Raw genomic sequence first — 72,089 nt, 5'->3', positions numbered from 1 at the left:
GGCATGCTGAGGCTAGATGCTACTTGTTTGGGGTTTGTGAACCTTCAAGAGATTTTAAGAAAGTCCAAAGCATGAGTCAAAACAGGTCATTTATATGGAAAATCCACTAGAAGTGGCTTGGGTGGGTCTGCAATTTGGATGGAGTAGTGTGAAGTAACCAGTGTTAGCCAGGTTGATGAAGACTCAGATATGGCAGCTGTCTGTGTCTGCACACCGGAGGAGGGAGAGCTCAACAAAGAAACATTGGTTTCTGCCAGCACTTCTGTCTGGGAGAAAGTTGCCCCTCCAGCCCTTGCTCAGAAGCCAGACAACTGAATTTTCTGTATTTCACCAAATTCTCTACTAGTGAGATGACTTATGGAATAAAGCATCAAAGTCCTTGCATTATATTTTAAGACAGACTTCCACAATCAGAATATGATCAGAGGAAGGCACATGGAATTCTGAAAATCATATCTTTCGAGGAAAGTCTGAAAGAATGGGTACTGCTTTCTTGTTAGAGAAAAGATTAAGGAGATATTTGCAGAATGCTTTTTTCTACATGACAAATTTTCATGTTGAAGAAGACAGAGAAGATTTGATTATATATATAACTAGAAGGTTAATCTATAATATTAGTTTGAATTTAGAGAGAGAAAAATTTTGATCTAATATGAAGAGTAAAAATAAAATTATCTAAAATATGGCTAACATGTAAGGGAGGGAATGCTTTTGACTGGAATCATTTAATCCGAAAACTTCATCCCAGAATAGAGATTTTGGATCAGATGGTATACCAGTTATCTATTATTGCATAACAAATTATTCAAAAACTCAGAGGGTTAACTCAATAATTTTATTTTGCTTATCCTTTTGTGAGTCAGGAATTCAAGGTCTTGCTTGCCTGAGCTGTTCTCACTTGGGGTTTCTCATGGATTGCATTATATACCAACTGCATCCATGAGGTTATGTACTGACTGCAGCCCTTTACTGGGTTGGATGTCCAAGATGGCTCCCTCCCTGGTTGGCAGGTTTTGTTGGCAGTTGGCTGAGAGCTCAGCTGGGGCTGCCAATTGGAATACGTATTTGTAAACTCTTTATGTGTTCTTGACTTCCTCACACATGGTGGTTACTTTAGGGTAAGGGAGCTTCTTTCATGTTGTCTCAAAAGGTATAGTAGCACATGTCCCAGAGCTTAAGGCAGAAGTTGCATTCTCCCTTATGATACAAACTTAGAAGTCAAAGAACATCACTTTTCCTGCATTGTGTTTGCAAGTGAGACAGAAACCTGTATAGATGTATAAGGAGGAGTGTACACAATTTGTGAACATTTAAAAAGAACTACCACAGATGACCTCTTAAGTAACTTTCAAGCCTCTGATTTATAAACCTTATTGGCTAAATGGTAAGATTTTATGGTAAATAGGGTATTTTGATATTTTGATATCCTTATGAAAATTTGGAGTTGATAGCTGGAATCTCTTGAAATTATTCATTTGTATTTCATATAAAAGATTTTTAGTTTGACTACACACACATACATAGTGGATGTTATGAGAAATACACAACTAAAATTATGAGTTTTCCCAAGTAATTTATTGGAAAATATGAATATAAAACTATAAATAAGGCTTTAAACCAGTATGATAAAATACAAAATTTTAGCTAATTTAGGCCAGTAGAGAGGCCATGATAAGACAGGCATGTAATCGATAAGCTCAGATAATTCGAAACTTCTACATTCCTGTTTCATTAAGTAGAACCTCTACTGAAAATACAAAAATTTTGAATTTAATTTAATTTTTAATTGTTTTAGTGACAGATATACTTGGAGTGTCTTATCTTACAGGTACATAGAGTTATGTTCATCAGGATCGAGACCTAACATTTATTTAGCATTTATGTACTAGTTGTTGTTACTCATGTTCTCATTAACTCCAAAGGCCTTGACCCAGAGCTAACTATTGCTCTCATTTGCCCATAGGAGTTTGGTGCGCTTTCTGAGGTCTGACCCTGGACACGCCCTTGCTTTACTGCTGCAGCAATAACTAGATTTTTAGCAATCTGTCTACTTCTTAACAGCATCTGACCCCTGATCCCAAACTGGCTTTCTGTTAGTGTTTTCATTGGGTGCTGACAATACTTTCCTCGTCACATTGCTGAGATCCACCTATTGTAAATCACCCTCCTTTTAGCAAAGGGACTTTTCTTCTCATACTCTTTTGTTTGTTTTTCTCTCTAGAAGAAGAACATCTATGTTTTCACAGAGTAACTTCTAAGTATTGTAAGTATTTGATAGAGCTAATCATACTTTAATCTTTTCTTGATGTTTCCCTTATTCTTTTTCTTTTTTCTTATGATGAAAGAAAATAGAAACAGAAATTGAAGACTTGACTTTTACAGCTACTATTTTACCCATTTGTTCAAACCTTCGTTATCTTCTTTCATATTGATCAGTGCTTTTTTTGGAAATATTTGTGAAATAGCTGGCTGCTGCTTTACTCTTGCAAAATAAGTAAAGATTCATTTTGTAGCCACCTCGAAAAGATTCGGACAGTATTTTCAAAGATCTTATTTTTTTAAAAAAAGTGTAATCTACCACTCTAACAAATACTCTTTGTATTTTGACCTTAATTTTATTTCAAATCCAACTTCCATTCACTAAACCAAAATAGGAAATCTCTGTGAGAAGAAGCACCAGCTATAGCTTCCCATTAAAAAAAAAAAAAAATTCAAATTATTTTCCATCACAAACTGCCTCTTGGTATCCAAAATGCTGTGAAGAGTGATGAGAGCCAAAATGGCAGATGTCAATGGTCCTATGGATAGGAATTCATAAGTGGTCATTTGGATAAATAAAATCCTGAGTTTCAGATATTGTAATGAGACTCTTATCTCATTGTTTAACTTTATTTCCCTTTAAGAATAAAAACATACTCATTTACAACAAAGCAACAAAAGAATTCCTCTAAGTAGTGTAAATTTACTCCTTTACCAACATACTTCCCAGTGGACCGTTTCCAACCTAGGCTGATTTCAAACTTTTTCAGGCCTTTCATGTAAGGCCCAGTTTGTGGTAACCCAATTGTGTCAGATATATCAACCTATCCAGGTATAAGCTCAGAGTTTGGGCCAACATTTGGCTAATGTCTGCAAAGTCTGGTCAAATAAATTATTTATTTTTTTGGAAGCTAAAGAAGAGATGAAATATGGTTTAAATTTTTATGCCAAATGTTTTTTTTGAAAAAAAAAATCAGAGAATTTATTACTATAAAATGTCCAGTGATGGAGTCAGAACATAAAATAATGCAGCTTGTTCTTCAGCATTATATATGTTCTTATTATGGCATCGGATACATCTGCTGTGTTATTCTTGATCCGTTACTGGCAATATGACCATTCTAACACCACAGCAAAAGAATGTCAAAAAAGTGAGTGCAGAGCAGGTTCTCATGATGTCATTATTGCTCAATAAGCTGAGGGTGCTTCACTGGACTCCAGAATTGCTACCTGAAGAATACTTGGTTACTTTGAACAGGATAACAGTTTGCCATTTCACTGCACCAGGGCAGCTGGTTATGTACCCAGATCCTGAGTTGTGGGGCTGCTCACAGCAAGAGGTAACTGTAAAAATGAAAAGAAATGTTAGACCTTCTCTAACTAGAAAGGATGTTTGAACTAGTGGTAAGGTAAACACAGTTTTCAGAATATTCAGATGAATTAAAACAACAAAAACAACATGTTAACTTTTACATACTTTACAGATTAAGAGCAAGTGTAGTTATATTTACCAATGGAAAAAAGAAAAGGTATTTATTTTTGAATAGTGGTAAATAAGGTCATGACTAGTTAAAAAACAATTCTGCTACCTGGCTCCATAGTGTAGTGGTTAGCATGTCTGTTCTACATGCAGAAGGTCCTGGGTTCCCGCCCCAGGTGGGGCCACAGGCCAGGCTCAGGATGCCCACCCCCCTGCTACCCCCCTACTGTGTACCACACCTAGGTGCACGAGGTGCCAAGCACCACCAGGCGCCTGGTGCCTGCAGCGAGAGCATGTGGGAGGAGACGCCCCTCCCCCGCCTTTCAGGGATCCAGTTCTTAAGGGGAAACGGCAACATCCGCAGTTCAGGGGTGGAAGTGAAGGCGGGGGTAATTAAAGAGGGGGAAAAAAACAATTCTGCTGAAAAAGAATACATGGTCTTTGCAGAAAATTAGCACGTGAATAAAGCACACATAGTAAGAAAGAAAACCACAGTAAAAGTAAAAAGCAAGCAAACCATGATCCTAGATTAAATGAGAACTGATTACAGTGGACAGTTAAACAACACGTGTGTGAACCTGCTCGTGTCCACCTATACGCAATTTTTTTTTTTTTCAATAAATAGGGTTGGCCTTCCTATCCCCAGCTTTTGCATTCACATATCCAACCAACCTCGGAATTTTCAGCTCACAGTTGGGGTCCACGGATGTGGAGGACCAACTGTATTCATTGTTTTATGCCATTTTATGTAAGGGACTTGAGCATCTGCAGATTTGGGTATCTGTGCGACTGTAGGGTAGGGGCGGGGCTTCTGTAGGTAAGTTTTAATTTTCATTTCTTAGAAAAGGAAAAAATATTTTCATTGGTTCATTAGTCATTTATATTTCTGGTGGCCTATTCATATTCTTGGCTCAATTTGAGTTGGGTTTCTATCACTTACAATTGAAAGAGTCCTGAATAATGTAAAACAGTGGGTAAATTCAATTTTGTTCTACCCTGTCGACGTCGAATGCTCTCTTTAGCTCTGGATCTATGTCCCACTCTTCTTTCTCTGCAGCAGTCTAGAAGTGTCAAGATCACTGAACTTGAGAATATTAAAGCTTTTGAACAGTGATAAACTAATATTTTTATTTTTACCTCACTAATTTTCTTTCTGTAGGGTGTCCTCAGAAATCCCTCAAGGAGATCCACATGACTGACTGACAGGACACTATTTGGACATTCTAGAGTCTACAGCTGTGAAACCATCAAGTCACCAATTCTTTAGAATCTTGATACAACACATTTTTATCTAACTATGGATTTTACTTGTGAAACCAGGTAAACCCAATTATGTATGTACAACCTGAAGCCATTGAAATAATAGCCTGATTGTTGCTATAATACTGATAGCATTGCATTCCAAGAATTAATTTTAACCTAATTGTTTTCTATTCTCTGACAAAGTGTGAATGAAAATTCATTTAAAATAAATAAAGTTATCCATGCTCTCTGGTTCTCACGCCTTGGCAAATTGCACCCTTTCTTTCTATAAGAGTGCCCTCTATAAAGTTTACAAAAAGATCCATTTTCTATTAAGTTTTTATATCTCCAACTTTGTGATATAAATCCTATTCTCTTGGATTTGTAGCCAAAGTTAATTTCATATGCATTCTATTTCCTAGTGAAAATGCTAATTGTTTTTCCCTTGGTAACAAAATGTATAACATTTCTCCCTAATCTGACCCTAACACCTTCCTGAAAATCTCAGTGGCACAGCCTTTGCAATACTAATTTTCACTGTAGTCTTGCTATCCAGAAAAAAGGAAACATTTTCTTTTGTCTGACACTTGAGATTTTTTTTTTCCTCTAGAATTTAGTTTTGTTCAATTAATTGCTCTGTTTCAGTAAAGTTAAACTGCATTTCCAGATTTAGACTGCACAGTCTGTTATAGAGATACATCGAAGGAATTAATAAATATCTCCTATTTAGTGTACATTGTTTCAAAGTGTCCCTCAGATTTTTATTTAGCTTTCTTGATGTGCGAGTGAGTTCGTCTGTCATGTCACCATCACAATATCCTCTGTTTTGTGTTAGGCTAGTTCGCAATATATTATTTTCTATTTACCTCACACATGTGCCACAGATGGTCACTTTTAATTTCAGAGCTCAAGTGTAATAAATTCAACACATTAATATTTGGCTAAGATTAAGTGCTGGAGGTTACCACAGAAAACCATCAATCAAGTTCATCTCTAACCATCAAGTTGTGATTCCATTGCTACAAAATAAACCTTTGTTGTGCCTTCTCTTCAGACTCACAAACCTTTCTCTTTCTTTGTCAGCGAAATGTAAATCTAATCCACATGCTAACATTTGCTTACTAGCTGTGCTAAGAACTCAGAGTTTTAGTATTTGATTAAAACAGACCTTTCAGGGAGACAGTCTACTAGTGGTATAAGTCATACTGGGTCCTGAGTTTCTTTTTGCCCTCTGTTAGGACTCTGCCTTTATTTTACTTATTTATTTTAATTTTTATTGGATTCAGTAGAAGGCAGTAAAATTGTCATCAGCAACTCCAGTGGAATCTCTGTGTTGGTGGCGTGCTATGAGAGGCTTGGGGAAAATCTGATTTCTGTACTTAGGCCAAGAAAGAAGACAACATCCTCAGGTGGAGGAGGGATAAGAAAATACCAAGTAAAGTTGGACAAAACTATCATAGAAATCCCCATCCATCCTTCCTTTCAAAATATTCATTTTTTTCTTTATGTTTCTCTATTTACAGCTTATATTCCAAAGTCTGACATTTTAATAATGTCCTTGCTAATAGCTTACTTACTTGCTCTTGTTTTGCCCATAATTACGTAGTAATATCTCAATCTTTATTGACCCCAGGTATTTATCTTTTCTGTGTGTGCCCTTGAACAGAAAAATATCACAGATAGGTTTTGCTATTTCCTGACTTACACATTCCTGGTTACAAATCTCAATAGTTCTTCCATATGCTCAGCCATGTTGTTACAGTCTATGGTCAGCTCACTCTCTCACTCTCCATGGTGGCCATTTCAAACCTTTTTCACTCTTCTCTATTGTCCAACTTCTCAGAAGACATCACCTGCTGTTTAGGTCATACCTTCCACCCAGTTTTTGTATTCCATCTTTTCCAGCTATCTCATTAACTTTAACTATTTAATCTTTTCTCTCTTGAATATATATAACCACTTGCTCTTACCTGGATCCTTTCCATTGTCCTTTAAACAGATGTGTAGACTTATGGACTCTCTGATCTGTTCCATTGATCTATTTGTTTATTTTTGCACCAATACCACACTATCTTAGTTTCAGTATCTTTATAAGAAGACTTACTATCCAGTACTGCAAGTTCCCTAGCATTCTCCTTCTTCAAGATTTTCTTTGCTATATTGCATTTTCTTATAAATTTTAGAATAAGCTTGTCAACTCAAACACATACACACACCTATGCACTACCCTCATATACATGCAAACACTATTCTGTTGAGATTTTGATTGAGATTTTATCAACCTATAGATCAGCTTGGGGATGGTTGACGCCTTTACAATATTGACCCTTCTAATTCATGAGTATAATACAACTCTCATTATTATGCAGATCTTCTGTAAAGCCTCTGAATGTAAATTTTATCATTTTTTCTCTAGAAATATTGCATATCTTGCATTTATTTATGTTTTAGTATTTTTAATTGAAATCATTCTTTTAATTTCCTTTTCTGTTTGTTGTTTGCAAACAATATAATTTCCATTTGCATTCAGTAATGTTCCTAAATTCTCTCATTTATTTGAACAATTTATAGGTAGAGTCTTTGGCTTTTCTACATACAATCATATTATCATCTATTAATAATATCACTTTTTCTTTTTTTTTTCCTAATCCTGGGCTTCCTTCTTTCCTTTTTCCTTCCTTCCTTCCTTCCTTCCTTCCTTCCTTCCTTCCTTCCTTCCTTCCTTCCTTCCTTCCTTCCCTCCTTCTTTCCTTTTTCCTTCCTTCTTTCCTTCCTTCCCTCCCTCCTTTCTTCCTCTTTCCTTCCTTCTTTCTTTCCTTTTTCCTTCCTTCTTTCCTTCCTACCTTCTGTCTCTCCTGCCTGCCCTCTTTCCTTCTCTCTCTCCCTCCTTTCCTCTCTCCTCTCTCCCATTCATCACTGGATATTACAGTATAATATTGAATAGAAACAGTTAAAGAGGTCTCATTTTTTCCCCTGATATAATATTTAATATTGCATCATTAAGTATAATGGATATAATATTTAATATTGCATCATTAAGTATAATGTTTGCTTTATTTTTTATAGCCTTTTTTAAATAGAGAAAGTTTCCTTCTAGTTCAAATCATAACTGCTTGTTTTAAATATATATAAATGTAAATTTGTCTTATGTTTGCTCCACATTTGTTAAAAATAGTCATATGATTTTCCTTACTGATCTATTAATGTGATGAATTATTAATTAATTTCCAAATGTTAAACTATCCCTGCTTTCCTGGAATAAGTTTAATATGGCCATAATGTGTTATTCTTTTTACACATTACTAGATTTGCTTCTCTAATATTTTATTTGGGATTGTCTTTTGCATCTATTTATTTGTAATTTATTTGATATTCAATAAATTTACTTATACATTTTATTTAGGTTATTATTATTATTTTAAAAATGTTTTCCTTATCTGCTGGTCTGTATTTTTCTTTCTTATACTGTTTTTGTTAGACTTTGATATCTTAGACCCTTTTCAAGAACTTGAGAAGGAGCCTAGAAAATTTGTATTCAGATTTTTTCTCTACTTAGAGAGGTGTCCTCAAAACTAAATAAGTTTAAGAAAGTACAAACACTTGTTTCACTTCTGAATTTAATGGCTATAATGGAAGAATAAGCACAATTTTATATGTTTACTTTTCAATGGTTAGGGAATTAACAATAGGTATGGATAAAACAAATATGGCAAAATGTCAACAACTGATGATTTTCTTGGTGGATATTAGTGTTTATTGTATTATTTTTTCTACCATTTACAGTTGATTAGTTGTCCTATTAAAAGACAAAGACTGACAGATTGGGAAAAAAATATGTATGATGTTTATAAAAGACCTACCTAAAACAAATATGTGGAAAGCTGGAAATTAAAAAATGGGGGGAAAAAGATTATGCAAATACCAACCAAAAGAAAATGATTTAGTACAAAGGTATCAAACATAATAGACTTTAAAGAGGGTCAATCTCAGGAAGGTAACATAATTCTAAGTGTATAAAGTGGAATTAATATGTTCATTTTTTTCATTAGATATCATTTTCACAGTAAGAAAATTGTCTATTAGATAGATTTCAAAGTGGTAGGCAGGGTCTTAGCTTTCATTTTATAATTATAAATGTTATTAATTGCACATGAATTTTTTCACATTTAAAGTATTTGATTTATAGGCAGGATTATTTCTAATGCTTAAATCATCTCAAATTTTACCAGTATGGGCCTTGTTAAATGTTTGATCTTTTACACAAGGAGTTCAAATCAGTTATCACTTTTTTTGCTTGGTATTTATTTTCCAAGCTTAAAATATTTTTTTTCTGCCTTCTTTTGTGCCTTCTTTTGAACTGATTTTTATTTTTCCAGGAAGCTCACCCAAGCCATGAGTCTAGGGTTTTATTGTGGGTCATCTATGTAGGAATGCAGTACCCATGTGACTGACCTCAGCTACTTGGACTCTAGCCCCCTAGAGGTCAAACTGACATGGCATGGCTCAAGGCCTCAGGCATACAAAAACACTCTTATCACACAGGATATTCTAAAGGTTCTGAAATTATCACTCAGGATCCTGTCAGGGCCATTTCTGAAGATAGGCCTTTCTTTGGAATGTGAGGAGTTGAGGAGCCTAGGCCTGACAAGTTAACCCTTTCTTGCATGCAGGCTGTGGAAAATAAATAAAAGTTCAGCAATAATTTTCACCATGTTCTGCCTCATGAATATTAACATAATACCTTATCCCAGAATTGTTCATTAAAATATTTCTAAAATTCATCTTTCGCTAAAATACACCTGTAAGGGAAAATGCTGCTTCTCAGCTTTCCTTATCAAGAATCTTCTCCAGGATTGATCTTCTAGCTGTTTGTTTTACACATTTCAGTAATAACACAATTGTTACCAGCCTATAAATATAAATATTGAAATTGTTATTATTAGTAAATAAAACAAATGTTAGTGTTCTTGACCTCATCAATTTAGGCTGCACCTCCGCCTCTTCCCCACCTCAATTCCCATCAAAATCTCTTCCTGCTGAGTCTAGGAAGATAACTAACCTTTGAAATGTTGGAGTGGGTTATGCTCTGGACAAACTTCAGTGAGTACCATTATTATCTGTGGTTCCATGCACAGATGGAGAGAGAATGTTACTATATAGTTTATGTCACGTATGATTCAAGTGAGCTCCGAAGCATCTCTACTTAATGCCTAACCTCTCACAGTCCTGGATGCAACTGGGCTTTCGTATTCTTTCTGTAGCTCTAATAGAACTTACATATCTTTTATTTTCCCAAGAAAGAACGTCATAAAGTTCAAGAAAGTATGTTACAAAATATAGCTATCATCTTCTATTAATTCATTCATCACTACTTATAGAACACAAGTAACTGCACAAAAGAGTGAACAGAGCATACTTTAGGAATATAATAAGTTATTTAAATAAAATAAAATTCTTAAAAAATGTATTTCATTTTATCTCAGGATGGTGAAAACTTGGCCATGGACCTGTGTAAAAACCAGCACATGACTGCCTTCTCAGAGGCAATAATTGTTTTGGTAACTCATGTCTTTCAAGGGCCTAACTCAGTGTCTCATTTAGTAAGCACTCAATCATTGGACAAAATAAATGTAAGGGCGAAGGAAGCAATGTATGGGTGAAATAATAAGCAATGGATTGCTGTTATTTTACCAATTATTTTTAATTCTCGAACTCACAATAATAGTGAGTTGAACTGTGACCCCCAAAGGAAATGTCTACCCAGAACCTCAGGATATGACCTTAATTGGAATAAGGGTGTTTGTTTATGTGATTAAGATAAGAATCTCTAGATAAGATCATCCTGGATTAGGATGCATCCTAAATCCAATTAGGAGTATCAGACAAAAAGGAGAAGACATGTGATGGGAAAGGCATGTGATGATGGAGGTAGAGATTGCAGTGCTGTGTTTGTAATCCAAGGAACTCCAAGGATTGGAGGTAACCACCAGAAGCTAGGGGAGAGGTACGTGTAAAAATTCTTCTGGAAAGAACCAACCCAATTGACAACTGTGATTATGAACTTCTGCTTCTGGAACTATGAGGCAATACATTTCTGTTGTTTTAAACCACCGAATTTTTGGCAATTTGTTACAGCTGCCCTAGAATTGAATACAGTATCTACATGTAAACCTGCAGTTACCTTTATGTATTCAAAAAATTCCAAGATATGCAGTGGCCAGAAATGACATAAAAGATCAGTCTAGAAGCCCCAGTATAGTGCAAGTCTTATTAATGACTCATTTATAAAATTTCAAATATCTGAGAGGCATGAGGAGATGCATTTAAATTTCTGCATCGCAGAAGAAATTGAATGCAAATAATTATTCAAATATATCCATTTTATAGTAAATAATTAAAAAATTGTTTTAAGTTTTCAATTATCATTGTACAAATAGCTAAATATATTTCAAACTGAAAAATCTAGATTAGAATTTCTGGAAATCCTGAGATAAAAGCCCATGATTTCTGTGTAGTTGCTTACAGTTTGGTAGGAGAAAGAGGCAAGAAAACAGGCAGTTAAGATGCTGGGGCCTCTGAGTACCAGGCAAAGGGTATTGTCAAATACAAAGAGGCAACCCTAGCCAAGTATATGGCTAGATAGGGAGCCTCAAAGCAAAGGCAGCAAGGAATTGAACATTTGGGAACAACAAGTTCATTAATATGATTATGTGGTTTCGTACTCTGGCAAAGAAAAGTCAGCTTCTCCTCTTTTGATTTTTTAACTGTTTTATTGAGAGTTAATTCACATAAAATAAAATTCTATTCGAAGTGTACAATTCAGTGTTTTTATAGTCAGAGTTGTGCAACCATCACTATTCTCTAATTTTAGAACATTTCATCATCCCACAAAAGAACTTCTGTACCCTTTAACAGACCCTACTCATTCTTCCCCATGCCTACGATTCCCAATGGTAGGCAAACACTAATCTACGTCATGTTTCTATAATTTGCCCATTCAAGACTTTTCATATTAGTGGAATCATATATGTTCTTTGCATTCTTTTGTGCGTGGCTTCTTTCACTTTGCATGTTTTCAATATTCATCCATGTATAGATATATCAGTACTCCATTACTTTTTATTACTAAATAATATGCTTTTGTATGGCTATAACAGATTTTATTAATCTGTTCATCAATTGAAAGACATTTGGGTTGTTTCTCCTTTCAGCTATTATGAATCGTATTTGCTATGATTCATAGCAAAACTTATTCATAAATATGCTTTTATGAATTTTTTTTGTGAACATATGTTTTCATTTTCTCTTGGGTATATTCCTAGGAATGAGAATGCTAGATTCTATGGTAACTTTATGTTTAATCTTTTGAGAAACTGTCAGATTATATTCAGATAACATCGGCTGCATCATTTACAGTCTAGCAATGTATGAGTGTTCCAATTTCTTCACCTTTTTGCCAACAGTTATTACGGTAAGTCCCTTTGGTTGTAGCAATTCTTGTGTCTGTGAAGTGCTATCTCATTGAGTTTTGATGTGCATTTTAATAACAAGTAATGATATTTTCATATGTCTTTTGGCCATTTGTATGTTTTCCTTAAAGTCCCGTTCGTATATTTTCTTTTTTTCTTTTTACTGAGTTTTTATAGTTTTTCTATAATCCGGGTACAAGTCCCTTACCACTTAATGATTTTCATTGATGAAATACAATTTAATCTTCATTATGTGTGCAAAACTCATCATTGGCTCAATTGGGGGCCCCAGGATAATAGCTTGATGGGGAAGAATAGACCCTATTCTACAAGTCTGAATGACCTGATGCCTGAGGGCAGGTGTGTGGGAGCGAACTGCGCATGCGCTTGGCCCGTGACTCAGCAACGAAGTTCCCTGGAATAGGTCCCTGGGTTCCGTCTTGTAGGGATAGCCAGAGCCACAGCCAGGGATTTCTGAGGCACACAGTGCGCTGCCATATTCCAGCCCTCTCTAAATCAGAGATTCCTGTTCCTCAAAGCCAGATCTCACGAGATCTCCTTAGCTCTGCCATCCTGCGCAGTGCTGCGGCTGTGCACTGATGAGAGACACCTGGGAGAGCTGACTACATATAGGCTGTGTGTGTCTTCCCTACACAGGGCCAAAGAGGTCTGTCTCAAAAGAGTCAGCCCATTCCACATCAGGAGTTCTGTGCGTGAGAACTGCTGACTCCAAAAAGATGGCCTGCCAGACACAAGCTCAGAGTTCCTGAACGCTCAAAAGCAGGTGCGTGGTGGAAGAACTGCGCATGCGTCTGCCGCCCCATCTCAGAATCTAGAATCTCTGTACCGGGTCGTGTAAGTATAGGCCTGGCCTCAGTTGGGGACTTCTGGGGAACACATCCTGCTGCCAGGGTCCACCCTGCCCCCAGAACAGAATTGCTAATTCTTTTCATGCCAGATCGCGGGGTATTTCGGAAGCCGTTCGGGGCATGAGCAGGGAGGGATACCTGGGATGAAAGACACTCAGAAACCATGATAGCCAGATAAACTCAAAGTTCTATAAGGAGAGTAGAGCCTTACGAGGTCTGACTAACCACCATTCAAGCATTCATATCACTGGCCCAGTTTGGGGAACCTCTGGGCAAGGAATGATGGCTCGGTGGTGAGGGCAGGCCCTATCCAACATGCCCAGAGGGCCTGAAGCTTGAGGGCAGCTGCGCTGGAGCAAACTGCGCATGTACTTGCGGTATGACTCAGCGTTTCGGCTGCAGGTCTTTGTTCCTGGGTTCAGTCGGTGTAAAGTGTAGGAATAGACCGGGCCACAGGCTGGGACTTCCGCTGTGCCTGACGTGAGGTAGGCATCCATTTCATTATGTTTCATGTGGCTGTGCTGTTGTCTCAGCACCATTTTTAAAAAGACTTCTTTCCCCGTTGTATGTTTTCAGTATCCCATCAAAAATCAATTGACCACAAATATAAAAGTTTACTTTTGGATTGTAAATACTATTTTATTGATTAATATGTAATTTTACACGTTTTTCTTTTTTGAAAATTCTTTTGTCCACGTTGTGCTTCTTGCATTTTCATATGAATTTTAGGTTCTGTTTTTAAATTTCTTAAAAAAAAAAAAAACAAACACCAAACTGAAATGTTGTTAAGTATGCACTGAATTTGCAGATCCACTTTATTTATTTATATACCTTCATTTATTTATTTATTTATTTATTTATTTATGATTGTAGATGTCTTCAGTATGCTGAGGAATTGTAAATATACCTAATCCAGACATGTTTGAAATTCTAGAGTTGTATATCTAACTGCCCACTCAGGTTATCGCTCAGGCATCTCAAACTTATCACAAAGCAGCTGGTGGTGTTTTCCCCATCATGGGTACTTCCTTTACCCATCCCCCTCCTACTTAATGACACTCCTGTTTACCTAGTGAATTTCCCTGTGTATCGAATCAGATTCTTTTGACTATGGGTAGACATAAAAAGGTTTTTTTTTCTCATGAAAAAGAAGTCTGGAGGCATGCAGGCATGCCTAGCATGTGAGTGTCTGCCTTCTTAAAAGTTTGGCCATTGTCTTCATGGTCCAAATTGACTGCTAAAATTATAATTTCACTTCTGAGTTCCAGACACAAAGGTTTAAGTAGAGAAGAATAAAGCCATGACATCTTTCTTTTAAGGAAACATCTCAGAAGGCCTCAACACTTCTACTTATATTTTATTAGTGGGATATACAATAACAATGTATAGCTGAAAGTGATACAGATAGATATATATCTTATCTGGGACTCTTGGCACACCAAATAAATTTAGGGTTATATTGTTAAGATGGAAGTGAGTCAATGGATGTTTTGGGGTAGGAAATTAATGTAAAATCCTGTAAATGACATTATGTCCCCCCCCCTTTTACCCAAACCGTCAAAAAAAATACCGTTCAGTTTACTTTCCAATAGTATATTAAATTATTTTCTATCTCCAGTGTCTTTTATCCAAGCCATCTTCATATTTTGCTGGCAGGAGTATTCCGTTATCTCTGCTGCTACTCTTTGCCCCTGTATTCTCCAAACATCTGTCATAGTAACATTGTACAGATGCAAATCTGATAACATTGTTTCCTAGCTTAAAACTTCTTTATAGGTCTCTTTGCCCTTGGAACCCTTAGAGTTACCCCTGTAGCTTTATATGGATTGGCTACTACCTATATCTCCAGCTTAACTCATACAATGTTCTCTTCACTTTTTCTGATTTGACCATATGGACCTTTCAGTCCCTCACATGCATTGTGCTTCTTGTCACAGAGCACATGCCACTGCCTCTGTTAAAATGCTTTTTCCTCTCTCTTTGACTTGTTAAACAAATACCTTTCATCCTTTTGATTTCTTTTATGAGGTCATATTCCCATATTATAAGCTCCAACAGCTTCTCTCCTGTGAAATATGTAGTGCTGAAGTAATTTCACATTTATATGATTTACTGTTCACCCGTGCCCCAGGAAGCTTCATGAGGGCAGACATGATATCTTTATTTTGCCCATCATTGTATTCGTAGAATAGCATTTGACATTTAACACAGTCAATAAATCTTGGTTAAATGAATTGAATAATGAATTAAAGAGATATGGGGGGGTATCAGTGTTTTTGAGCTTCATAATTACAAAATTAGGACTGACATTGGATTTTTTGGAAAGCAGCATTGTTAAAAGAAAATAACATTATTATGTGTCCAGTGCCCAGCAACTTTTGGGCAACTTTTCTTGTGGTTGTGTAATCTCATTCATCTAACATGTTGAGGACCCAGTGTATATCAGCCACTTGCTGTTTGTATGTGGACTTTATTCAATAAATAAATATAGTACTGTAAATGTATTTTTATTTTGTTTTCTTTATCTCTCTCTTTTTTATTTTAGGTGAGGCAACCCTTGGTTGACTTCACAGATTGCAAGGACCTTGTCATCTTACAATCCCTTATTTTTTAAAATTTTTTATGCCTACAGTGCCGGGTCTTCCTAGGTGGTCTCTTGTCCAAGTACTAACCAGGTCCACCCTGCTTAGCTTCCGAGAGCAGATGGGATTGGGCTTGTTCAGGGTAGCATGGCCATAGACTGTATTTTTTTTTCTACTGATTTTCTTAATAAAATTTCCTTTTCTCTAGTTTATTTTAATGGAAGAATATAATGTATAATACATATACCCTACAAAATATGTGTTAATCAGCTGTTACCAGTAATGCTGCTGGTCGACAGGAGGTTATTAATATTTAAGTTTCTGGGGTGTCAAAGGTTATATGTGGATTTTTGACTGTACAGTGCTCCTAACCCCTGAATTGTTCAAGGGTCAACTATACATTTATTAATATTTATTTGTATACTATATAAATTAGAGGATATAAATAATATGAAATATATTAGAATCACCATTTTGGTTACTCAAACTTTATAGATTTTTGTTTTCTCAAATATAATGTGTATAGGTTGTACTAATCTTTGAGGACTTCTCTAGATCTCAGTGTCTGGAATTTTGAGTCAGTTTGACTTCTGTCATTAAGAGACTCTTAGAACACTCATAGGAATTATAGAGCTATGGATGAAAGATAAATGTAACCTTCTCTCTAAGCGCCAAGAAACGAATTAGTCCTAGGAGTAGTCCAGTTACAGTAAGAAAAATAATCTTCAGTTTCCACTGAAAACCACCCTTAGTGTTTTTATTGTTTGAAGTTTTTCCCCCCATTGATATTAAAAACATCTAAATGGGAAGGGCCTGTGTCTGTTTTCTGGTCAGCTCGAAGGGACAAGTAAAAATTTTTATAAAACACAGTTTTGTAGAGGAGAAGAATCCAGAAGGTAAAGTGGATGGGGGATCACCCAGAATTGAGAGGTCAGTGATCCAAATTTTTAGAATCTGAGGGCAAATGGAAAGCACTGTGCATAGAGATAGTTTGGGAAAGATGTATGTGCATTCTGTCTCAGAGCTTAAATTCATCTCTAGGTGAGAGTGTTCTACTTCCTATCTTCAGGATATGTGTTTCTTATGAGCCTGAGACTCAAACATCCAGTTACCCATTCGTCATATCTACTCAGATGTCTCATAGGCATCTCCAGCTTAATGTGGCCAAAACAGAGTCCTTAATTTTCCCCTCAAGCCTGGCTCACACCAGCCTTTTGCATCTGTCGATGGCACCACCATCGACCCAGTTACCAAAGCCAGAAGCCTGAGAGTCATTTTTAACTCCTCCCATTCTTTCATCCCCTACATCCAATTCATCAGCAAGTCCTGCCAATTCCCTCTCCAGAATCTACCTCACCTCCATTTATTTTTCTCAATCTTGAGAACTCTTACTCTGTTGAAATCACTATCATGATGGCTTTTGCAATAGCCCGCAGGTTGGTTTCTTCAGTTCCACTCTTGCCTGTACAATTTTCATTCACATTACAGCCAGAGAGATCTTTTAAAAACTCATGTTGCTTCTATGCTTAAATTCATTGTTCTTAGAATAAAAACTCTGCTCCTATTCGTGCCTGCATGATCTGGTTCATTCTCTGCATCTCCAGCTACTGTTCTCTCCTTTGAATTATCCAGATCTAACTTCTTTTTAAATCTCAAAACCACCTTCTTATTTACACCATAAGGGTTTTCTCTACTTTTCCTCTACCTGGAATATTTTTTTTCCTCCATGGATCAGATCTAATTGTAGTTTGCCTCTACTCTCAATCTCTTAGCTTAAATTTCTCTTCATCAAAAGAACCTTACCATGACCACTCTGTTGAAAACTGGACCTTTCTCTCATTCTGTATCATGACACCCTGTTAATTTTCCTTGCAGCATTATCATCAGTTACTGTTTATTGAATTATTTAATTGCCAATAACCTGTCTCACCCACGTGTATCTGAGCTCTCAGGAGACATGACCTTTGCCTTTTTGTGGTATCCACAGCCCCTACACAGTGCTGGCATATAACAGGCACTTGATAAATCTTTGTCAGATACGTGGATAGATAAGTGGACTTGGGCCTCCACCAGTGAGAGATCCAAACATATTTTTGACCATGGCAGGATCACAGGGTGTGGAGTAATGTCTTTGAAGTGTCTACTTTGAAAATTATTCTCAATTGGCTACATAACCTTTCGAGAGTTTAGCTGAAGTAAAAGTGTCATTATCTGTTATCAGATCTCTGCCTGTATATTACCTGCTGATTGGAATGGGCTCCAGATCAGAGGTGACAGCTAATCTTTCACTGGCATCTTCTCGGAGAATTTCTTGGTCTACCATTCTGCCCCTGAAACCTGTGTCAGATATGAACCCTGCTTGCTAGCCACTACATAGAATCAGGAGCACAATTCTAAATTCAGGTTTTCCTGGAAGTGTTGATGTAACTTCAGCTGCCAGTGACTATCCGACCCTCAATTTTCTTTCTTACTTGCTTACTTATATGTTTCTGTTTGCCTGCCTATCTATCTATCTATCTATCTGTCCATCCATCTATCCATCCATCCATCCATCTATCCCAGATTGCATCAGCCCAAATGCATTAACACCCTGAAGTAAAACTGGGCAAAGTGTCAATAACCTGTGGATGTGATATGACATAAAAATTAATCTTGTTGAAAGAAAGCTACTTTCCCCCTTCGCTAAAGAGAAGAGCTCAACATGAGAAGGAAGAATTTGTGCGGGATACAAAGAGGAGTCAGGGCAGCTTGGTGGACCTTTACCGAACTGTATAGGTTTTTTCTTCTATTGTCCCTGAGTTCTCTCTACTATATTTCTTTTTCTGTAATGAATTTCACTTTGCTAATGATCAGAAAAATTCACACCTACTCAGTGCTTTCCCACTCCAGCATATCAGAAGTTTCCTTCAGAATACCTTTATTTTTTTATTTTTTATTTTTTTCTCATTTATAGTGTCATACAAAGGGAGAGAAGGGATTTGGAAACATTTTTTCCCCAGGTTTCTTTCAACTCTGATTTCCGAAAACAGATTTATTTCTTCTCAACCCATAAATAGGAGGCACTAAGGTATAGCATTATGTTCCAAATCTTCTCGTACTTGTGAACTTCCCCTAATTACTGTATATACCTGTCACCTGTACAATCACTGACAGGCATCTTTAAGTTGATTCACTCTTGGTTACACTGCCATATATGAAAAACAGGTTCAATGGTCATAATAAGAACTTAAATTTAAAAATTTAAAAATATATTAAAAATTAAGTATAACAATTATTCGTGTACCTCCAATAATAATTTTACCCTTAACACCTGTTATGATAGAAAAACATGGTTACATTTCATGTTAAAACCTGGATTAAAATGCTAGCTCTTTCAAATTCAAATTGGAGGAATTGGAACTTTTTTTTGAGCCTTAGTTTCTTCAGCAGCAAAATTGAGATAGGTAGGTAGGTAGATAGGCTTAGAAAAGGGGCTAACTGGTGAAAGAGGAGAATTCAGAATTACTCTTTTATTGTGTTTTATGTCCGTTTTGTTGTCTGGGGCAGAGAACCTAATAGACAAAAACAAACAAACAAACAAAAGCAAAAAAGGAAGGAAAAGAAGAAAAGAGAGGAAGTGAGGGAGGGAAGGAAGAAGGAAGGAAGAAAAGGAAAGAAAGAAAGGAGGAAAGAAATCCTGTCAAGCCTATTGGAAAACATGTTAAACCATTCACCAAACAACTAAGAGATGAATTAAAACTTGATATGCAAAGCAACAATTGTGATCTTAAAAAGTTGTATCATTATGCGGTTGTTTATAAGAGCAGCTTATTAAAGTTGTTAGTACTTACTGTGGTTTTACCTGTTGTATTTAACAACAAGAGGGATATTTACAAAAATGTGGGTAATAGATACGAGAGTCTATTCACTACGATTCAATTTTGACTGAATTATGTTTTTCTGCTCTATATTTATGATACAAACAAGGCTGGCTTCTAAGGCTTTTATTCTGATACTGACTTTGCCATTCAGTTAGCATCGTTAGCTCCAAGATGTGTTATAAGAACCTTGATCTAATTTGAGCTTGGCCAGTGGTTCAGAGCTAACTTTGCATGTTCTACATAAAGCATCAACTGTATTTCTCCACACACATTGCTTAGATTCTTTACCATTCAATGTTTATATCTTACTCAATATTACTCTTCATTGAGTAATTGGTTTTTACCAGTGATGTAGTCTGTTAGGACATAAGAAACTTTTTAATTTTATCTTGTGTAATGTCAGACCTAGAAAACTCAACAGGCTTTCTATTGATCTACAAGGCATAGGCGATTTTCTCGTAAGAGATATTTTCCCATGCTTGTAAATAAGTACTTCCTCAAAAACATGGTCAACCAAGGATTTTTTTCTGTACTTATTCATTCTTTTCTCATTCTTCACAGTAACTTGGAGTCTGAATCTCAACCTAATTACCAAAACTTTGGCCCAGTTCATATCTTCTGTCTGGTAAGTTACATTCATCAGAGTCAAATAAATATGAAAGCCCTTCTAAATGACCTTTGGAAGAAAACAGCTCCTCACAATTAAAAAGAATAATTTGTAATCATCCTATATTGACTAAGAATGGTCATAATATTTATAAATAACCATAGAAACACATGACTAACAGCATCTACACAGTTGCTTCCAAACCTTTTTTCAGCACCAGGAGTCACATAACACTTATAATCTGAAATGCCAGGTGATGGCATATGCTACTTAAAAGGAAGATAGAGAACCTAGACCTGATGGAGTGATTCTTTAATCAGGTTACTTTACAAGCAGCCCAGTCACATTCATGCAGAGTCCTGATGACTGATGATTGATGAAACCCCAACAAACCGTGCCAACTTACCTGAGAAAAGAGATTTCAGAAACAGCAAAAATATGTAAAATATAATTACTTTATATTCCATCCTAAAAGATGGTGGTAGCCTTTATATCTGGAATGAAAGTCATTCATTCAGGATCAAAATGATGCACTCTTGTCTCAGAGAACAAATTAAACCAAGGTGCCATGTGCGTGTCATGTCACCAGACAACTGTGAAACCAAGTGTTGGGGGACTGGTACTATTTAATAAAATTATTTCTGCTTAATTAAGCTTGACCTATGCAGCTGAGGAAATGCATTGTCCCACATCACTTACCAAAGGATGACTCGAGAAGGCTGGAAATAAGGATTGTCTGTCACTGAAATGTAATGAATGCAAGTTGGATTTCATAATCGGAACCATTAAATCTTGTGTCTGTTTTGATATCCCGACAAGATCTCACCTGTTCAGCATATTTCCATCAAACATCAATCCTGGGTTCTAATATAACTGTTTGGGATATGGCAGTCAACATACAGGTTTGTCCTGACTTAGATATGAGAATGGCTCCTATATCTTAGTTGTCTCTGATAATTGGCCTTAATGATAGACAACACAATAAACATTAGTAAAGTGTTCAGGGTTTATTTGACTTCAGTCTAAATGTTAGTTTGGAAATACCTGCTTAGGAATAAAATGGCCACACCCTCCCCAGCATTTGGTTTTGTCAGTGCTTTGGATTTTGGCTATTCTAATAGGTCTTTTGCCTATTTAAAAAATAAGGTAGGTAGTTTTTTTTTACTCTCGAGTTTTAAGAGTTCTTTGTACATTTTAGGTAACAATCCTTTATTAGATGTATGTTTTGCAAATACTTTCCCTCAGTCTGTGGGTTGTCTTCTCACTGTCTTGACAGTGTCTTTACATAGTTGAAACTTTTAATTTTAATGAAGTCTCACTCATCATTTTTTTCTTTTTATGAGTTACGCCATTGGTGCTGTAGCTGAAAAGTAATTGCTATAGTCAAGGACATCTGGGCTTTCTCCTGTGTTTTCTTCCAGGAGATTTATAGTTTTGCATTTTATATTAAAGTCTGTGATCCACTTTGAATTATTTTTTTGAACGGGTAGAGTTAGTGTCTAAAGTTCATTAGTTTTCTTTGTGAACATGCATGTCTTGTAGTTCTGTCACCATTTGTTGAAAAGGCTATCAGTTTTTCATTGTGCTGTCTATTCCTTTGTCAGTGATTTAGTTGACCCTATTTATGTGGATCTATTTCTGGGCTCTTTGTTCTGTTCCTTTAATGTATTTCTGTATTCTTTTGCCAGTACCACTCTGTCTTGATTGCTGTAGCTTTATAGTAATCCTTTTATATTATGTTAATTATTCTGGGTCTTTTGCCTCTCTATATAAATTATAGATTTAGTTTGTTGATATTCACAAAATAACTTGAGGTTTGGTTGGGATTGTATTGACTGTATATCAAATTGTGAAGAACTGACATCTTGACAAATTGACTCCTTCTATCCATGAACATGAAATATCTCTCTGTTTGTTTAGTTCCTCTTTGATTTCTTTCATCAGACTTATGCAATTTTCCTCATGTAGATATTGTACATAAATTATTGATCCATGAAAAAATTTGTAATTAAGATTTTTCATTGCACGATAATATTTTTTAGTATTCTTCACACCAGCAAAATAATCTTAGGTGTTTATATGATTGAACAGAGCAGTGTTGATTAGCTTCTGCCATCTTTTATTCAGGTAGGTCCTAGACATCAAGGTACATTCAGAAATAGAAAAATTGGAAACATGTAATAACATATATAGTTGTTGATTTGGAATTTTTTGTAAAAATAAGGAAAACATAAATATATGGATTAAGAAGTAAAACAAGTTGAGTTACAAGTGACAGAACCCCAACTAAACCATTTAGGCCATGGAAAAATATTGGCAAATATTGGTCGAGGAACTCAGATTGTACCAGAATACTTTCTCAAACTTTTGTCCCTGCTTTTCTCACTGCATCTTAACTTTCATTTCTCTTACTATGAACTGCCTACATGGCAGATAAGGCCTTGGATAGCCTCTCAAGGCATATGTTAAAGCTCAGCAACCAAGGAAAGACTTTTCTTCATCTCTTAGAGTCCAGATAGAAAATTCCCAATTAAGGACTCTTTATTGGACCACTTGATGTCACAGGTTCAACTTCAGATTAATCAACTCTGCATTGAGGCAGTGAATTAAGATTGAAGGCTCTAGAACTCCATAACTGAAAAAGATGGAGAAAGTATTTTCTAGGGGATGTTATTCCCAAAAGAAAAGAAGCTTCTGGGTAGGAAAAAACAAAAACAAAAACACAATGAATAATAAAATCAGAGGATGTGAAAAATCATCAGATAATATGAAGCCTATTAAAAATTTATCGTATCAATGCATATTCAAAAGTCCTTGATTTAGTTTTAGGTCATTGTTTCTCAAAATGTGACTCAAAGACCATCTACATCAGAATCACTAGAAAGTTCATTAAAAGGATTGATACCTCGCTTCCATTCCACACCTACAAATTCAGAATTTTTATGACAAGGACCAAGAATCTGCATAATAAATTAGTTTTTCTGATAATTATGAAGCCCTGTTAACTTGGAAAACCACCAGTTTAAGTTTTCCTTTGAAGAAATGTTTGTGAGATGAAAAGGAAACAACTTAAACAAGAGAAGTTCAGCTATCTGGCCATAAAGCCAGAATGAAAATTTTCCTTGGTTCTTCATAGATAGGGCATGCAATTGTGCTTCCATATTTCTTGCTACCTCACTTGCACTATTTTTACTGAAGTGGATCTAATTATGTCTTCTATTTTTATTCTTACTTTTCTCATGGCTCAGTGTACATTTAATGACTAAGACTTCTCTGTTCCACCCCAGCAGTCTTTCTCTATTATCTTCTTTATTCCCACTGATATGTTTTCAGTTCAGTCTCTAGTTACTTTCCATTTTCTGACTGGATTATTAAAATATAATTTACAAACTTGTATCTGAAACTCTTGGGCTCAGACATATTTCAGAATTTTTTTGTGTTTTATAAATATGATTTGCACATCATATTAGTAAATACTCAAACATATTCAAAGATTAATATTGCTGCATTGAAACTAAGTGGGATAAATATTATAAAAAGGGTCATGTCATTTCAGGTCAGCTTTTGTCATGAATGAGTTTTCAAACTTTTGGGACTTTGGAATACAGATAAGAGATTGTTTTATAACTATCCTTAGGTTTTGCCTCCAATTCTTCTTTCTGTTTTTAAAAAGGTCTTATTTAGTTGTCTTCCACTTGCAGAAGCTATGCTAGGCACCTCAGGAGACGCAAAGTGGAGAAAACCAAAATGCCTGCCTTCTAAGGTGCTCATTTCTCTTAGGAAAAAATAGGCACTCAGTGATAAAGCATAAGGGACAAAATGAAGGAAAGGTACAAAGGGACGAGATCATTGCACTACAGGAACAACCACAGAACTTCATTGTCATGTGAAAATTTGAGTTTATTGCTCACATGTCCAGAGTCATCTGGGGTTGGCTGGATATCTCTGCTGAACTGTGCTGGACTTTTAGGTCTGGAGTTGCCTGGTTGTCGGCTGATCTAGACTGCTTTGGCTGGGGTGACTGTGGCAGCTGGAGCCACTGGCTCAGCTTCACATGCTTTTATCCTCCAACAAGCTACATAAAGGCATTTTCTCATGGCAGTGGCCAAGGCATAATAAAGCAAGCCCCAATTAGTAAGCCCATATAAAGTTTCTGTTTGTATCACCCCATTGGCCTAAGTGAGTCACATGACTGAGCCAAAGTCAAAGACAGAGAAGGTTACCCCATCCCCAGGTAGAGGGTCAGCAAGTTTACTTGTCAAAGGGTGTAGTTACAAAGAGGGGTGAATAATTGAGATAATTTTTGTAATATTTAACACTCTTCTTTTCCAGACTTCCTGTTATAACCTTTATAAAAGTTTGTCATGTCACAATTCTTCTCTCTTCTTTTCCTCCTTCTTCCTCTCTTTCTCCTTTTCTTTCTTCCTTTCTCCTCTCTCTCTCTCCCTCCCTCCCTCCTTCCCTTCTTTCTTTCCTTCCTTCCTTTTGAAGAGGAGATTTGAGGAATTTACATCAAAAGGCTAATCAGCTCTTTGTTCTGCTTTTGTAAATATACTTGCTGCATGCAGGAGCTCATGCAAGAACTCACTTGCACTTTGTTCTGCTTACCTATAAATGTAATTGTCTGTACCCTTAGAAACTCCCACCTCTTGTAACACTTTGTACTCTGGCAGTTCCCTGCTTCCTGCAACAATTTGTAGCTACTGGTAACCCATGGCAACTCCCACCTTTCTACCAATGTTATGTGACAAACCTCTGCTTTGTAACAGTCTGAATTCTAATCAACCAATCAGCTTGCATAAAATCCTTGTATATAAGGAATGTTGCCACTGAGCTGGGGGCCCACATCTTCAGAGAGTTAGCTCCTCTGGGACCAGGTGTAATAAACCTGATTTCTCCTTCTCTCAGAGTTACTTCTTGGTTCTTTGCTGGACTAGTTTTGGGATTTTTCCACAACATTTTTAGAGGCCTCAGTGAGATTACAACCATGCCAGCCCCTTGAGCCGCTGGACCGGTGGCTTGGCCTGGCCAAAGCGGAGGGGAACCAAGACGACTGAGGAGGCGCACCACCCGACCAGTATTCTTGGTTCTCTTTCAGATCGGTGCCCTGACTCCCAGTGAGGCTGAGTCACCAACTGGGCTCATAGGAGGGAAGGGCCAACTCACCAGGAACCGCCGCAAGAGGAAAAGGTACCAAGGTAAGGAGAGCAAAAAGTAGGGTCCCAGGGCAGCCCCCATTCAGGTCCTGCCTGTTGGGCGGAAGAGGAAGCCAATTCCTTCCTGGTCTTCAGAGCGAAGACAGTGGTTAGGGAATCTGACAAGTATTTCAGGTTCAGGGAGTCTCCAAAAGAGGGAGCGGAGGAGACTGGGTCTCTTCAGTAGGGGAGATGTCAGGTTAGGCCAGAGACCTTCCACTAGAGAACCTAATGAGTATTCCAGGTTCCAGGGGAAGACACTGCTTAGCCTGATGTGTGAATAAGAGCTTTCTCAATGGGGAGGCATCAGGTTGGGGCAGGCACCCACTAGCCGAAGGGTATACCGGTGGGGAGGAGAAATGTTTTACTTGATGTGTGATTGTGTGAATGAATGAGCCTCTTCGTCAACTTGATCAATTAGGTACAAGTTTGTAGCTACACGTCTGGGCACCCTTATATACAAGAATTTTATGCAAACTAATTGGTTGATTTGAACTCAGGCCACGGAGTTCGTTTGGGCTCACTCTGCAGGTCCATGGTGAATGGCATATGGTCCAGGATAGCATCGGACCAGTGCCCCATCACCAGTCACAAAGCAGAGTCCGCTGTGGCTTAGCGTCACCTGAGCTCCCTGCAAGGTGACACAGCCAGATGAGTATGTGAATGGTCTCCCCTCTGGAGGAGGCACCCACCCTTGTTTGTCTTTGCGTCATTGTTGTAGGTTAGGATCAGCTTAGCTCAACACTAAGTAAGAGGTGGAGCTCCATCACCCTCCTGAGGGCAACCAAGCACCCTTCATAAGTTAGTGGACACGTTAAGGAATGGTGGGAGGTTGTATGAAAGAGGGAGAATACTGAGTGACTGAGATGTGGCCTCACTACGAAGCAAGAGTTAGCCCCAATCTGTGGTTCTGTAGGCAAACCTCATATGGCTTGTGGTGGCCCCACTGGATCTCTGAGAGGAGTCTTCTCCAGTGGTCTGGATTGGGGGTTTATACAGACCCACCAATGCTAAGAGGCACCTGAAATCCCTGCGAAGGGAGTGACCATAGATGGGGGGAAGTGAATGACATCCCCTTCAAATTTCCCCGACCCTATCCTCCATCCCCTTTGTAATGTGATAGTTGTCTGTCTTGGGAGATACGGGAGGTATTTCTGAAATATGTAGTGGAAAGGAAAATAGGAAAGTGTCTTGGTAACAGAAGGTATAAGGTCTGGACACTCATTCTGAAGGAATTGAAGGGGAGATGTTTGTCTCAGAGTTGGTTATTGAGTGAAAAGAGGCAAACTGAGGGAATAAAGAAAGTGTGAAAGAAGATTTGTGAAGGGAAAATCCTGAGGTAAAGTTTTGTGTAGGATAAAATTGGAAACAAGGATGGAAATTTGTGTTGAAATCAAGCTGATGCAAAATTAAGAATTGTGTTTAATGTTTCTTAGACTATTGGTCTGACACTAATGTTTTGAAAAAGTTTTCTGAGCAGAAAACTGAGATTCTGTATTTCATCAAAATTAATTTCAATGTTTCGTGCTGCCTTAACCAGGTTCCCGGGACTTTAGAGAATATACAAACACCGCCCTCTGCACTCAATATTCAGAGGAAGCTCCCTGCAAAATGGGGGGACATTCTTCTAAGCTAACTGTTTTAAACTGTATGCTGAAAAATTTTGAGAAAGGTTTCTCAGAGGATTATGGGGTTAAGCTGACCCCGGGAAAGCTTCGTATTCTTTGTGAGTTTGAATGGCCTACCTTTGGGGTTGGATGGCCCTCGGAAGGGACCCTAAACCTCCCCACTGTGGAAGCTGTGTACTGGGTAGTGACAAGGACCCCTGGACATCCAGACCAGTTTCCATACATAGCCTCATGGTTGCACATCGCCACTACACTGCCCCCTTGGATTCGGATCTGTGTGCATAGGCAGGGACAGAGTAAGGTACTTATGGCCCGACTGACTTGGGGAAATGACAAGGAGGAGCCAACAACAATCCACCAAGGGGGCCCTTCAGCAGCTGCAGTTCCTGCCGGTGGGGGCCCACATACACTCAGCAGGCCCACCAGGCATCAAGAACGTCCAGGGACTTTACCTGGCCAAGAAGGTCCTCGTGCACGGGAGAGGCCAGGGCATGGCAGGGCAGATGGGCCGCGGGCGCCCAATGTCAAACAAGCAGAATCTGTGGGTGGTAGAGAGCATACCGCAGCCCTGCATCGTGTCTGTCAAAGGGCTGTTGTCCACCACCGACATCCAGCTGAAGAGCCTGCTCATATCGGTGGAGCCCATTCAGGGAGGAGAGAGCGATGGCTTTTTTCACCTGGAGGGCCAGCCCCAGTGGCTCCCCAAGCCCCCAGCAGTGAGACAGCAGCCCGTCCGCAAGGTGACACTGACCAACGGGACCCCGAGGAAGAACCTATCTTCCTACCAGACAGCCCTCCACCATCGGTGCCTTTGCTGCCCCAACCTGCCCCAGAGCCCTGGCCCGGCACCATGTCCTCTGCCAGGTTCAGGTTCAACTCCTTAGACTGTTCTGCCTGGTACGCGGGGCTGGTATCTCGTCAGGAGGCACAGACTCGGCTCCAGGGCCAGCGCCACGGCATGTTCCTGGTCCGTGACTCCTCTACCCGACCTGGGGACTATGTGCTTTCCGTGTCCGAGAACCTGCGGGTCTCCCACTACCTCATCAACTCACTGCCCAACCGCCATTTTAAGATTGGGGACCTGGAGTTTGACCACTTGCCAGCTCTGCTGGAGTTCTACAAGGGTCACTACCTGGACACCACCACCCTGATCGAGCCTGCACCCAGGTATCCAGGCCCATCAGAATATGTACAGACTCTGTATGATTTTCCTGGAAGTGATTCTGATGACCTGCCATTTAAAAAGGGTGAGATCCTGGTGATTATAGAGAAGCCTGAGGAACAGTGGTGGAGGGCCCGGAACAAGGATGGCCGAATTGGGATGATTCCCGTCCCTTATGTTGAAAGGCTTGTGAGAGGCTTACCACATGGAAAACATAGAAACAGGAGTTCCAATAGTTACGGGATCTCAAAACCTGCTAAGACCTCTGTAAGTAAAAACTATGAACGATCTATCATTCGCAGCTTAGCTTCCACTGATCCTCAGACAAGTTATGCTCAACAACCAGTGGGCCAAGAATGTCAGGAGTGTGGGCAATGCTTTGCGACTATTGAAGACCTCAGTGCGCATCAGAAGATCTATGTCCGCGAGGAGTTCTATGGGGGGAAGCAGCTTGGAGACTCTGTGATTCAGGGCATGGGCCTGGATCGGCCTGAGCAAGATGAGCTAGAGGAGCGGGACAAACAGGGTGATCCTGAGGACATGATCTATAGGTGCAAGGACTGTGGGCTCGGCTTCAGGGATTGCGCAGACCTTAAGGACCACCAAAAAGTGCATGGCAAAGAGTATCTCACTGACACTCATGAGTACACACACTCTGTCATTCACACCCATTCCATGAGTGGGTATCAGAGAGATTATACCGGTGAGCAGCTCTACGAGTGCCCGGCATGTGGGGAGTGTTTTGTTCATGGCTCATTCCTCTTCGAGCATCAGAAAGTCCATGAGAAAGATCAGGTTTATGGTTATAGGAGGTATGATGAGCGTTTTGTGCAACCCTCGGTCATTAACTCCCAGAGGCCTCATGCCCCACAGAAGAACCCTCCTCCAGGGGCGCTCCTTCAGTGTCACATGTGTGGACAAGATTTCATTCATGGCTCTGTCCTTAACGACCAGATGACAGTTTATACTGGAGAAAATTTACCAGAGCAGGGCCAGGGCAGTGACAATGCCATCAACCCAGAGTTGGCCCTCACCGAGTTACAGAGAAGTTGTGCCGAAGAGAAACACTACAAAGGTGAAACCTGCGGAGAATCCTTCCTCAGTCAATCAGACCTTAGGGATTGCAAGATAATTCATAAGAAAAGCGAGCCCTACAATTATGGGTCTGCTTTTGTTCACACCTCATTTCTTACTGAGCCCCCCAAAAGAGATTCACTATTCTTTGAGTGCAAGGACTGTGGGAAGTCCTTTAGGCATAACACTGTTCTCATCAAACATCAGAAGTACAACTGTAACAAGATGATATGCCGCAAGTGCTATGCCCGCCTGCATCCCCGTGCTGTCAACTGCCAGAGGAAGACAGTGTGAAGTTTGGATAACCCCTTTACTTAGAACTTTACCCTTAATTTCTATACCACAGAGAAATGAAGTAAGCCATGATATCAGCGTAAACGTTTTGAATGCGCATGGTGGCTGCCTCGGCATTTGTATCATAGTTGTATTGTCAAAGAGTAGCCGATTTTAGAGTTCTTTTGGATCATAAACTAGAAATACTGATGGGAGCAAACAAGTGGAGAGAAATTGACAAGGATAGGATCTTCCTTCTCATCACCGCCCTGTTTATTGTACTTGTGACCGATTTTGTCATATTCATCAGAGAAAGCTCGAGGCCAAGGTCTAATCCAGGGGTGCAAACAATTGCAACTTGCCACTCAAAGACCTAGAACCGGACTTTACTGAGGTCAAGCCCTGCAGGAGCCACCAGTACTTACCTGTGTTGATTTGCACCTACTCCGGATAGGTTGAAGCCTTTCCTACATGCACTGAGTGGGCACAAGAAGTAGCCAGGGCCTTACTGAGGGAAATTGTTCCAAAACACAGACTACCTCTCTGTTGGATCAGACAGTGGACCTGCTGCCTTTGTGTCTGAGATAGTCTAAACCTGTCCAAAACTCTAGGATTCAAATGGAAGCTCCATACAGTCGCCAGGCCACAAAATTCAGGGAAAGGTGAACTCATGAACTGGACCCTCGAAACCACTTTAGCTAAGCTTTGTCAAGAAACCCAATTACCTTTAGGGAAATTGGATCTACCCTTTTCAGCCAGGAGACGAAGTAAGGGTTAATGATTAAAAAAAAGGAGCCGCTCCAGCTGAGTTGGACGGGCCTTCACACTGTTATATTAGCAACTCCCACTGCTATTAAAGTTGCAATTGTCACCCCATGGTGGATCCACCTCCAGAAAGCCCGGAGACTTGGACTACACAGCCTTTTTCTGATCAGCTGCTTCGAGTCACATTCCAGAGGCAGCAGAAGTCCACCTGAGGTCACTGGCCCTGCTCTGGCTTCCCCTGGAAACTGGCCAGTCTATATATGGCAGAAGCTTGAGGATCGACCACCATCACAATTGGCTGAAAGTGGTGCAGACGGATTCCACCAACCCTTGTAAGTAGGAAGACAGCAGGCCCTGCTCCAGCCACAAACCAGAAGCTGGCTGGTCCACTCATGGCCGAAGCCTGAGGAATTTCATGGGACTCCTTATAATTGGACATTGGGGAGGGAGGGAAATCGGGGCAAAGAACCGTGAGCTGTGTATCCATGTCACCAAAGGAGGTAAGAGAATTTCCACTATCTTAATTTTCCTTAGCTTCTATAAATGTCAGGGAACTCAGGGACCTGTACCTATAACCAGACTCAATATTCAGTATGCGCCCCAACCCAAATAACCCTCCCACTGAAATGGTTTTTGAAATAAGGGTAGCTCTGATGGATCACAGGGGAGGATGGATAGATGGACCCATGTTGGCCCAGACTAGAGTGGAAGAAAATCCTAATCAGATAATCCTAAAGTTTGATGCTTATGCTTTATGAGTCAAGGCCAAAGGAAGGAAGGGAGATCCTGTGGATCTCAGCTGGGAAAAGAGCTACAGAACAGAATAAAAGTATATATGTCCCCACAGTTCCTCAAGTGGAATAAACTGTGCCTATTGGTCATGTGTCCTATGGGCTACTTGGGAAAAGGACACCACCAAGAAAGAGGTACATTTAAGAAAAGGGGTAGCCTTATCAAACTGTACCATACATATGTGCAATCCATTAGAGTTAATCATAACCAAACCCATGAGCCCACATTGGAGTTCCGGAGAATTACTAACACTTGGCATTGATGGGATGGGGTTAAATCCTTATGTTCAAATTTGTCTTCATATTAGTGGTTGAGTACCAGCCCATTCAGCCCAAGTCTATCAGGTTTATAAGTCCTTCTTCAAGGGAGTAACTGAACCCCTACCCCTATCGCCACAATCAATCAAAAACTTCTTTCTCAGAATGACTGAAGGAATAACTCGCTCCCTGAATGTCACTTCCTGCAATGTATGTGGGGGAACTCTAGTGGGAGATAGATGGCTGTGGGAAGCTACTGAATTGCTTCCAACCCAGGCCCCACGTGAGCTGTACTGGATTTATGGAAGCATGGCCTATATCCACCTCCTCACAAATTGGGAAGGAAGCTGTGTAATTGGCATGATAAAACCATCCTTTTTCCTTTTACCTCTGAAAACAGAGGAACAGCTTGATCACTTGGTCCCATGACCCCTGCAAAGGGTAAAAAGAGAATTCCAAATAGGGGACTAGGAGGATGATGAATGGTCCCCAGAACAAATAATCCAATACTATGCATCTGTCACTTGGGCAAAGATAGACGATGGGGATACTGAACCCCCATTTACATGTTAAACTGAATTATCTGACTGCAGGCAGTCTTAGAAATAATTACTAATGAGACTTGTTTTATGATTAAAAAGAAAAGAAATCCATCAAATTATCAAAGAGATGAAATTTGAATCTTTAGTTAGGGCTTGGATTATAACCTATTTAGGGATGAGTATACAATTGAGAATATTAGACATTTTGAAGTCACTACAACCTACTTTCACATATTCATATTTTCACTTTATTACTTGTGTAAACTTAGGAAGGTTATGGACTTTCATTTTCCTCATCTTTTCATAATATATTGTGAAAACTAAATGAGGTTTATAAATTATGTAAGGCAACTAGCACATCATAGGTATTCAGAAATATCAATTTATAATTTACTTTCTTCGAAGGAAAGAAAGCAAAATACATAAAACAGTTTATAACTTAACATTTTCTTGAGAAATTTAATGTAGTCAGTATTTTTCATTTTTTAATTAGTTTCCTCTTCTGTCATTGCTCTCTTAACAGATCACTGGTGTGCCTTGTGGCACACACACATGGAAAAGTAAGGCACCTCAACCTCTGACCACCGATGATTTGTGAAAACGCTGGTCAGCTCATGTGACATCTTCTGTCTGCTATGTCTGTCTCATAGCCCAGATGGTTGGGAAAACATGGTTTGTGAACGCTCTGCAAAGCTTTTTGTGACATCTGGAGTTGTGCTGACGTTTGATGTCTTGATCCAGTCCATCAGAGTCCTTGTGGAGAAAAACACGTGTCTGCACGATTGTCTGCATAGACTTCAAATGCACAGAGCTTGGGCCAAAATAATTTGGCAGATTCACAAGTAAGAAAGAAGAAAAATGATGGTGGCTCCATGGTGACCCTAAACCTACCTTGTACCTTGTTCTGACATTGTTCAGCTGCCCAGAGGCTTGCTGCTAGTCTTCTAGACACTCAAAACAACCCTCAGTGGCTCTATGAAGGTGATTTATATACAGTAAAGGAATATCACAATACCAGTTCTGTGGTCAAAGAGAAGTGAATTGTTAACCTTGCTACTTTGGGTTTTGGTTTGTCAATTATGTAAAGAAGCTCCCAATAGTGTACTTGCCCCTCGAATATTAAACACCTGGCAATCCGCCACATCCTGTGGAGCTGAGATCTTGCTTTTGATTTGAAAAGCAGCGTCATAGTTGGGTTTCCACTTAAGTGACTTTCAGCTGCTTTGAATTGCCTGAAGTTGAAAAAAAGTATGTTTTACCAGGTGTTTTCCAAGCAAGGTTGCTAAGAAATCTGGCAGAGGAGTTGGGAACTGATTTGTTGATGTGTACAATCATGACTGGGCTCACCAATCTCTAAAAACAAATAAGAAAGATAGAGAGATGTAGTAAATCTATGATAAACCAATTCTTTATAGTTTTATGAGAACATATTAAACCTCTACCCAAGGCTTGAGAGAAGCGAACACATATTCGTTTAATTAAACCATACCAAATAGCAGATGGCCAAGAAGCAAGTACTCTTTATTCTAGGAGAACTCTTATTTTGAGCTAGATTAGAAATAGCAAGGAGCACCTTCTTACATGGGCTCGTGCATGAGACAGCTTGCTAAAATGGAAGAAATTGATAGACTTGATGCCTAGTTCTCTGAAATAGTCATACAGCATCTCATTAATTAGGGATGCTCTCATAATGGAATTTTGTAGAAGTAAAGGAAAAGAAGCAGGATTGGGCAGAGGGAGAATGCAGTTCCAATGAAGTAGGCACACTAAAACTAATATTGCTGTTCAGTGTTGGTGCAGTTGGAATAAGGGGCTGCATCTCTGTAATCCTTTTTTGAACATATTTGGATGTAGGCTGCCCTAGAAAGAAACAATCTTGGACAGGTGGTTTCTTCAGCTGGGTGGAGGTCCTCTCACAGCAGTCCCACCAAATGGAGGGATAAGTCCTTCATTCCTGAGTGGGGATTGGGACATCACAGGGTCCACCACACTACCTTATCTATCGCTTTAAAAATACAACTTAATTTTCTAATCCACAAGTGTTATATTTGCTCTCTCCTATCTTAAAGCATCAAACAGTGATCAAAAGTGCCAGATTCATAGGTACATTTTTCTTTTTACAAAACGATAGTGATTCAAACCTATTACTTTATATTAATTGAATGGTCATGTACTCATTGAATTCAGCAAATATGCAAGGGGTTGGGAACACTTTAGTGAACAAAACAAGTCCCTGTCATGGTGTTTACAAAATCTAGATAAGTGCAATCACTAGTCTTGCCTTCCCAGGGCTTGCCGCTTTGGTCAGTTGGTATAATTTAATAGTAAGCCAATGATCAGTCAAAATATTTCCTTAAATAGCTTGCCTTTGTGTCTTCTATCTTTTGTCAAAGGGGTCTGTGTATGAAAGCCCACCTTCAATTTTCAGGATATTTATGAGACAGCTTTAGGTTTCACTTCCCACTTGTACAGCCTTCAAGGTCACCCAGAGGTGAATGACTGAGGTCTTGTACATTCCTAGGTTTTTTCTGAGTTTGTACATAGCCTTGTTCATGCAAGAGTTCTTTTAGATCCCTAGGAATATGTTGGAGCTTTTCAAAGTTCTTTCTGGTCCTGTAGTTCTCTAGGACTTGCCTTTAAATTGTCGTCTAGGTTCTAGCGGACCCTAACTCGAACCATATAGCCTGAGGCATTTGTGGTGTTGGTGGAAGATTGATATTGTTTAAACCAAAATCCCTTGGGGAGAGGGCTTTTTATTTTTGCTGAATGTGGCTCTGAGTCAAATCAAATAACCACATAAACTTGGAAATGGAGATTTTCTAGGAAGCAACCAGTTTGGGCAAAATATTGACTGTGCTCTGCACATGAAGCTTTTAACAGCACTCCAAAAGATGCCCGTCTTCTCTTTCAGCCGTGAGGCTGCTGGCTTTTCTTGGCTACATTGTCACAGAGCTGGTGAGAGTGATCTTGCTTGGAATAGTTTCAAGTTAAATGTCGTATGGTCGGTCCACTGTTTTACAGAGAAACGTCAGTCATTTCTCCTGAACAAGGAAGTTTTTAAATTTGTTCAGTGGTTTTGGTTAATTTCCAGAGTTGAAATTATTGATTTTAATTATTTTGCCAGTATTTTCATTGTTTTTGTAGGCGAGCCACCATTGATCATTCTGTTGATGAATGTGTTTTTTTTTTCAGTATTTTTTCCTATTATGAATAAAGCTGATATGAACATCCATCTTACAAGTCTTTTAAAAATTATTTTATAAGAGCACTGATCTATAGCCAGTTAGCAAAAATGAAAAACTCTAAAGAGGAAAAAAGTGGATTTCATACAATGATATCAGGACATATGATTGTCACATGAGGGGATTAATGTGTTATCCCTTAGTTGGTAATGGAGGCCAAAAATGTTGGGCATTTTCCAAAAATTGTAAGAAAGTTATTTCCTAACAAATGAGAAAAACATTATGAACTACATATATTTTTTGACTCATTACCATTTCTCTAATCAAGGTGAGATTACACAGTTTTCTTCCTATGATGCCCAGCTGCTCAAATTTTCAAGTGAATTGAGTGAAACAAACCAGATACTTCATGAAAATGATTATGATCTGTGCTATTTTACAACGGTTACAATTTCACCTAAGTACCACATAAGTGGTTTGTTTAAACATCTCGGTTATGTTTTATGAGTTGGATTTCTCCTCTAATTGGGGGGGAAATGAAGCCATTAAGACTTGCTCTTTGGCACTGTCACTAGCATTTCCATTAGTTTGTCAAATTAAAGAATATATATTGCTATTAAAAATGGCTGTTAGTATTAAACCACTTTCTCTAAAATATAAACAAGTGAGCTTTATTCTGACTAAAAGTGTCAGATCAACGTGTTCCCATAAGACATTGGTTCTCAAGGTGTGGTCTTCCCACTTAAAAGCGTCAGCTTCAGCATCACTTGGGAACTTGTTGGAAATGCAAACTCTCGGCCTGGACCCCAGACCTACTGAATCAGAATCCCTGGGGTTGAGGTTCAGCAGTCTAGCTTAACATGCCCTCCAGGTGATTCTGATAACACACAGAAGCTTGAGAACTACTAGTTTAAGACACTGGTTTTTCATTCTGGACGTGCACGGTAGTCACCAATGAGACTTAAGAAAACACTGAGGCCTGAGTTCTACCCCCAGAATTCCTCTTCAAACGGTCCAAGGCAGTGTGGATATTGGGATTTTTGAAATCCCCGGAGATGATTCTAATGTGTGGCCAAAGATGAGGACCATTTGCTTAACAAGATCAAAAGAAATAGCATCCCTGGTTGGAACCACTATTAGAGCTGGAAGCTCTCACTTGCATTTTGAGATATGACTTGGTTTCTGTCTTCATCTGAGTAACTAAAAAAGGTAAGTGCCTCCAGAAAGCAAGGGGACTGCTGAGTGTTAGAAGCGGCTCCCTTGTTACAGTTTAGTAGAAAACTCTCAGTTACCAAAATACAAGTAACTCATTCAGTGGTATATACAAGAAGAAAATTATAAAATGAATGTCTTGACTAAATGGCAAACTTTAGTCAGGGGAAAATTCTGTATTCTTCATAGGAATAGAAGGTCTGGAGGGAGTGCCACTCTGGTTTGTATTTTTATATCTTGTTCCTCAAGGTGAAACGATGTAGACCCCTATTCTCAAGTTCTTTTTTAAACCAAGACTCAACCAACATTACCCATGTTTCCTTTGTGTTAGAATATTTTCCCTTCTCATAACCTTTGGCCAAAAGGGATGGGGCATGGTGGGAGTGGGGAGCCATAGACACTGTGAAAATCAAAATGTGAAGGAAAGCCCATTCTTTGCTAATAAGTTGATGATAAAGACATAAAATAGTAAAAGTTTTCACATTGGTGAAGACCAACTATAAGCTATCTGAATTAAGGGGGAAATTTGCTAAACTAAGAGAATATTAATCCTTACCCTGATAACACCTCTGTTACTAAAGTAGAGGAGGGCCTAAAACCAAGAAAGGATTGTGAACAGATGTGACAGAAGAAATGTTTACATGAGCTTTTATCAGAAATATATTCTGAGATAATCTTGAGACATCCCTGTCATTCCCAGGAAGCCATAAGTAGTACACCCTACTAAGATTTTGCAAGCCAAAGCAGTTCGATATCTATCACAACTATAATACAATTTCCTGAGACTCTAAAGGTCAAACTGGTTCTCCTTTCTTTTATTACCTCTTACCCAGTGTTCATGACTAATTCTGTGAGGGTTCTGCTAAGTTTCTGAATGATGCGGGCTGATCAGGGAAATAAATGACATCACCCCGCTCTTTTCAGGATAACCCCAGCCTTTTGAGAATATGGGGGCACTAGTCTGGATCTTGATAAGAATGGCACAATGGCAAGTGCCCTGATGCTGTCTCTCTTCTAGGGTGCGTATAGGTTAATATTCATATGATGATCAAAGCAGACAAGACAGTTGTCTTCATCAGTTCCCCCTATTGAAATTTTAGTCATGTGTTGCCTGGGTAAGGTTTAATCTTTAGCCAGAGATCCTCATAGGCATTTGGTGAATGTTTATAAATTAAACTAAAAAAAAATGGTTACGAGATTATTTAAGCAAATATTAGCTGCCTATGATTATGCCAGGTTTCAGAGATATTGTTCCTTATTCTATACTGTCTGGAGATGGTATAGGAATCTAGAAGGTACGCTATACTAGGATTCCTTCAACTGTGAGATGACCATGAACTAGAAAAAATTTACCATAATCTCAGCTAAATGCAGCTAAATTCATATAGAACTCCACTTGGACTGACCTAGAGATTGGGCTTCCATTATACTCCATGTTCAAGCTTTCTAATGGTTTTGACTTTTAGATTTTACAAGTCTCTCATGGGAAAGAAGCTTTAACTCAGTATACAAGTCAGTATGGTCAAATCAAACAAGATGTGTTTTCCGACAGTATCTAGAAAATGTTATTCCCAAGCGACCTCAGATTGTAAGTATTTATAGGATTACTTGTAAATGATCAAACTTGGAGATATTCTAGGTGGCATGGCTGACATGCTAAGTTTTTGGTGGCATGGCTGACATGCTAAGTTTTTGGTTGCTTTTGCGATCAACTGGGAACTGAGAAGGCCTGGAATTCCCTCACATGAGTTCCAGCAGGTGGACAGTTGACCCAGGCCTTACTTTCATTCTGATTAAGTAGTGTATTCAGTGGATAGTTTTGCCGCTAGATGAAAGTACCTGAGAGGGGAAACTCAGTCAATTTTCTGTCCAGCTTCTCCAGACCCATTAACATTAATGATGTTAGATTCTGGGTGCAATTTCTTTTAAATGAAGAAAGTTCTGATGTTTTAACATACAGTTCTCATTCTTTCCCAACATTGTTAGCATAGAAAAACAGGGGTCCGGGGAAAGTCACTTATTTCTTCTTCTTAGTAGCAGCTGGGTGGTCCAGACCAGACCATTTGTTAAACATTATGGGAGGAGATTGGAGAAGGATAAACACTCCTTGGCAAGAACAAGAATCAGGTAGTAGGTGCTGCTGTATCCTGTGGGTAAAACGGAAATTTATCTTTATTTAAAATACTTATTTGTGATGATCTCCTAAAGAGGACAAAATTCTTTCAGATGATGAGGCATGTTTTCTGAAAAAAAACCCAAAACAAAACAAAACCAAACCCCTCTCCTCTGGTTACATTTGTTATTACTTTTCGCCCCAACTTTTTGCTTTTTGATGTGAGTGGATCATATTTATCTTTTGCTTCTTGTGAAACAACAGCATGCGGAGCCCTGGGCCCCTAAATTAAGAGTTCTGGTTCCAGTCCCTGCCCTGGAACAAACCATTATCTCTCCATCTCATATCACATCCATGAAATGAATGTAATCAGATGAAAGTAACACTTGAAGACGTGACTCTTTGAAGAAAGGTTCTTTGCAAACAGATAATGGGAAGAATGATAAAAACTTCAAGCATCTGAGTGTGGGCAAAAAATAATTTAGGATGAAACCACATCTAATAGTTTTTAAGTGCTGTTTCCTGCACTGTGTTCATCTTTGATGAATCTAATCCAGCAGAATATTACACATGTGCAGCACCTCTCTGCAGTGAACTCTGGAAGTCAGGGATGGGGAGCTAGAGAGAGTAGAGAGAATGGAGGTCAAAGGGTGGCTTTTTATGCCTCCTGTGGGCATTGGGTGGTAGCAAAGAAACCAGTTATGACCTTTGCTGTTTGCTAATGGTAACTGAGATCCTGCCCATATTAAAGGCTACTTACATTGTTGTATTTATTATAGCACTTTCTTCTTGACTGTCAACTCTTAGATTGTAGGAATGCGTCATGTTCATATATTAATTTCAGCATCTCACCAGATATTTGGCACATAGCAGCTTCTTAAGAGGGGTTTGACAAATAAAAAATAATGTTGGCTTCCATTTAAGAGCTCAAACTATTTGTTAAGCACATTTCTAAACAATTTTACATGTGATAGCATGTGTAATTCTTATTATAGCTATGGACATACACTATTAGCATTATGTAGTACAGATATAAAAGAGAGATTATTGGGGAGAAATCTGACAGAGGAATAGTAAAGTATACACAGTCCTCAGACTCTCTAAGCCCAAAGCTTAGACAGGACTGATGATTCTGTAGAGAGGAACCCTGTCCTCATAGTATTCACATAAGTGATTCTTAAAGTATATGTTAGACTGTCATCATTATCACTTGGAATCTCATTATAAATGAAAATTTTGGGGCCACAGTCAGACCTAGAGACTCAGAAGCTTTAGGGGTAGGGCCCCAAATCTATGTTTTATCAAGTATTCAGAGTAGTTTAATGCACATCGAAATTTAAAAACTTATTCTTTGTAATGGTGGTGAAAGTGAGGATTAGGGGAAAACCCACAGGGAATATCTGTGTCTCTGAAACAACAGAAACTACCTCCTCAGGGACGTGGCCTTGTTGGAAGTGGGGGCGGGGGGAGCGGGCATGGATTGGTGGCTGGTGTCAGTCTGTTCTTCTGTTGAGATAACTCAGCTGCTGCGCCAGCTCTCTGCTAAGGTAGCCAGAAAGAGAGGAGAATCTCCACAGCCACTTGCATTCATCTCTCATCAGATGTGTCCTACTGTCCTTGCTTTATAGATGTGGAAAATGTAGCAAAATGAAGTGCATAACTTGTTTCATGCACCCAGTTGAGGGGTGGTAAAGCCCTGATCTAAAACCATATGTTTTCATTTTAGATCCCTGGTTCAGAGATCTGTCTTTTAATAAGATTTTGTAGTGATCCTTTTCACATCTGGGTTTGAGATTGATGCCCCTCAGCCCACAACGTTTTACATAGACAGCAGACTTCCGTAGACATCTGCTGAACTGACTAGAACAAGCAGCTAATTCTGTATCTGATGAAGTTATGTCTCCTAAGGTATTAATGGCTGATTGTGGCAGGTGTGTAATTTTTCTAGTGGCCTTTTACAGTTAACAAAACTGCCTACGGTCAGCAGCCTTAATTTCTTACTATACAGGGACCACTGTGCGTGCCCTTTCAGAAGGGCCTCCCAAAAGAGCTCTTTAATCACATTTATAACTATTCCTCAGGTTTATACGTAGCAGACTGTACTGTTCTCCTTTCCCTACCCATCAAAGGGTACACAAGGACATAGCAGGTGCCTTACTTTTCCTGGCAGCTGTGTGTGTTCCACCTGCAGCCCCCGGTTCCTGCATTTATAAATGTTTTTAGAGTTTTCTTATTGCCCGTTTCTGGGATAACATAATAAGGATAGCTTGCTGTGTATTTGGAATTGATGGTTTTTAAAGACTCAATTTCCAAATCAAATACCTAAATTGGCACCCAATTCCTAATTACCCATTGATTCTCGAAATATCCCATGAACTCTACCAAGCAGAAACGGGAAATGAACTAAAATAGGCCATCGGCCTACCGGACGGATGCTATTTGAAGAAGTGGTTTTAAAATTTCACTTTGGTTTCAAAGATTTGTTACTTGGAAAAGGCCATGTACTTGGCACTATTTTATTTTGATGGAAAAATAATTGTAGAGTATTAGTGTTTTTCAAGTGAGTTTATTTTACTGAATCTTTCATGCTCATATTTTTGTTCTCAAATCTACGCAAAGTTTCTTACACTTGACAAGTATCATTCGAAGATCAATATTCCATTTTAAGCATCTTGCATAATTGATTAGCTCCACGAGTCTCATACCTCAATTCTTATTGTGAATCAGAATGGACTGGAAGCATTTAAATAAATGCTGCACAAAATACTGCACCGCACATCCCATACCCAGTGCTTCAGATCAAATTGATCTTTGGTCAGAACTATTTATATTATTATTTTTCAATATTCCTAAGTGAGTCTATGGGCTAGCCAAGGTAGGAAATTCTGGACTAGAAATGAAGGTTTCGAAATAAGTTAATTCTATAGCCGTGATAATGGATATTTTAGTTTATTTGTTTTATAACATTGTGAGAAAAAGCCTGCCTCCTTTAACTTTGTCTTCATTATTTTAATTTTCTATGTAAATATAAATGAGACTATCTTAAATTATTTTTGGAATAAGGTGGGCATAAATATTTTTATTTTTAGAACAAGCTAAATGAAGCACATGATAATTCTGATTTATAATGGAATTAAGAGAGTAAACATAAATTAAAGTGTACGTAGACAAGGCCAACCAAAGTTGAAGCATTCTTTTATATTACAAAAATTTACTGAAGACTTTAAATGCTAGACATTAGGTTTTGGCTTTTGGAGGTTAAAAGATAGATAATATAATCCTGTGTTAGGGTTCTTTGGTTGCAAGCAACAGAATTTATTTCTGCTAATTCAAGCAGAAATACAATTTATTAGAGGAACTTGGAGGGGGTACAGGATTGAAGAGAGGGACAAAAGAAATGAAGGGAAAAATCAGAGTCAGAGTGGGCAGAACCTGGCGTTCCAGTGATCTCAATAAGATCAACTATACAACTATTTGGTTGAGGATCTAAGGCTGAAACGAAAGCACTCTAATTACTCTTTTTTGTCAGACTTGCATTATTCAGTTCAAGGTACAGAATCCCAAGGCAGAAAGTCCAATTTGTCCAGCTTAAATACTGTGCCCACAAGCTTGGCGGGGAAGGCCAGTCCCTTTGATTTACAGCCTCTCCGGGACTGGACCTAATGAGGGGAAATAATCCCCCAGAAGGTGATTACCAAAAGATGGAAAAGATGCAGGGCAGCCAAAAAACAATTCTTGAGGCCCTCATTAAATAATTTCGACTAGAAGGCAAACTCAGATTTGCAGTGTTTAAGAACCATGTAAATAGTACTTACCATGGGCCAGTGTCACTCATTTATTCCTACTACAGCCCGGAGAAGTAAATGCTGTTATCTGAAGGTTTTTACAGATAGTGTAAAAATTAAGGCATGGAGCCGTTTAGTCAGTTAACAAAGGTCACAGAGGTGACAAATGTCAATGGTAAAGTGCAAACCGGACGCTGTCAGACTTTATCACCAGACACTTCCCAGTGAAAGATGATAGATGTCACAAGAGAGGAAGTTGCTTTCTTTGAGAGAAATGGGAAGAACTTTAGGCAGGGTTGGGACATGTAGAAACACAATAACCAAAGAGTAGGCTGTGGTGAAATATATTTCAGGGAGAGGTTAAAAATAAATAAATAAAAAAGTGATCCAGAGCTTAAAGGCAGTTCAGAAGAACCTGTGATGGAAATGTTGGCATGTAGATTAGGTAGGGTCTTGGGTATGGATTTCACTTGTCCAGTAATAGGAAACGGTCAATACTTTTTGATCGGGGCTAAGCGAGGGAGGCCCAAGGAACTCTGTGTTTAAGAAAATCAATCTGTGCCTGTGTGCAGTATCAATGGAGTAAGTAGGGGCTCTGAGAGAGAAATAGACCATGCAAATGAAAAGGTGACAGGCAATGAAACTAATGAAGGCCTGTGCTGGGAAGCTGTCTGTGAGAGTGCAGTAGCACTGAAAGGTTTCATCTATGGAACGCATGTTAGAGGTGGTGGTAAAAGTGAGAGAAATGTCAAAATTTCTAAGGTTTTGAGAAAAGTCGGCAAGCTGATGGTAAGCTTGGAGGAGGATGTCCAGAGGCCTTGGAAAATGGGGGACTGGTGCTTTGGAGAATGGTGTGGCCTGGAACTAGAGATGGGATATCATCTGTATAGAAATGATGCTCGAAAACATGATGGGAATCAGAGGAAATGAGCTGTCGGAGTTAGAGCTGAGAAATGGTAGATTGTACTGCTGCAGCTTTGAAATGCTCCCCTAAGTTGATCTGATCCAATCATGATCATGTGTACAAGTCAAGGCTAATGAGGAGCTGCTTTTTATATAAAAATTAGATTTTTAAAGCATTTGCAAAAATAACAGTATTTTATTTTTCAAGCTAGAATGATTGCAAATAATTTATATATATATCCCTCTCCTCAATTAAACCCGTTCCTTCATGCGTAGATGGTCTGGGTGAGAGAGGAGGATTTTAAGCAGTCATCTTTGCTACAAGCAAGTAGTTACTATAGAATAATGGAGTTGGGAAATGCCTCAGAGTTTTTTATTGGTGAATTGCTTCATTTTACTGAAGTAAAGGGAAGGTGTTGTTTTGGTTTATTGACTCTGAAGATATTGAATGTACTGGAGGTGACATCAGGAATCTAGTAAGGTGAATGTAATCTCACAGGAGGCTTGTGAGTTTGTGGTGTGAAGAGAAGGGCCTCACACACCGCTTGCCTTTTTTTCCTTAAGTGTTTGTGTTGCTTGTCCTTGGTGCCGAGTGTAGAATGCTGGTATGTTTGGCTTAGGTCTAGATTGTCATTGTTTAATTTTCAGAAAGTTAAAATATCATTCTCAAATAAATATAAAATTAACACTCCTGCACTTATATAACTCATTAATTAGGGGACAAGGAAAGATGGCATAGCTGGTTCAAAGAATCTTTGAGGGTCGAGAGTGTGTATAGTCCACGGAAGTTAGAGTCAGAACTGTTTAAAGTCCTACTGGGCAATAATATCCTAACTTTTGGGGTTGTCTATTCTGTGAAAATAATAATAATAATATTTTACCAGTCTATAGGATCAATGTCTACCAAGTTAACTTGTAATCTAGGCCCTTATCAACTGCAAACAGCACATCAGACAGGGTTCATTTGCCTTTACTAGAGCAAAAGTTATCAAATTCCTGTGCTCAAAATCCACAGGTCACTTGTTTTTATAAATAAGTTGTTTTTTTTTAAAAAAATAAAAATAAAAATAAATTTCTTTGGAAAAACTTGTGCATTTGTTTTAAGTGTTTTCTGTGGCTGTTTTATGCTTCCACAGCCTTATATGGCCCCCAAAGCCTAAAATATGTTCTCTCTGACCCTTTACAGGAAAATTTTGCTGACTCATGACCTAGAGAATGATAGAACCCTTGGTTGGGCTGTTAGACAGTGAACGTGAACTTGCAACTATCCTTTTGGTTATTTCACATTTTTGATAATTTCCCTCAACAAGAGGAAGGAATGGAAATCTTGTAGTGTGAGGATGGGGAACAGCAGAGACTACCTTGTATGTTGATTAGAAAGATTAGGGTTATCTCATGTGTTCTCGTCATAATCCAGTTTCTAGTATACCACTTTTATTAAGTACACCTTCAGTGGAGAGTACAGGTGGGGATGCGGGGAGAGGGAGATGGAGGGAGGGAGGGAGGGAGAGAAGGAGAAGGAGATGGAAAATGAGCTGTTTTCTGCATTTCTGCCTTGGGCACCTGGCCTGGGAGTATCTAATGCTGAAAGCTAAGAGCATGGATATTATTTCCTTGCCTCAGACCCAGCAGCTCAGGATAGCCACAGAAAACAGGTTGGCTAAGGTGCCGCCCTCAGAGCCTGGAGACCTGTATTCAGACAGAAGATCATTGTTTTCAGGTTTGTACTTAATTTGGGTCCAATGTGACCAGTGTTTTCAGCTCCTCAAACACACATCACCTCCCTTCTCAGAAACAGCTGTGGAGACGAACCACAGGTTCTGCCCACAGAAACACAGAATTCAGGCTCAAAGTGTATTTGCTTGGGAGGCAAAAAGCATGCCCAATTCTGTAAAAGAGACTGAGACCAGATGAACACCTGCTTTTCCCAAATTTGCATTGCGCTTCAAATAATACACATCCCTCCCCTACCCCCTGAGAAGAAACAAGGAAATTTCTCATCAACAAAATTACAAATTCTATTTTTCTGGGGCAGGGCATTAGCCTTCCTAGAATTTAGTGCATCTAAAATCACTGAGAACATGATCCTCTTTCTCCCTCAGGTGAGTCTGATGCTTTAAGCATCTGCTATTATCACTGGCGGTACCATTGTTTTCTGTATTCATTGTATATTCCATTGTATGTTCTTACAAGCATATTAAAAAATAATGCTGAAGAGATCGAAACACCTTAAATGTCCATGATGGGTGAATAGATAAAGAAAATGTGGTATATACATACAATGGAATAGTATTCAACCTTAAAAAAGGAAATCCTTTCATATACTACAACATGGATGAAACTTGAAGACTTATGCTAAGTGAAATAAATCGGTCACAGAAAGACAAATACAGTGTGATTCCACCAAATGAGGTATCTGAAGTAGTCAAACTCATAGAAGGAAAAAGTAGAATGATGGTTACCAGGGGCAGAGGGAAAAGGGAAGATGCTGTTCAATGGGTGTAGAGTTTCAATCATGCAAGATGAAAAAGTTCAAGAGATATCCTGGACAACAGTGTGCATATAGTTAACAATACTGTATTTTAAACTTAAAATGATGAGAGGGTTGATTTCATGCCATGTGTTTTATTTTTTTTTACCACACACAAAATACAGGACTATTTACATAAACATGTATTCATTTCTTTTTAAATTCATCATTAAAATATATTATTGTATAATCAAGGAAACATAGATAAGTCTCTGTCTCTAAGGTGTGAGGGTCATGCACCACTGTTTGATTACATGAAGACACCCTACGGCTTTAAATATTAACCCTAAACAGAGACTACTGGAAACCTTCGTGGTAATAGTGGCATTTAGGTTCTCATTTTTGAGTTTGTACCAGGTGTAAAATTGTTGAGTGAGGCAGGAAAATTAGGCATTTGGTACTGATCTTGGGGTATTTCAAAGATTGCTTAGATAGCTAGAACATAATCATACTAAAGAATACACTCAAGTAAACTCAGGTGGGCAGAAGTATAGTGGAAAGGATACAACCATTTTAGAAGACCCAGTTCTTTGTAAGGTATAACTCCAGTTATCTTCATGGTACTAATGCTAGACTCTTGTTAGGAAGACCATGAAAATTGTCACTGAATTGTAAGATAAAGCCATTGAAAATATTTTAACAAGATATAATTTAAAAGCCTGTAATTGTTGTACAGTCCTAAAATAGGATAATAAGAATGTTGGACTCCACCAAGTTTAAAGTTTTTTATACTCAGGCAGAAGACATTTATGTCTTCAGAGCAAAAGAAATGACAAAAATCTAAACCAGAGGTCGACCACTCATTTTGAAGTTACAGACTTCTTCATATGTTATGAATCTAGTGATGTCTTCGACTAAGACCACTTCCTCTTATAATTGTGAGTTAATTGACCAGCAACTATAAATAGAGGTTAGAGCACCCATTCATGTCTATAATAAAATCCAGTCAAACCCTTGACCAAAACGCTTATCCTTAGTATCCTCAAGAGCATTGGTGATGCAACCGCCAAAATTATATGGCATGACATAATATTTTATATAGTTCCAAATATGATGCTTGGCCTAAATCTTTAGTGGAAGAGAGCTTCAACTAAATGACTGAGGATTCTTTTCCTCACTAATTACTTTCTTGTAATTTCAATAATGTTTAGAGTGTAAATAAATGTAAAGTGTAAAATGTTTTAAAGTATAAGTATAAAATGTTTAGAAAAGTCAATACCATGCTATTACTATCTCATTACGAAATCAGTTTTAGTTAAGCATTTTATTATTTTGTAATATTTAAGAATATCTAGCCTAGTAAATGCAGATTAAGTCCAGTTTTAAAATTTATCCTCGAACAATCATTTAATTTTTTAAAGTTTATGTGCAGAATTGGATCATTTAAGAGTATAGATCTTAGCAATTCTAATTTTAACTTTTAGATCTATATGAATTAAAGAAGTTAGATGTTTAAACAATTGAAAATACTTAAAAGTGAAATTGAAAATCTGAATATTTAAATGCAATTAAAATGTTTAAGATGTTTTAATGAATTTGTTTATGGTAACAACATTATTCAAAGGTCCCTTAAAAGCAATCGCTACTCTTACTAGGGTTTTTCAAGCTAAACACAAAATTAAGTATAGACAAACTAGATTCTTGAAGTTTAACATTACCAAACTCAACATTACTTGGTTACACACAAAATAAACCTCTAAATCATCTTTTCTGCATATAAAAATTATGCTCAAGAACTCCCAAAACTTCATGTATACTGTAGCTTATTTTGGAGATAATGAAATGGAATCAAAGAGAGGTGAAGTGTTTTATTAAAGAACAAAAAGCTAGAAAGACATTGTTTTATTAGACACATATAGACATATTGAATATAGGTGATACAGTTTGTTTGACATTGTATCTTTTTGTTAATCATTTTGCTATCTCATTTTTTGTTTGAAATTTACATGATGTCTTCCTTATTTTACTATGAATTCATTGTTATAGTTTCTAAGGACATTTATTTGATAATATACAGGGAGAGACTGAATCTATGTCTTTCTTAAATGAAAGGCTAGCTTAACTCATTTTTACTGAAATTTATAAAACTATCAGAATTTGAAATGTAAGAAGAATCTGAATAGAGGTTCTACACTAAAAGATTCTAAAAGGAGAGAGTTAAAAAATGTCTTTAAATATGACAATTAGTTATTGGCAGCCCCCGACTTATTAATAGTCATATTTAAATCTATTGTTTGTAGACAAGTCTGCCACATGCAATAAATTTACAACAGGCCAATGTCCAGCCTAAGCCCTTTATTGACTGGAGACCTTGTTAGATTTTTCTTTAGAGGTCAGCATTCAGTAAAGGGGGTTATATGTTTGAAAACCCTCTTACTAACCCAGCAGTTGGATGGTGAGTTAAAAACAGTTGCAAGAGAGATTAATATAGACACAGGATACATACATAGTTAGAATCATAAAGCCTTTTCACATTGGCTTCTTTAATTGGTAGTTTACAAGAAAGTTTCTTCCATGTCTTTTGATGGCTTGATAGCTCATTTCCTTTTAGTGCTGAATAATAATCCATTTTCTGGTTATACCGCAGTATATTTATTCATTCATCTACTAAAGGCCATCTTGGTTGTTTCCAACTTTTGGCAATTATGAATAAAGCTACTATAAACTTCCATGTTCAAGTTTTCGAGTAGGCATAAGTTTTCCACTCCTTTGGGTAAATACCAAGGAGCACAATTGCTGGATAGTATCATAAGAGTATGTTCAGTTTTCTAAGAAACTGCCAAACTGTCTTCCAAAGTGGCTTTGCCAGTCTGCATTCCCACCAGCAATGAATAAGAGTTCCCATGGCTCCAAAACCTCTCCAGCATTTGGTGGTGTGTTTTGGATTTTGGCCATTTTAACAGCTTTTGCCCATTTCAAAAATAAAATATTTTATTATTACTGAGTTTTAAAAGATTTTTTTGTACATTTTGGATAAGAGGTCTTTATCGGAACTTCTTTTGCAAATATTTTCTCTCAGTCTGTGGTTTGTCTTGTCACTCTCTTGACACTATCATTAGCGAAGTAGAAAAATTTGAATTAAGTCCAGCTTATCAATTCTTTCATGAATCATGCATTTTGTTAAAATGCATTGCTCTACCCAAGGTTCCTCCTATCTTATCTGCTACGAGTTTTGTAGTTTTGCATTTTAAATTTAAGTCTGTGATTCATTTTGAGTTTATTTGTATGAAGGGTGTAAAATCTGTTTTGATTCTTTTTCTTTTAATTTTTGTATGTGGATGTCCAGTTATTCTGAACCATTTGTTGAAAGACTGTCTGCTCCACTGTATTCTTAGCTCCTTTGTCAAAGAATAATTGACTGTATTTGTGTGGGTCTATTTCTGGACTCTCTATTTGATTTCATTGATTTACTTGTTTATTGTTTCACCAGCATCACATTGTCTTGATTACTGTAGATTTATTGAAAATCTTGGAGTCTGGTATAGTGTCTGTTTCCAACTTTGTTCTTCTCCATCAATATTGTGTTGGCTATGCTGGATCTTTTGCTCCCAATATAAACTTTAGAGTCAATTTGTCAATAACTACAACATTAAATTGTTGGGATTTTGATTGGGATTGCATTAAAGCTTAGATCAAGCTGAGAAGAACTGACATCTTGAAAATATTGAATCTTCTTACTGATGAATACTGAATATCTCTCTGCTTATTTAGATCTTTGATTTCATTAATCAGTTTTGTGGTTTTCCTTATGTAGCTTATGTACATATTTTGTTAAATTTATACCTAAGTACTTCATTTTTTAGGGGGTGCCAACATAATTAGTATTGTGTTTTTATTTCAAAGTTCACTTCTTCATTTCTGGTATTTAGGAAATTAATGACTTTTGTATATTAACTTTGTATCTTTAAATCTTGCTGTAATTCTAAGAGTTTTTCGTCATTTTTTTCAGATGAACAATCATATCATCTGTAAACAAGTTTTGCTTATTCTTTCCCAATCTGTATGTCTTCCGTTTCCTGTCTTTGCTGTGCTGCATTAGCTAGAACCTCCAGTCTGATGCTGAAAAGGAGTGGAGAGTGGGGGCATCATTTTTTGCACTTAATTTTAGTGAGAAAGCTTTGAGTTTCTCGTTGTTAAATATGATATTAGCTGTAGGTTTTTATAGATATTCTTCATCAAGTTTAGAAGTTCCACTCTATTTCTAGTTTACTGAGAGTTTTTTTTTTATCATGACTGAGCATTGCAATTTGTTAAATGCTTTTTCCGCATCTATTAATATGATCATGTCATTTTTCTTTTTCAGTCTGTTGATTTGACAGATTACATTAATCAATTTTTGAATTTGGATCAGCCTTCTATACTCATGATAAATTATCCTTGGTTGTGGTGTATAATTTTTTATGCATCGTTGGACTTGATTAGATAATATTTTGTTGAGAATTTTTGCATCTTTATTCATAAACGATATTAGCCTGTGAATTTTTTCTTATAATCTCTTTGCTTGTTTTTGGTGTTAAAATATATTGATCTCATAGAATGAGTTAGGAAGTATTCCCTCTGCTTTTACCCTCTGAAAGATATTATAGAGAATTAGTATAATTTCTTCCTTAAATGTTTGTTAGAATTCACAGAACCCATCTGGGCCTTGTGCTTTGTGGTTTGAAAGGTTTTAAATTATTCATTTGATTTCTTTAGTAGATATAAGGCTGTCCATATTGTCTATTTCTTGTGTGAGTTTTGGCAGATTGTATTTTTCATGAAATTGGTTTATTTCTTTTATTTAAAAGTGTGTTGTTTAATCTTCATGTATTTTTGGATTTTCTAGTTATTTTTCTGTTATTGAATTCTAGTTTAATTTCATTGTTGTCTGAGAGTGGACATTATATGATTTAAGTTTTTTAAAGATGTTAAGGTGTGTTTTACAGCCAGAACGTGGTCTGCCTCAGTGAATATTCTATGTGGGCTTGAAAAAAATGTGTATTCTGCTATTATTGGATGAAGTTGTCTATAGATGTCAATTATATCCAGTTGAGTGAAGGTTTGTTGAGTTCAACTGTGTCTTTTCTGACTTTTTGCCTGTCTGTTTCTGACAGAGGATTATTGAAGTTTCCAACTATGTTAGTGGATTCATCTATATCTCTTTGTAGCTCTGTTAATTTTTGCCTCATGTGGTTTAATGCTTTGTTGTTAGGTGCGTACATGTTAATTTTAATTTTAATTTATTTATTTTTAGGTGAGGCAAACTTTGGTTGACCTCACAGATTGCAAGGACTTTGTCAGCTTTCAATCCCTTATTTTTATTTTTATTTTTTACATCTACAGCACCTAGTCTTCCTAGATGGCCTCCCATCCAAGTACTAACCAGGCCTGACCTTGCTTAGCTTCTGAGATCAGATGGGATCAGGCTTGTTCAGGGTGGCATGGCCGTAGACAGGTGCATATATGTTAAGTATTGTTATGTCTTCTTGGAGAATTGACTCCTTTATCGTTATATAATGCCCTTCTTTATCACTGATAACTTCCTTTGCTTTGAAGTAGACTCTGTTTGAAATCAGTATTTTAAATTAATGCTTTCTTTTGATTGGTGTTAGTATGATATATTTTTCTTTACTCATTTACTTTTAATCTATATGTGTCTTCATGTTTAAAGTGAATTTCTTGTAGACAACATATAGTTAGGTCTGTTTTTTAGTCTTTTCTGACAACCTCTGTCTTTTAATTGGTACACTTAGACCACAAACATTCAAATGATTATTGATATAGTTGGATTACTATCTATTATATTCATTACTGTTTTCTATTTTTTGCTCCTATTTTTGTCTTCTCTTTTTGTCTTTTGTCATTTCATTGAACATTTTATACATTTACATTTTCTCTACTTTCTTAGTATATCACTTATATTCCTTTTTTGAACTTTTTTAGTGATTGCCCTAGAGTTTGCAGTATACATTTACAACTATCCAAGTCAACTTTCAGATAACACTATACCACTACATGGATAGTGTGAATAACAAAACAATCCTAATTCCTCTCTTTCATATCTGTATCACTGCTTCCAATCATTTTACTTATATAAAAGCATATATAAGTGTATCTATATCTGTGGATGGTATATACTTAACCTATGTAATTGAATACATTGTTGGTATTATTATTTCGAACGGTTATCTGTTACATCAATTAAGAATAATAAAGATAGTTTTTATTCTACCTTCACTTAATCCTTCTTTGATGTTCTTCCTTTTTTTCTGTACATTTGAATTTCTGTCCTATATTATTTTACTACATAAAGAACTTCCTTGCACATTTCTTGCAAGACTGGTATATTTGGCAACAAATTCTATCAATTTCTGTGTCTCTGAGAATGTCTTTATTTTTTCTTTACCCTTGAAGGGTAATTTCTCAAGGCACAGAATTTTAGGTTGTTTTTTTCCTAATCTCTCTCAGTACTTTTATATATTTCACTCCAGTATTTTTTTGCTTACATGATTTCTGAGAAGTTGGATATATTTCTTATCTTTGTTCCCTTATAGTTCAGGTGGTTTTTTTTTTTTTTCTTGAGTCTTTCAGGATTTCTTCTTTATCTTTGATTTTCTGTTTGAAGATGGTATGCCTATGTATAGTTTTTGTTTTGGTATTTATTTTACTTGGTGTCATCTCAGCTTCCTAGATCTGTGGTTTGATGTCTGACATTAATTTGAAGAAATTCTCAGTCACTATTGTTTCAAATGTGTCTTCTGTTCTTCTCTCTCTCTCTCTCTCTCTCTCTCTCTCTCTCTCTCTCTTTCTCTCTTTCTCTCTTTTTCCTTCTGGTATTCTCATTCTGTATATGTTATGCCTTTTGTCAATGTCCCACAGTTTTTGGATAGTCTGTCCTGTTTTTTCAATCTTTGTTCTTTTTGCTTTGAGTTTTTGAGGATTTTATTAATATATCCTCTACCCCAGAGATTGTTTCCTCAGCCATGTCTAGTCTACCAATGAGCCCATCAAAACCATTCTTCATTTCTGTTAGTGCATTTCATTTCTAATATTTCTTCTTGGTTCTTAGGATTTCCATCTCTCTGCTTCCATTGCCCATCTGTGGTTGCATGCTTTCTGCTTTATCCATTAGAGTCCTTAATATATCAATCATAGTTGTTCTAAATTCCTGGTCTGATAATTCCAACATACCTGCCGTGTTTGGTTCTGATGCTTACTCTGTCTCCTCAAAATGTGTTTTTTGCCTTTTGATATGCCTTGTGCTTTTTTCTTGATAAGCTGCACATGATGTACAGGATAAAAGGGACTCCTGTAAATTGTCTTTTAGTAATGTGGTGGTGAGCTACAGGGGAAGGGAGGCATTCTATAATTCTATGATTAGATCTGTCTTTTAGTGAGCCTCTGGACTGTGTAGGCTTGACGAGTGGTGTTTTTCTTTTTCTTTTTTCTTTTCTTTTTTTATTTTGACCCTTACATGGGATGCATTGGCTAAAGTGATTTGGAGTTAGCTATTTCCCTTCCTCCAGGTAAGTTAGGCTCTGACCATATCCTAGCAAGTTAGGCTTAGGTTAGTTAGCTAGTTTCCCCTGAAGACACTCTTTCTTAGGAAGAACGGAGAGCTCTGGCGTATTTATTTCAAAATGGTTCCTTTTCTCCTCCCTCTGGTAGATGCAGGAGGAGATTTTCACTGGTATTTACTGTGGGAACCTGTTAAGGCTCTGGAGGTAAATTTAAAAATATTGTGTCCCCCTCCCCCCCGCCCTGCAACACGTACTTTATCCCCCTAAAGCTGGGTTTCTGTGGGGTTTTTAACTCTCATAATTGTCTACACTGAGGTTCTAGCAACTTGTCAGTTACAGGTTCAGGTTTTCCTATTTTACACTGGATCCTGAGGTGGTTTCTACTTGTGAGTCTGTTCTCTGGCTAGCTGTGATTTGTTGTATTCCCCTGACTCTCCAGTTTTAGGGGCAGAAGTGTGCTCTATGACCTCCCTTCTCTTAAGAATCCAAGAAGTTTTTGATTTTTCAGTTTGTTCAGCTTTCTACTTCTTGTTAGGATAGAGTGGCAACTTTGAATTTTCTTACATGTGGAACTGGAAACTGGAAGTGTCATCAGTGTATTTTTTAAAAAAATTATTTAGAAATAATTTTAGACATGCAGGAAGTTGCACAAATACTAGAGTTTGTGTACCATTTAGCCAGTTTCCCTAAATAGTGACATTTCACCAGTGAATTCTTGACAAAGAGTTAAGGAAAACAACAACAACAACAACAAATCTTACATAAACTTTCAGAGAATAGAAAAGAGAGATCATATCCCAGCTTTCTTCAGAGCAGCATCCTCTTGAATATCTGATAAGGAAAATAAATGCATATAGGGAAAATTGTCTGATTCAAAATATACTAAACAAAATATTTTTAAAATCCAGTGTTTTATGGAAACAAAGCATATCATGATCAAATTGGTTTCATATCAATAATACAAGGGTGGTTTAAGATTTTAAAATCAATGAAATCAGATGAAAGGGAAAATCATATGATCTTATGATGAGAAAACATACATAATTAAATTTAACTTTATATTTAAAAGAAACTTAGTAAACTAGGAATGAACAGGAACTTTCTTAATCTGATAAATATATCTCTAAAAACCCAATAGCAACATGCTGTGATGAGATGTTGAAAGCTTTCCCTGTGAGCTCAGGAACAGTGGAAAATCTTATATTTTATAATCTAATAGTGCTACCTCAAGAAGAAATGTCTATTTTAGGGCAGTTGGGCGCTTTCCCTTTATGGAAGATCCAAAAATCAATGGGCAGTATTCAAAAGTAGGCCTGCCAACAGGAGTTTCCTATGAAGAAATTCATTGTCTTTTAAAGGAAGGGTTAGACCAAAAAACGCAATGACCTAATCCAACTATTTTAAATGGCTTAATTGTATGTTTTGTTCTATTTGGATTGGATGGTAACTATGAAATTAAAGATGATGCATTTTGTTAATGTTGAAATCTGGCTGGACTATGATTAATGAGATGCCTCATATTCTAGTCACATTGATTGCCTTAATCATTGTCCGTTTCTTTTTTTCATACATTAATTACAGCATAAATTTGTGTATTCAGTAGACTGCCCTTTTCTTCACAAGGGAATAAACTTAGATTAATTGTTAAGAAAATTGACTTCAGGGACCCCTCTTATACTTACCATCCATCTTTATGAATTTGTATTATTGAGCAAAAGTGATTAAAATGTCTAATTTTCTACTTTACATTTGTATTATTGAGCAAAAGTGATTAAAATGTCTAATTTTCTACTTTACATTAAGGTAAAACCTAGAAAAGTTTTGCATACCCAAGGGCAATAGTGAATTTTCCCACATTTTATGGCTATTCTAGTTCTCCCTAGTCTATTTAATTATATTATAATAATATAATTTTGATATTAGAGACTTTAGAGGTCAACACCAACTTTTTCCCCAATGCTTTGGAAATAGACTGTGTGTGAATGAAATGTACTATTTTAGAAGGTCACTGTTCCACTGCTGAATAGCTAATTGTTGGGACATTCTTCCTTTTATTTCTCACAAGAGTGAAATATATTCTTCGTGGCTAAAGTTCCATGTCTAATTCATTGATTATTCAGACTTCCCTTTTTTTTTTCTTATCACATGTCACATTCTTCTTACCGTCTTCAAAAATCTATTTTGATTCTTCATGTTTTATTTCATTTCTTGTTTACTGATTTCATTTATTCTCATAATCCTCATCTCTATTAAAATAATAATAATATTTCAGACAGGTAGACATAATAAAAAACCCTCTTGGATATTAAGACATATGGTACACACACTGAAGAACACTGCTGCATTAGGGTCTTTTGAAACATCTTTTCTGAGTACTGACCATGAACCCCAGACCTTCATATCTTTCTCCTAAAATTTTTCATACATAAAATAGTATGAAAAATAATCTTTCCCCTCATAACCTTACATGATAACATATCAATACAATAACGTGTTATTGACAAAAATTTTACTTCCATGAAGGCAGAGACAATTGTCTTTTTCTTTATATTATACTTATGGAACCTAGTGCCAAGTCCGACATATAGCTAGAACTCAATCCATTTTCATGAAACAGATAATGTTTTTTAACATTTGCCCCCTTGTCCCACTAGGGACATTTGGCTATGTGTGGAGATATTTTTAGTTGTAACAACTATTGGGTAAGATTTCTACTGTCAAATAATGGTTAGAGACATAGGATTGCTGTGCACAATCATCTGGTCCAAAATGTCAATGATGCTAAGGTTGAGGAACCTTTTCCTGGGTAATCTTTAAATATCTTTGTTTAGACTCAGTAGGTCTGACTGCTACATACAATTATATTGCTTTATTTTTTCATTTCCCCACTCACTTTATTATTATTATTATTATTATTATTATTATTATTATTATTATACCTATAGCACCTGATATTCCTAGGTGGTCTCCCATCCAGATACTAACCAGGCCCAACCCTGCTTAGCTTCTGAGATAAGATGAGATCGGGCACATTCAAGGTGGCATGGTCATAGCCACTCATATTTTTAATTGCTTAATACTCTAAGCAAAACCAGAATAGTTTTAGATGAGTTAATAGTTTTTCATTAAAAATACAAGTAAAAGTAATTTGAATTCATAGCCGAACTCAAAGTTGTAGGCAGTGTTGGAACGAACATGATGAATTTCTGTTATCCTTTGCTCCCTTTCTGAAATATCTTCATACCAAAGAGGTTGCTTATCTGCATGTTTCATTTGTATCAGTCAGATTTCTCATGGTTTAAACACTAAAAGGATTTATTAAAGAATATTTGATATCTTAGAGACTATCTAACAGGGCCAGATGGTCAGAGCTAGAAGCTCCATGTCCAGGAAAAATGTACAAAATCTGTGGGAGTTGCTGAAGCAAAGAACCCACTGCCGAAACCCAAAGACTAGCAACTCACACTGACAATGCTGGAGGATGATGCTAGAAGCTTCCCCAAGAGAGATGACTTGTCCATCCTTGAGATTTTTCCTAAAAAATGTATTCTTTCTGGTGCTTTCTTTCTTGCATTCCTCTCTTATAAATTGAAGTCTCACAGAGATGCATTTGTTTAGTGAAGCCTGGTTCGACTTGTCACATAGGTGCAAAAGCAGCTGGGAAAGCAAATTCTTTCCCACAATGTCAAGGTTGTTTAAATGATGCTGAGCAGTTATAGATATATGAAGTATTCAGTTTACCATCGCTCTGCCAAACTCTCAATATCAGTGTCTTAGCTGAGCACTAGACACTATCTAATTGGTTCAAAATTGGTGGAGCCTTGTGCTGCAAAGTCACTAGGCGCAGTAAAATAATGTCCTGGTTTTAGTACTTATAGCCATTTAAAAAATCAGTCAACTCATTTAGTGAGTTTATAATGCAGTAGAAGAAGTAAAAAAAAAAAAAAGCACATTAGTGATGATAAATGCAAATGTATTTCCTTGTTATCTGACAAAATTATCTGGGACTTTTAAAATCTCTTATCTTGATTTTGGAGGGTATCACCTAAATTAAAAAAAAAATGAAAAGAGAAGGAATTGACAGAAGGAAATAAGAATTATAGGAAAAACAAAATTATCAACACTAATAGAACAATGTAGAATTCAGGATTATTTGTCCTAATTAAATGACAGAGATATTCAAACTGTATTTAAAAAACAAACAACTAATGAGGCAATGAAAAAGCAGAAAGGGTAAAAATAAAAGAAAAGGATAGACCATAGACCAAGATGTATTATATTAAAATCAGAAAAACTAAGTACTTATTGAGACAAAAACTTTGTATAAACTATGGAGGAACATTTCAAATTTAGAAAATTTTCTATCATGGGAAAATTCTGAATTGTTTTCATCTGATAACTTGGCCTTAGAATTAAAGGGAAAAGTAGACATATTTACAATAATAGTGGATATTTCAACACTTCTCTTTCAATATCTGATAGGAAAGTCATCTAAAAAAATCACCAAGCATGAAGAAAATTTGAAAATTGTGATCAGCAAACTAGACCTAGTGGAATGTCTAATATATGGGATGCTTCTGTAGTAGTACTTGCAAATTTATTCATAGCTTCAAAAGAGAATTTTGGGGAAAAAAATCAATGAACTTAGAATCAATCTTAAAAATCAGCAAAATATATCAGAAGGGAATAATAAAAGAGCAGAATTTAATGGGTTCAGAAACAAATATACAATAAAGAAAATAAATCCAAAGTTAACACTTAGGAAAGACTAATGTGATTGATAGACCTGTTGCAAGGTTAATAAAGAAAAAAGAGAAAAGACACAAATATGAACTGTCAAGAATAAAGGGAGAACTCAATACAGATTTTTTGGATAATGAAATAAGAAGTGAATAGTACATACATTTTAATATCATATGAAAAGAACAAATTTCTGAGAAAAAAATTTATAAGAAAATAAAAAAACTGATTTTAAAGCTATTAAAGATATTGCATATATTTTGAATTATATATGTAATATATAAACTTGTTCACAAGAATACTCTAAGACCAATGGTTTCTCCAAATAATTTTATTAACAATTAAAACCAAATAACTAAAATAAAAAATGATGCATTTACATTAACCAAGTCAAAGAAAAGACTATTTCCCAAATCAGTGACTCAGTTTATCCTGTCAACATAATCTTTTGTAAAACTATCAGGTCACAGAAGAATACATAACAAATTATTACATTTTTATGAAGTTACACATATGAGCACATGCACACGGTAACATTAAGACAATGTTAGAGGTGCATAATTCTCAGGTGGCAATTCTGTAGAGGAAAGCAAGGAAATGATTCCCATCAGTGGCAAGATAGTGGCTACCTGGGGAGAGATAGTGATTGGGAGAGGGTATGAAGAGTCTTCTTGGGGAGCTAGCCATGTCTATACAGATTATACAATTTTTGAGTTATACATCTTAATTTTATATATTTTTCTGAAAGTACATTACATTTAACATTAAAAGGAACTTAAATAACAGAAGAAAATATAATTTAGTGATTTTTATTATTTTGAAGTGAGGAGGAATACAAATAGTAATAAATACAGACCATAAATGGAACCATTGATGAATTAAACTATATTAACAAACTAAAATATAAGAACAACAATAAATTACTTTAAAATGGAGGACTAAGCACAGTTAATGAATGACTATAGAGGTAAGAAAATAGTTTCAATATATACAACAATCTATATCCTTTAATTGCAAGTTTTCAGGACAGAATACTGCTTTTTTTGGAGTAAGACCACAGCTCTCCCAGGCCACCTGCTTTCAGAAAAGGTCAAGGGGAAGTCCATGAACTCCAACTGCCCTTGGCAAGACTAACCCTTTTACCTCTGATCACTCATAGTGTTTTCTCTATTTTCAGTCTTGAGATCATCTAGAGTAATTGCACTAGGATTTTCGACTCTGTTTCTATCACTCACCGCAAGAAGTCTGGATTAGCCTCATAGCAGATTAATGATAGCCATAAATTTATTGATACTCTGCTTATCAAGTACATTTCCCCCTTCCTTTTTATCTTGGCAGGTCCTGCCAATGACTAATAATGACTTCTTTGACCAATAATAGATGACAGAAGTGAAGCTATATATCAGTTTCCAGGCCTTGGCATAAAGAGATTGGCAGCTTCCACTTGTTTCCTGGAACATTTGGTTCAGAGCCCTGAACTACTGTGTAAGATTGCCATAACCATTTTTGCAAAGGCCACTTGAAGCATACCAGAGAATGGGCATGTCCAGCCAAGCCCAGCCTTGCAGCCAGCTCCACCAAGGCACCAGGCATGTGAGTGAAGTTGTCCTGGACCATTATGACCAAACAGACAATTAGCTAAATACCATTTCTCAAATTGACTACACTTGAAGCAGAAGAATCACCTAGCTAAGCTCTATCCAAATCTCTGACCGTCATGATCATGAGATATAATAATAAAATGGTTGTTTTAAACAACCAACTTTTGAAGTAGTTTGTTGCACATTAATGGAGTATATATTAATGGAGTATAATAGTATATATTACCCTCTAATCCCTACACGTTTCTTTATAGTTCACAGTTGCAAAATGTTCAAGCTCTAATCATCTTTTAACCACTACTAGGACTTAAAATTCATCAATATTGTCATTTTAAGTCTCATTCCCCTCTATAGTAGATAAATTTTATGGCTGAGCAGGACATGTTTGTATATACCTTCAACTCCTGAGCTCTCTTGCTTTGTGATTCAAATCTCCAGTTTGTGCTAAACTCATTCTCTCCATTCTACACATCTGCACCTGTGCACATGAATACTGGGGTAAAAAAACTCCCAATCTAAAATGCTAGGTGCTTTAAATTCATGACCACTAACTTCACATGGGTCTTTAATTTGATTAGCAGTCATTCTATAGTTTCTTAGATTGGTTGCTCTCCCATTCACCCAGGTCTCCATGTATCATTTTTCCTTTATTCTCAAGCTCTAGACTCACTTTCAGCTGACAAGCTTTGCTTCCTATTTCCCCGAAAAAAGAAAAAAAAAATAGAAGCAATCGGAGGAAAAGCTGCAGAATTTCCCACTTCTACAAATACCCATCTATCAACATCCATACCTTTTTACCCTTCTATTTCTAATACTTTTTTGTCTACATATCCAAAGCAAGCATTTCTACTTATTTTTATGTAGATTATATCTTTCAACCTCTATAGGGAAAACTCCAGCTTTTATTCCGCTTCTACTCCGTATCATCAGTTTTTCTCTTTCCACTGGACACTTTCCATAAAAAAAAAACAAAACTCACATATGCTCTAATTTCTCCCATTAAAAAAGATCTTTTATTGAGTCTACACACACTCGAGCTGCTGTAACATAACTCTGCTCCACATTATGGCAAAATCTCTGGAAATGATTGTCTGCCCACTGTCTCAATTCTCCTTTCCCATCTTAAATTTCTTGCAGTCAGGGCTTTGCCTTTACCACTCCACTGAGATTCCTCTTGTCAAGGTCACTATGACTTCCAGTCTTACAAAACTCAACTGTTGATTCTCAGTCCCCAGCTGATGTAACCTATAACACAGTTTGCATTCTCTTCTAATACTTCTTAAGTTGACTTCCAAGTCATTGCTTTTTTCTGGATTTTCTCCTTACTGGCTGCTCCTTCTCTATTGCCTTTGCTTGTTCTTCCTTATTACCTTTAACTTTTAACATCGGATAGCTCCAAGTCTCAGTCCTCAAGACCTTTTCTTTACCAATACCCACTCTTTTGGAGGTCTTACCCAGTCTCATGGCCTGAGTGCCATGTCAGTTAACTCTTACATATAAGTCTCCAGCTTGGATGTCTGTCATGAACACCAGTCTTATATATCAGGGGTCCTCGATTCCCAGGCTGTAGACCAGTATTGGTGGCCTGGTAGGAACTAGGTCACACAGCAGAAGGTGGGCGGTGGGCCACTGAGCAGAGTTTCATCTGTATTTGCAGCCGCTCCCCAGCTCTAGCATCACTGCCTCAGCTCCACCTCAGATCATTAGGCATTAAATTTTCATAAGAGCACTGGTTCCTGGTGCCAAAAAGAGTGGAGATCACTTTTATATATTATTTCCCACACAACATTTCTATAACATAGCCAAAACTGAACTCATATTCTCCCTAAAATCCATGCCTCCCACAGTCTTTATCAGATCTAAGCAAATGTAAACTACTTTCTGAATGCTCAGGCCAGAATCCTTGGAGTAATTCTTTATTACTCTCTTTGCTCATACCCTGTATCCAATATGTATATCCATATACAATTGTATACCCCTAATATACTTTATTTTAACATTTTCATTACTATCACCATAACCCAAAACACCATAACCTCTTGCCTGAATTTTATAATAAACTCTTAATTGGTTTCCTTCTTCTGTCCTTGCCTTAGGAGTCTATGCTCAATATAGCAGAGTGATCCTGCTAAAAAAATAAGTCAGATCATGACAACATGAATAAACAGTAAACGAATAAATCAGAAAAAGAGTAACTATTAATACATAATAGCTTCTAAAAAATTACAAGGGAAGTTAACTAACAACAAACAATTGCAAATAATTTGAATAGAAATTAAGAATGACCATTTAACATAGAAAAAGATGTACACTTAGGTAGGATTATTAAAAAAAAATCCAATCCTTTTCTATCTGATTGTCAAATATGAAACTGGTAATATCTAAGACTAGTAGAAAATTTTACTAATCTTTCGGGAAAGTTTGGTTCAGTATATAATTTAGACTCTACTCAACTCAGGGACTGTTCGAGGTAGGTACTGTTGTTATTCCTGTTTGATAGATGAGAATATTCAGGTACAGAGAAATTAAGCAATTTGCCTTTAGTCATACAGAGTATAAGTAGGAAACACCAGCATTAAAACCAGCATTTTGCTCTAGAGTCCATATATTTCATTGCTTTTTATTTCTTCTGATTTCATACATGAAGGTGCTGAGGTTTTGGTGTTAATGAAATTTGTTCAGAATTACACAGGCAGAGATTTGAACCAGGCTGTTGGATTCCAGAAACAATTTTCTTAATTGTTATATTATATGGTACTCTAATATTGGGAAAATTTTAGCCCACTTTAGTTAAGTCACAATAATGTAATACAAAGTAAACAAAGATGGGTTATCATTAGATTTACCTAAAAGTTACACGTTAAATTCTATGTGTAAATGTTTAGTTGATGCAATGTATACATGACATTCAAATGTAAAAGTGGATCCCACCCACCAGTGACAGTGCTCAATTCTTATTTGCCTTTAAGGAAACAAATAGGGAGCTTTTGTAACCAGAAATGAACAAAAGATGTGACTTCAGCTGGGCCAAAAGCTGTTAAGTTTTTCTTTTAGTTCCGGAAGATCTCGGTAAACCTCCTGTGGTAGTCACTGCCTTCTCAACAATCATCTCCTTCCTTCGTTTATACTCCCCAAATATGCGCCCACACCTTTCTGTTCTTATGAATGTAACCCTGATTTTTTATTTTTTTCAAATAATACAGTGTTTCTCAAAAGGATTCTATTTGTATTTTTGGCAAATGAAGTCTTATGTTTTTTATGATTGCAAATTATGCAAACATAATTTAGGAAGGAAATAAGTTGTAAGTTAATGTCAACACATAAATTATTTATTTATTAGGGTTTTTTTAGCCTTTAATGACATCACTTTATTTATATATTTATTTTTTGTGTCCCCAGATCAGTCTGCATTGAATCATTTTAGGTGCTTTAACAAATGCAGATTCCCAGGCCCCACCCTGAAACTACTAAATTAGAATGGAAATGGGTGGTTTGCATTTTTTTATTATTAAAATTATTGGGGTGACAATGGTTGATAAAATTATATAGATTTAAAGTGTACTATTCAGTAATATGTTACATGTATATCACATTGTGTGTTAACCACCTAAAGTCAAATCTCCTTCTGTCATGATATATTTGACCCCCTTTATCCCTATCTAACCCCTCCCTCCCCCCACTTCTCTCTGGTGACCACTTATCCACTGTCTGTGTCCACGAATCTCTGTTAATTTGTCATGTTTGTTGCTTTCAGTTTTATATCCCACGCATAAGTAAAATCATATGGTTCTCAACTTTTTCTGACTTACTTTACTTAGCATGATAATCTCAGGATCTATGTTGTCACAAATGGCAGTATTTTATCTCTTCTTATGGCTGAGTAAGATTCTACTGTCTATATGTACCACATCTGCTTTATCCAGTCATCTATCGAAGGACACTTTGTTTGTTTCCATGTCTTAGCCACTGTGAATAAAACCTCTATGAACATCGAGGAGCATATATTTTTGCAGATAAATGTTTTCAAGGTTTTTAGGTAAGTACTTAGAAGAGGGATATCTGGGTCAGATGGTAATTCTGTTCTTAGTTTTTTGAGGAATCTCCATATTGTTTTCCACAGTAGCTATAGCAATTTACATTCCCACCAGCAGTCTATGAGGGTCCCTTTTCTCCCACAATCTTTCCAACTCTTGTATATTACTTATCCTATTGGTGATAGTCATTCTAACAGGTGTGAGGTTTTGATATGCATTTCCCTAATAGCTAATAAACTTGAGCATCTTTTCATATATCTGTTGGCCATTCATAAGTCTTCTTGGGAGAAGTGTTCAGTTCCTCTGTGCATTTTTTAATTGGATTGTTTGTTTTCTTATTGTTGAGTTGCATGAACTCTTTGTATATGTTGGATATTAGGCCTTCATCAGAGGCGTTGTTTGCAAATATCTTCTCTCATTTGGTTAGTTGTCTCTTTGATTTGTTGATGGTTTTTTTTTTTTTGGCTATGTAGAAGCTTAAATAAATTAATTACTAATGTTTAAAAACAAAATCCGGCTTGTCTTAGATTGAGTTTAAATTTTAGTGAGTGAGTCTATGATTAGCATTTATCACTTAGTAGAATAACCATCCAAATTATTTATTAAAAAATATTTTGGGTGATGTGATCACATTATCTGTGCTTTTGACCCCACTTTTAGATTTCACTGATATAATCCCATAAAGGGTTCCATTTTTATTTCAGGTTTAATTATAGACAGACTCTCTGTCATTCAGTAAGTAGCATGACAATCACTTTATAAAAATTCACCTCTTAGAAGTATGGCTCTGTGAAACATTTTGGAGAAACTCCAGGGCACTGGGAGTAACCAGTGTTACTTCCTTGGGTGGCATTCCTGGGGCAGACACAGGTGGCATGACAAAGGATAGGAATGATTCAGTCTGGTATTGAATATATCCCATATTAAACCAGTGTTTATCACCCTTTTGTTTAAAATACATTTTAAAAAATCCACCCATTTGCTATTATCAGTGAGGGTTAGACGATGATAATATCACTTTTAGGAAAAGTGACACAATTGTTTTTATTTAATAACACTAATTCATTCCAGAGCTTTTAAGTCCATTGTTTATGTTCTCAAAGAATATCCTTGAAAATTATCTACAAATAGCTGCAGTATAATTTTACGACTTTTAGCTACTATTTCACAGACAAGCTTAGAATACTATGTACCTTGTGGCATTTCAATTGTGTTTTCCAATTTCTGAGACAAGGACTAAAAAATAACTAAGAAGGAAAAAATCCTGAGCAAACATACACCATGTTGTGTCCTATGTAAATGTTGATCTTTTACTGGGACAGGGGTTCTGGTTTTATTTTAGGGCAGCATTTAGGATGTCTAGAGGCTATTGGCAGGCAAGATGTGTTCTCAGAGCAAAATTGATCTAATTCAATGTTAATCCTGAAACAAAAGGAACACTGTTTCAAAATGATAACTGCAATTTGTAAGTACTAACATGTTTAGATTGTCACCTACTTCAGTTACTTGAGAAGTTTCAAAATGTGCATTCTGTGGTTATGGTTAAAGGAGCTAGTCAGAAAGCAGGAGTCAAATCACCAATGAAAGACTCTCCATTTACCCTTAAAATATTTATCTTTCTGTCTGTTGCATGTGGTACAGCTATGAGGGTGAGCAGGAGCTTGTGGGAAAGGGAATGGAGAGGAGTGCAAGAGAAGAAAATGAAGAAATTGAGCCGCATTCTTCCATGAGCTTCAAGCAAAAGGGGAAATGGGTACCTAAATGCAAATGAATATCTATTTGAAGGAAATTTATGATAACTGTTATCCTATAAATTACAGCACTCAGCTGTTTTCTATTTGAATGGATTGAGGTCCCCATTAATTAGTGATTTTAAGTTTTCTGTTTTCCCATGGTATGGTAGGTATGGTTGGGAGATAAAAGAAAAAAAGTTGATAGCATTTATTAGAAAAAATTAAACTATCTCAACTTGGTCTATCACTGAGTGGAGATTGGCCAGTCAACACTTTTACACTAACTGAAGAAGAAAAATAAGATAACAGTATTTGATTTAACTCACACTTAAGGGGTTGAGGAAACATGGCAGTTTCAGCTAATTCAGGAAGGTCCAGAAGTTGGGGTGACGTGGTGGTTGTATCCTAAATATGTGAGGATACAGCTTACTGTGTGTATCCCTCTTTTTCTCTATTGCTCCTTCACAAACTCAGTCCCAGAAACAAAACATATTTTTGCATCTGATCTGGTTGCTCTTGAATGTTGCCCTTTGTCTAACTTACTGTCAAGTGAAAGCTGCCAGGCTCACATGCATGGCTTTGGTCCTTTCTCCTTCTACTTTCTATACTTTGTCTTTTCCCCTGTTCTTAGTCCATTTCATGCTTTACTTTTCTAAATGTTTCTATTCTAAACTGAGGTAAATACCTTCTGTATTTTAATAAAATAATAATAATAATAATAATAATAATAGTAATAATAGTTGTTATTACAATCACTTTATTCCACTGTGCAGGCTTTTTCCCTCTCGGGGATGCTCATTGCCCTCATCTTTGGAATTTCTTAACCCTTGTTTATACTTCAGGTCTCTGGTGCCTGAATTCTTAGGAGGTCTTCTCAAACTCCCCCACGGCATTGTAAATTACTTCTTCTTAGCTTACATCACAGTTGTCGCTTGGCATTTGTTCATATGTTTAATGTAAGCTTCATGTACCATTGCCCTCAAGATTTCCCCTTCATCCATTCTCGCACCGTTCATTCCCATTCCAATCACTCTTTTTTTCCCCCATTAGCTCACTACTAGCATGACATGAGGGGCAGGTGATATAACTAGATGAGATAAGAAGGGAAGAGGCTCCCCAAGACAATACTGGCAAGGGTTCTGGGATTTATGAGTGATAGGAACCCATGGAAAATGATAGAATACCTGTAAGGTAAGCCCAGGTGACTGATTTGAGTCATTCTGAAGCTCATCGGTGCAGATCTTGTCTCAAATGGGATCTTTAATTGGGAGCTGAAAAGAACATGCAAGCTGGGACAGTAAGCCTTTCAGTGGTGACCAGTGTCACTGAAGAGTAACCTAAAGGACCTGCATGAATGTCCTTCCCAGATCACTGGTATAGGGGAAGAGTAGACATTGGGAAGAACTGAATGAATTTTTCACCATCTAGGAAGTTTACTGTGAGATACAAGGAAAACAAAAAAATACTTCACTTTCTACACTTACACTTTTTGAGTAATATTCATACTCAGTGTACACATGGTAATGGTGAGAAAAAAGAAAAGACAATACTGGTGGTCCTGCTTCTTTCATTGAGGGGCTCTCAGAAAGCTCACATTTGGGTTGCATCTTGATTGAGGTTATTGTTAGCACTTTTCAGGGAATGTATCACTTTCTTTTTCATTCATTCAGCAATATGTGTTGAGCCTACTTTAGTTAAGGTGCCAGGTTTTGGGGATATAGGTGTGAACCAAACAGATTAAGTTCTATCTCTTATGTAGCTAACATTCTTACTAGGAGCAGGGAACAAGCAAATAATGGATCATATGTCAGTGAATATGTCCTTTGAAGAAAATAAATAAGGGAATAGAGAGTGATTGAGTGAGCTGTTTTATATTGTGGAGTCCAGAAAGGATTTTCTGATAAAGTAACATCTAAGCACAACGAGATTAAAATGAGGTAGTGAGCGCTAAAGATATCTGGGGACTATATCAAGCAGAGAGAATAATAGTTACAAAAATGGAAAGGTAAGAGCATTCTTGTTACATTCAAGGAATAATGAAGACTATGTGACTGAATTGTGGAGAAAAGGGAGATAATAAACAAGATGAAATCAGAAAGATAATGAAAGAACAGGTCATCTGAGACATTTTAGGTTATAGTATGTGTTTAGTTCTGAATATGATCTGTTACAATGAGAGGAAAAACTATCTGATTTTAGTTACATAAGAATTATCCTAATTACAATATGGAGAATAGAATGGAAACTTGTAAATTTGGAGGGAGAAAAACCACATAAGATGCTATTGCAGTAGTCTAGGCAGGAGTTGTGGAAGACATGGACTAAAGTGGCAGCCAGGGAATTGATCACATTTGGAGTATATTTTTATATTGGAGAAAGTTACCTAGATGTGCTGTTGTTCGGGATATGGAGTTCATATACAGAGAAGAGGCAATGATAATTCTATGTTATTAATATTATTTTTAATACTGATATTCAAGCTACTTCCTATTTTCTATTTTTTTATTTTAAACTATTTGTTTTTAAATTATTTGCAATATGGTTTCTCTCTATATATATTCATTTGAATATTAGTATACCTATTTAAGTATTAGTAAGAGATGCAATTTGAGTAGCATATAAGAAAGAAACATGGAAAGGAAGAGCTGAAGATAAAAAACTAGGAAGTCACATAAAGAATTTGTACATCATTTTGTATTTAGGAGAATTGTTGACACTGTTTAGCAGAGAGATGCTGTGTTAAGAAATCAACTGCAGGAGGATTAATCTGAATGTTTCAGATTGGAAAGGGAAAAAAAAGGACAAAGGGATTCAGGTAAGAGGTTCTGGAAATTATCTAGGAAAAAGGTAATGAGGGCCTGAATTCAGATAATGATATTAGATTTTTAAAGCCACATTTTGCAAAGGGGAAACCTAAGGAATTACTTGTGCTCCTAAAAGCTTATTTTGTGAGTCGATGATAAAAGCAACCCATTCTGTGCTTTACAGCCAAGGCAATCTTTTAAAAATAGGAACCTAATCGAATATCTTTGCTATTTTAAGTCTTTCAAAAATTTCACATTGCTTTGATAATAACATCCTAATTCACGATCTTTGTCTACAAGGCTCTACATGTTTTAAGCTCTGCCAAACTGTCCAGCCTCATCTGATATATGAATCCATTATGCTAAGTCTTTCCTTTTCTACAGTTGCCTCAGTCTTGTCCTCAAGGCTCAGCCCAAATTTAAGCTCCTCAGTGACCCCTGACCATTCTCTTCTCCCCAGTGACTTTCTACACAGGAAGTTTTTTTCTCTATTAGCACTAATTAGAATTATAATAATATGGTTAATTAATTTACTGAATTTGTTATTGTCCATCTATGGTTATATTTTATAGGCTTCATGGGTAGCACCCAGGTTTTGCTTGACGGTAGCTCCAGCACCTAACACAGTGCCTGGACCAGATAGGGCTCAATAAATATTTATTGAGTTGCAGATATTAGGATTTGAGGCTTTTTTTCCCAAATGATCTGTTTATCAGATCATTTGCGTCTGCCTGGAAGATTTTAATAAAAAAAGTTAACAGTTATTAAATGCTTCTGAAAAGATCTCAAATTCATTTGGTAATTAAGTTCTATCTGTGTAATAAGTACCTCCTTTTCATACTAGGAACAAGATGGGGTTTTTAGGTACTTGGATACTTTTGTCTTTCTGACTAAACCTTATTGAGAATACATTCAGAAAATGGATCAATGAAATAAGCATTGCAAAATCTTGATACTTGTTGAATCTTGGTGACAACTAAACAGGCACTTTTAATATTTCTATTTTGTTTTGCGTTTCTTTGAAAATTATAATAATGATACACTAGAAGAACCATAACATATCCAGCATGTGCCTATGTTTGATTTCTCTTGAAGGTGGGACCTGACGGGAGAACTTGGATGCAGGTAGTTTGAGAGATGATTGGTGAAAGAAGCGAAGGAGTGAGGAGAGTAATTCGGAGAAGGGGGACAGCAGCACAAGGAGTGCATTGTTGAGCGGGTTATCACTGTGGGCAACGGAGGAGCAATGCAGCCAGGGATCCTCTGAGGAACTGTGTAAAGCACATCTCAAAATTGTCTTACCAAAGGAAAGGCGGCTGGAATGTTAATCCACTGAAGTTAGGAACCGGTAGTTAAAGGTTGTTCTCATGGATGTTAACTTCCTTGTTAGGTCCAGGCAACAAAGGTGAAGCAGCCTGTCATGGCTTTGGAGAAAGTTTCAAGGCAGAAAAGCAGACAGGTTTAGCTAATGTGCTGAAAGTGGAAAGGGAATGGAACTGTCTAACATAACATATTCCGTCAAGTTGGCTGAAGAGTTGAAGCATAGGACACTACAAGGATTTGCCATGATATACGTATGTTTGTATTTTAATAACAAAGCAACTATTTTACCACCTCCTGTATTTCTTTGCATATCCAGTACAGCTGCTATAAATTCTTTATATGATTTGAAGATTTGCACATGGTCTGTAAAGCAGGCAAACTATTAACCATTTAGAAGCTGGAGATGTAAATGAAAATAAGATGCAGTAAACTTTGTTACTATGGAGATTTGTCTTCTTTTCACACTTTGATGATGTATCTTAAGAGTGATAAGGGGAAACCTGGAGTAAAAAAATCTAAGAGGAGCTGATGCAGGTAATAGGAATTAGAGGAAATGTTTAGTCCTGTTCCCCATTAAGAGCAATATTACAGTCAAATGATACTTTTGTTACCTTGTTGAACTTGAAGATTTTAACAGTATGAACATCTTTTACTGTTTTAAAATTTCAAACTGGGACTAGGACTTGACAAACAAAATAAATATTATAGCCTGTAATGTTTGCATTGTCATAAGATTTATATACATTCTTATATATATCTGAACTCAATATTAATATGTCTAGATAGAATAATTCATTATCTTTACTAATAAAATCAGTTTGAAATAAGGTCAGGATACATGAAGCATGTATACTGGATGAAAAATCTCATGATTTTGAGTCAGAGAATACATTCACTAGACAGTATATCTCTTCCAAATCCTCAGTTTTCCTGTCAATATAATAGGGCAAAATGCAAATATGTACCATTTACCTAAAAATGTAAATTTCAAGGGCTATATTTTTAAAAAGTTGTACCACAAATAAAATTGTTACTTTCCAATCTTTAATTAGTGAAAGGAGAGACTGAGATGATTAGAGAGGAAGCTTCTCTTCAGTCATAGAACCATAACATTTTAGAACTTTGGGCAGTTCATCAGCTATAACCATCTAATATCATAGTTGAGATAACAAACCCATAAATGTTAATTAAGAAATGTGAGAGTGCTATGAATTAAGGTTGCTGAATGAAGGAGCAGAATACTGAGTATTCTTAGGGGAAGTTTCCAAATATTTAAAAAACCCATAGATGGTCTTAACAAAATATTCTATTCTGTGTATTTCTGATATTAATATTTTCATAATCTTTATTGGTTGTTTAAAATTTTCCAACAAGTTGTGCTAATTCAGAAATGGCACTGAAAATAGATATCTCCCCCCATCTCATTCTTGCTTTGTATTAATTTTTAATAATAGAGCTAAAGAATTAAGTAAACCAGTCAACAAAAAATACTAATTTGATATCTCTGTCAAGTAAGTTTTATCTACTTGCCCTATCTATCTATCCATCCATCTATCTATAATTAGGTATTCATAGACTTGTTAATGGCATATATATATGTATTATCCAATGCAATAATAATATATTATTATTAAGATATATATGTATACATATACATATATATGTATGTATGTATGTATATCTTGTCCAATGCAAGCTGGCTCCAAATATTAACTGATTCTGTGCATCTTTTCCCAGTTCTACGTTCAGTGACCCCCAAGGTGACAGCTTGAAATTGGACATGGTGAGAGTTTTTACACCATGGAAAGTAACAAATTCTGTAAATCATCACCTTCCTCCCCACTTCTCCTCCCAACCTACAGTGAACTGGCGGTCAAATATTTACCAGCACAACACTGTCATGCCAGTAATTCCAGTTGGAGTTGGTTTAAAAATGAGACATGGTACAAAATAAGATGATAATAAACTTGTGAGAATAATGGGGAGTTTACTAAAGCAAGCTGTTAATTGATTCCAAAATTTAAAAAGGAAATAATTATATTTAAAAATCATAAGTCTACACATCTAAAGAAAAGAAAACAATATTTCTTTGCAACTAAATTGCGAAAGAATCACATTTTCTCCTTTGGTGTTGTAACAGACACTGTTGAAATGGCATTTCTTCTTCAACCAATGATCTGTAAAGACTAAAGTTATACTACTTTAAAAATATTTCATTTATTATTTGTCCAGATTATAAAAGTACTATATTTCACTATCTCAAACTTTGACTTTTTTTCTAGCTTCTTAAACTAAATACTCAAATCATTTTGTGTAATATTAAGAAAAATGCCATTTTCCTGAGTGTAGATTTAGAAAATTTTCCATAAAATTTAAAATGTATACCTTAACTGTTTCTATTATCATGACCAAATAGTTACTGATGAGCTTTTTTTTTCACTGTCCAAATGTTTGACTCTTAAATGTCCTTTCTTTGTTACGAAGTTCTAGTTTATTTCAATATTATCAGAGTATGTGGCTTGAGGAAGTTTTGTTCTTTCAAACCTAATGTAAGAAAGATTTTTTAAATTTCAG

At 36.9% G+C, this 72,089-nt stretch overlaps 1 protein-coding gene, 1 long non-coding RNA gene and 2 pseudogenes across 4 annotated transcripts in view; 2 read left to right on the top strand and 2 right to left on the bottom strand.

Moving 5' to 3' along the window:
- The window catches only part of LOC107509079, a 7,151-nt gene extending 1,906 nt beyond the window's left edge, over window positions 1–5,245 (top strand). Inside the window, exons 2-3 of the long non-coding RNA XR_001596491.2 lie at window positions 2,222–2,263; window positions 4,899–5,245. This is a non-coding gene — a long non-coding RNA (uncharacterized LOC107509079). The remainder of the gene's footprint in view (window positions 1–2,221; window positions 2,264–4,898) is intronic.
- Window positions 5,246–12,414: 7,169 nt separating this feature from the next.
- LOC107509501 lies at window positions 12,415–30,875 on the top strand. Of its 3 annotated transcripts, XM_016142455.2 has the most exons (5): window positions 12,415–12,452; window positions 13,108–13,234; window positions 20,323–20,386; window positions 25,467–25,566; window positions 27,104–30,875. In XM_016142455.2, the coding sequence occupies exon 5, from the start codon at window positions 27,175–27,177 to the stop codon at window positions 29,719–29,721; it is 2,547 nt and encodes an 848-aa protein (XP_015997941.2). In that variant the 5' UTR covers window positions 12,415–12,452; window positions 13,108–13,234; window positions 20,323–20,386; window positions 25,467–25,566; window positions 27,104–27,174; the 3' UTR covers window positions 29,722–30,875. The 3 variants fall into 3 exon arrangements, with proteins under 3 accessions (XP_015997941.2, XP_015998767.2, XP_015999535.2); XM_016143281.2 differs by lacking the exon at window positions 12,415–12,452 and having other exon boundaries at window positions 12,601–13,305; XM_016144049.2 differs by lacking the exons at window positions 12,415–12,452; window positions 13,108–13,234 and adding an exon at window positions 13,629–13,804.
- Window positions 30,876–51,094: 20,219 nt separating this feature from the next.
- On the bottom strand, window positions 51,095–51,213 carry LOC118610128 (annotated as a pseudogene).
- A 5,003-nt stretch (window positions 51,214–56,216) lies between these two features.
- LOC118610435 lies at window positions 56,217–56,335 on the bottom strand (annotated as a pseudogene).
- Between the last annotated feature and the right edge of the window lie 15,754 nt (window positions 56,336–72,089).

The sequence above is a fragment of the Rousettus aegyptiacus genome, unplaced genomic scaffold (genome assembly GCF_014176215.1).
Source record: "Rousettus aegyptiacus isolate mRouAeg1 unplaced genomic scaffold, mRouAeg1.p scaffold_m13_p_12, whole genome shotgun sequence".
In the NCBI taxonomy this organism is placed as follows: Eukaryota; Metazoa; Chordata; class Mammalia; order Chiroptera; family Pteropodidae; genus Rousettus; species Rousettus aegyptiacus.
Note: the sequence above shows the minus strand (reverse complement) of the source record. Positions and strands in the feature narration are given on the sequence as shown.

Bases quoted from the DNA above. Each gene is read 5' to 3' on its own strand.
- LOC107509501 (XM_016142455.2), top strand. From the start codon at position 27,175: ATGGGGGGACATTCTTCTAAGCTAACTGTTTTAAACTGTATGCTGAAA.